This window comes from Dermacentor variabilis, chromosome 5 (genome assembly GCF_050947875.1).
Source record: "Dermacentor variabilis isolate Ectoservices chromosome 5, ASM5094787v1, whole genome shotgun sequence".
Taxonomy (NCBI): Eukaryota; Metazoa; Arthropoda; class Arachnida; order Ixodida; family Ixodidae; genus Dermacentor; species Dermacentor variabilis.
Window position 1 is genome coordinate 176,441,825 of NC_134572.1, and position 72,089 is coordinate 176,513,913.

At 46.3% G+C, this 72,089-nt stretch overlaps 1 protein-coding gene and 1 long non-coding RNA gene across 2 annotated transcripts; one reads left to right on the top strand and one right to left on the bottom strand.

The window, feature by feature from the left end:
* The first annotated feature begins 16,826 nt into the window (after nt 1-16,826).
* LOC142582043 (uncharacterized) lies at nt 16,827-25,403 on the top strand. The gene is made up of 3 exons (XR_012828369.1): nt 16,827-17,198; nt 18,706-18,842; nt 23,970-25,403. It is a non-coding gene; the product is annotated as an uncharacterized LOC142582043 (long non-coding RNA).
* A 28,230-nt stretch (nt 25,404-53,633) lies between these two features.
* On the bottom strand, nt 53,634-54,893 carry LOC142583358 (uncharacterized). Its single transcript, XM_075693786.1, has 4 exons — nt 54,699-54,893; nt 54,274-54,340; nt 54,137-54,193; nt 53,634-53,992 (listed from the first exon to the last, which is right to left on the bottom strand). Exons 1-4 carry the CDS (start codon nt 54,840-54,842, stop codon nt 53,802-53,804), a joined length of 459 nt encoding a protein of 152 aa, XP_075549901.1. The 5' UTR covers nt 54,843-54,893; the 3' UTR covers nt 53,634-53,801.
* Nucleotides 54,894-72,089: the final 17,196 nt, after the last annotated feature.

Consider the following 72,089-nt stretch of genomic DNA (forward strand, 5'->3'; position numbering starts at 1 on the left):
TTTGCCGTTACCTAACAGTGTTCGGCAAATCAAATAAGGAACATCTTTTCGCGATATGCTTGTATTTCACTCATATTGACCTTTGTGAGGCTGCTTAAAAACGCGTGTTACTGCTCCAAAACGGACAATTGATGCTCCAAACCTCCTCCAAAAGCCAAAATTTGTAGCTCCCAGAGGTGATCCAAAACCGCCTTAGCCGCTTCCTTCCCTGTAATCTGCAATAACCGAAGTTGACGGTTCGCAATCAGCTTTTGGGAAATGAAATCCTGCAGATTACATATAAATAATGCCGGCAATTTTCTCAAAAAAGGCTGCATATTTAATGCATGTCTTTCTGCAGTGCACATTTGAAAATCTTTCCTGTGCAGCGTTCTGCATTTCTGCATATGTTAAACAACTGTCGTATTTGAATTTGTCTCTTTCTTTTCTTTTGCGCTGTAACATGATGGTTGCTGAAAAACCCTGCCTGTGCAATACAGACGCATCCCTAAAACATGGGGCTGTCCGTTTCATAAAGTCGTCGTAGCAGCGGCATCATGGTATTTGTACCAAAACTGCGACTTATAAATGTCCATGATACCGGCTCAGATAAACATGCTTGCGGTTGTGTACTGGTTTGAGCAGGCAAACATTGTAAAATGTGTTTGAGATAATTTCATTGAAGCACGAGCTAAGCCATTTTTTGTAACCCTTCTCGTTCCGTAAAAGCGCATGTATTGACGTTGGGAAACGTTTACAACTGCACAGTAAACTATATCATTAGGACAAGTAAATGAAACTTGGTGTAATCTCGGAGTCGTCTTAGCGGGTTCTTACAAATTGATTTTTTCGTAGATGCACTGAGAGCTACAAGGTAGTCGCAAAAAAGTTAGCTTTGCCGCATAGCGTATTCTGCTGACGGACCACGCCGCGACGTAATCCCGAGATACGAGCCATATACAGTTTCGCTCTGAAACGACGTAGTGCCCATAAAAACACAACGCACCGTACAAGAGAGGGACTATCTTTGATGTTTTTAGCGGCTTCCGTGAGGAGAAATCGTAGATCGCGGACACCCAGTAAGGACGCTACAAAATGCAAGCGAACGAAAGTACTACTAAGACAGTGCGTTGCGATGTATTTGGCGTTAGGCAACGACAAAATATTAACGTAAAAAAATGTTTGAGCTCGACCTGTCCGGGTTCTAACTTGCTCCCTCTGAGAATCGCATGATTTCGCGGTACGGGCTTCCAAGCGATTAGGAAGCGCCGTGCTTGCTTAGTTGCTATGGTGTTGCGCACGAGGTCGCTGAATGGAACCCCGGCCACGCCGGCCGCATTTCAATGGGGCCGAAATGCGAAAGCACCCGTGTACTTAGATTTAGGAGCACGTTAAAGAATGCCACGTGGTCCAAATTTCCGGAGTCCCCCACTAGGGCGTGCCTCATAATTAGATTGTGGTTTTGACACATAAAACCCCATAATTAAATAGAAAAGCGATTAGAAGATGGCTGAATGCGAGCGCCGACTAAAACAACGCGGAGGAATTCGCCTTCCTGAGTGGTTGAAATCCGGCTAGCTTTCGCAGTGCTGCAACCAACCTGTGAGATGAGGTGTCACAGCTAGGCATACGCGGGGGCAGCAGCGCAAACGTGATCACCCTTTGCTTGTGCTCAAAAAGCGCCGGTATTCAAGCAGGGGCCCATAACGTAATACTACTCCAACAAGTTTTATTCCATGCTCCTCGCGTCAAAATTACGTAAACGCCGACGCATGCATCGGGCGGTGACCCCCCGCGTTCTCTGAACAGACCAATCGGAAGCTCTCCTCCTTTATGGGAGGTTATATTGTTTGCTTTATAGACTAATAACATTGCCTACATTGAGTGGTTTTCTTATCTCATTGGTTCACAAGAGGCGAAAAGCACGCTCAAATGGAGAGGGTTTCGACAAGGCCTAGCCAACGCACTAAATATATATAACCGGATGAAGAGGGTGGTGCCGGCAACTTCGGACGCCAGAGGATGCCAGAGGACGCCAAAAAAGGACGCTGTTGAGGTGCCCTCCCTTGAGAGACAGTTACGGCACTGCACTTTTCTCTTCCTTTCATCTTAAAAATCACTACTACCATTACTAGGACGCGGACGCCAGCGGAGAACGCTCGATCTTTGTGTCGAGACCCGAACACAATCCTTGGGGAAGTATCCCTTAACAGCTTCGCTGTAAAAATAATCTAAAATAGCGCTTAAGCAGCCGTATACAAAAGTGCGTTTGTTTTTTATATAAAAGAAAAAAGCTGCTAACAATTGCTGTAAAAAAAAAAAATATCACCACCTCTTCCAGTCCTTGAACAGCGAACAGGTCGAACAGCGAAGCTGTTTTAGTTACAACGAGCGTTACACTATACAAGTCACACTTCGCAAGCAGTCCAAATTGTAAATCGTTTGTTTCACCATTCTTTCACCTCATTTTCGTTTTTGCGTGCCTCGCGTAGTGAGCAAGCGTCAGGAGTGCTTTCGTTTTCTACTGTTCTCCCAGTGTTCTTTTTTTTCCACGCGAGACCACGTCGCAAGAAGTGCCGGCAGCCACGCTTTCGTAGTATCGCGTTTCAAGCGCTGGGCACTGTTCGTAGGCCGAAAACCGTCAGTCTAACATTTGTTTCCTTCTCAGCATGGTGGAATCAATCGTGGAGAGAGAGAGAGAGAGGGACCCATAGAAAAAGAGAGAATTTTGCCGGCGCGTACAGAACCGCTGGCATATGCTTCTCTGTATAGGGATGGGAAATGAGAATAATATTCCAGAGGAGAGTGGGAGAAAAAGAGAATAAAAATAAATATGAAATGTGCAAGTTGACCTGATACTAATATTTACAGGTGACATGCCGGGTAAATTCAGGCTTTCGTATATGAAGTGTGCAATCTTTAATGTTATCCTATTAGACCAATTTATGACAGGTATTTGAACAATAAATCTAAAACCCGCCCCTGTTTTGAACGGCCGGACATTGGACCTAAGGTGCTCGGTAACGTTAACATCATCATCATCATCAGCCTGGTTACGCCCACCGCAGGGCAAAGGCTTCTCCCATACTTCTCTAACTACCCCGGTCATGAACTAATTGTGGCCATGTTGTCCCTGCAAACTTCTTAATCTCATCCACCCACCTAACTTTCTGCCGCCCTCTGCTACGTTTCCCTTCCCTTGGAATCCATTCCTTAACTCTTAATGACCATCGGTTATCTTCTTTCCTCATCACGTGTCCTGCCCGTGCCCATTTCTTTTTCTTGATTTCAACTAAGATAACATTAACTCGCGTTTGTTCCCTCACCCAATCTGCTCTTTTCTTATCCATTAACGTTACACCTATCATTCTTCTTTCCATAGCTCGTTGTGTCGTCCTCAATTTAAGCAGGATCCTTTTCGTAAGCCTCCAGGTTTCTGCCCCGTACGTGAGTACTGGTAAGACACAGCTGGTTATAAACTTTTCTCTTGAGGAATAATGGCAACTTGCTGTTCATGATCTGAGAATGCCTGCCAAACGCACCCCAGCCCATTCTTATTCTTCTGATTATTTCAATCTCATGATCCGGATCCGCAGTCACTACCTGTCCTAAGTAGATGTATTCCCTTACCACTTCCACTGCTTCACTACCTATTGTTCTGCTGTTCTCTTCCGAGACTGTTAAAGATTACTTTAGTTATATGCAGATTAATTTTTAGACCTACCCTTCGGCTTTGCCTCTCCAGGTCAGTGAGCATGCATTGCAGTTGGTCCCCTGAGTTACTAAGCAAGGCAATATCATCAGCGAATCGCAAGTTACTAAGGTATTCTCCATTAACATTTATCCCCTATTCTTCCCAATCCAAGTCTCTGAATACCTCCTGTAAACACGCTGTGAATACCATTGGAGAGATTGTATCTCCCTGCCTGACGCCTTTCTTCATTGGGATTTTGGTGCTTTCATTATGGAGGACTACGGTGGCCGTGGAGCCGCTATAGATATCTTTCAGTATTTTTACATACGGCTCGTCTACACCCTGATTCCGCAGTGCCTCCATGACTGCTGGGGTTTCGATTGAATCAAACGCTTTCTCGTAATCAATGAAAGCTCTATATAGAGGTTGGTTATATTCCGCACATTTTTCTATCACCTGGTTGATAGTGTGAATATGGTCTATTGTTGAGTAGCCTTCACGGAATCCTGCCTGGTCATTTGGTTGATGGAAGTCTAAGGTGTTCCTGATTGCATTTGCAATTACCTTAGGTAACGTTAACGGTTCGTGGCAAATTATGTCCATTTGTTGCTCAAAAATTGTCTGTCGTCGCGGTACGCCGGGCATTCTAGTAATATGTGCTCCGTTGTCTCTTAGTTGCCACAGTTATAACAGTAGCGGCTAGTTTTAAGTCCTATGCGTTACCGATAATAATTGTTCGTGTATGCCACGTTTAGTCGAAGACGATGGTACAAAGTCTCCAAGTGTCGAGGAAGTGGTCGTGGAATTTTCGGTCTCATTTCTGGGGGAATGTAATGCAGGAAGTTATCTTGGTGAAGCAGCAGATTCAAGATGCGGTCTTTTTCTTGATAGGCATATTTTGCCTTGTTTGAAGCGTCGGCTTCTGTAAAAAAAAGTTCTTTTCGAATTGTGGTATTGGCGTCCATTTCGGGCAGTTTCATCCGGTATTTCATTTCCTGAAATGCCGGCATGGCCAGGTATCCACTGGAACTTGATGCAATACCCAGCAATCTTAGCCTTGTGGTGAAGATAAGCAACGTCAAATGCTTCAGGTTGATTATTGCAACACTTGTGCCTGTTCCATATACTTTGTAGGGCTGCTTTTGAATCCGGGAAAATCGCCCATGTCTATGGCGGCCGCTGTGGAAGTACATACACAAGGGCCTCCTTAATGCCAAATAGCTCTGCTGAAGTAGATGATGTCGCTCGTTCAAGTCGAAACTATTATCGTTGCCTTCTCGAGGGGACAAAAACTCCGCACGATGGGCGATGTGGAGTTGTAGAGCCATCTGTGAAAATGTGCGTGCGGCTGCGTATTCTTTGTGCATATATTCCAAAGCTATCTGATAAGTCGCTGCTTGAGAGATTTTCTTTTTCGCACTGATTCCAGGGATATATGGCACAATTTCCAGTGGGAAAAGTGTCCATGGTGAAATTTTTCGTGGCATAATTTGCGACGCGTGAGCAGGAATCGAAATAGAAATGCTTCCGACGGCCTGTCCAGAGCTAGATGTATCGCGGGTTCTAGAAATATCCTTTAAAAATTGAGTCTTCCTACGCATGACGTTGCGGAGGTGCATCGGAAATGTGTCCTGTGAAGACAGTATTTCAAGGGGCAGGCATCCAGCTTCTGCTACAGTTCCTGAGCGGGACGACCCCGCTCAGTTGTTCCCTGCTGCCTCAAGTTTTCTCTTGCTTGTGGAAGACTTGTGCAGGATCGAGAGGTAATATCGTAGTTTTCTGTTGACGTAGGCCTTATGGAAGAGCACCATTGATCGACAGTTTCTGCCCCACTGTGATCCGGCTAAAAATCGGAATACGTGCAACGCCGAGGAAATCTTCTCACTCAAGTGTTTTCACTTGAGGCGAACATGTGAGGTTCCAATCGATAATCACTCCAAGAAACATTTGCGTCTTGACGTATAGAAGGGTCGTCATCATCATCATCAGCAGCAGCAGCAGCCTATTTATGTCCAATTCAGGACGAAGGCCTCTCCCTGCGATCTCCAATTACCCCTGTCCTGCGCTAGCCGATTCCAAAGAGCTCCCGCAAATTTCCTAACTTCGTCAGTCCATCTAGTCTTCTGCCGTCCTCTACTGTGCTTCCCTTCTCTTGGTACCCATTCTGCAACCCTAATGATCCAACGGTTATCTAGTCTGCGCATTACATGACCTGCCCAGCGCAATTTTTTTTCTCTGAATGTCTATCAGAATATCGTGTACGCCTGTTTGCTCGATGATCCAAACTGCTCTCTTTGTGTCCGTTAAAGCTATGCCTAGCATTCTTCGTTCCATCGCTCTTTTCGCGGTCCTAAACTTGTTCTCCAGCTTCTTTGTCAGCCGCCAAGTCTTTGCGCCGTATGTCAGCACGGGTAAAATGCACTGATTGTATACTTTCCTTTCCAACGATAACGGTAAGCTCCCATTCAGAAGCTCACGATGTCTGCCGTACGCGATCCAACCCATTTTGGTTCTTGTGTGAATTTCCTTCTCATGGTCCGGGTTCCCTGTGATTGGTTGGCCTAGGTAAACGTACTCCTCCACGGACTCTAGAGGCTGACTTGCGATCTTGAACTCTTGTTTCCTTGCCAGGCTATTTATCATTATCTTTGTCTTCTGCATATTAATCTTCAGTCGCACTCTTACACTCTCCCGGTTAAGGTCCTGAATCATTTGTTGTAACTCGTCTGCATTGTTACTGAATAGAACAATGTCACTGGCAAACCGAAGGTTGTCGAGGTATTCAACGTCGACCTTTACGCCTAAGCCTTCCCAATTTAATAGCTTGAATACTTCTTCTAAGCATGCAGTGAATAGCATTGGAGAGATTGTCTCCTTGTCTGACCCCTTTCTTTATAGGTATCTTTCTACTTTTCTTGTGTAGATTTAATGTGGCTGTGGAATCTCTGTAGATATTTTCTAGGATATTTACGTGAGTGCTCCGTACTCCTTGTTTACGCAATGCCTCTATGACTGCTGGTATCTCTACTGAATCAAATACTTTTTCGTAATCTATGAAAGCCATATAGAGAGTTTTATTGTACTCTGCGGATTTCTCTTTAACCTGGTCGATGACATGGATGTGATTCATTGTAGAGTAACCTTTCCTTAAGCCAGCCTGCTCCCTTGGTTGACTAAATTCCAGTGTTGTCCTTATTCTATTGGAGATTATTTTGGTAACTATGTTATGTAATACTGGGAGTAGCCTAATGGGCCTATAATTTTTAGTTCTTTAACGTCGCCCTTTTTGTGGGTTAGTATAACGTTTGCATTCTTCCAGTTTTCTGGGACCCTTGCAGTCGATAGACACTTCGTATAGAGAGCCTCCAGTTTTCCTAGCATTATGTCTGCTCCACCTTTGATTAAATCGACTGTTATTCAATCCTCTCCTGCCGCGTTTACCCGTTTCATGCCTTGCAAGGCCTTTCTGACCTCATCTCTAGTTATAGGAGGAGTTTTTGTATACTCTTCATTATTGTTTTGAATAGAGCGCTCTTGAGTCGTCTGGGTGCTATAAAGATCAGTATACAATTCTGCCGCTGCATTTACTATATCTTCGAGAATGCTGATGATATTACCCTGCTTATCTTTTAGTGCATACATTTTGGTTCGTTCTATGCCTGTCCTGTCGGTTTGCTTGTCGTACGTTTGTCCTGTCCGCACCCTTCCTATGGAAGGGTACGAACACTCAACACTAGTGGGTATTTTTCCATGCACCTCCGCGTGAAAGTCATTTCAACGCTTTTGTCGAGGGACAATTTCAGACCCCTTGGATTTAGGTAGACCGATATATTTGCTAGCGCTCTCTGGAGACGTGGTTGGGTGGTACTGCGGGAAGGCGCCGCGCTCCAAATGCAGATGTCCGCATACACTGTGATCTTGATGCCACGTCGCAGATTTCTTCTCAGATGGATGAGGACTAAATTAAATAATGCCGGGCTTAACACAGCTCCCTATGGCACTCCCTTCTCGACGGCATAAAGCGCCATGGGACCATCCGGGGTACACATGCAAAGTTGCCGTCCTTTAATCCATGCGCAAAGCCGTCCTCCAAGACCAAGGGTTTCCAAAGCGTCAAGTATTGCTTTATGATAGACCGAATCATATGTGGCCTTAATGTTCAAAAATAATGTAGTAGGTGTGTTTCCACAGACCAATTCCTCTTCAGTTGATGAGACTAAGGCAATGACATTATCAATTGCGGGCCTATTTTGCCGGCAGCAATTCATTTCCTCTGAATAAACTTTTGTAGTTTCCAGTAAAGAATTTAGTTGTTTGTGAATCATTTTTTCGAATAGCTTACCTACGCAGCTAAGCAGATATATGGGTCTGAAGGAGGCGTAATTTGTCGGCTGCTTCCCTGGATTCAATACAGGAACAACTTTCGCAAGCTTCCATTCCGTAGGAACCTCTCCAGCTATCCATGAGGTGTCGTAGTACTCCAGAAGACGTAGGCGAGATGTGTAGCATAGATTTGCGAGCGCTTCATAACTCACACCTTCATGGCCAGGTGATGATCCCTTATTGGCGTCGCCGATTGCTGCCGTGAGCTCTTCAATTGTGAATGGTAATTCTTAGTCAGAAAGGGTAGCTCGAGGTGGACTAGGCTGATGACTTACAATTTGACGAGAAGGTTGTGCCCCGCTGGAAAGGAGCCTACAATACTGCTCTGCCACCTCTTTCAACGATGCACGCTCGTGTAATGGGAGGGCGATAAAAGGATAACGCTGTTGCGGCTCTCTGCGAATGCCTCTGACGACTCGCCAAATTTTGCTCAGTGGTTGTCGTATGTCCAGTGTCCCACAAACATCCCTCTAGCTTTCTGAGTTCAGTTTGGTGAGGTAACGTCGTATGTGCCCATCGACAAGTTCTGAGGTCTTCGATATTCTTAGTACGTAGAGCCTTCCTTTCGGCACACCTTCGAATGGCACATAAACTTTCGAATTCCTCGTCGTTAGTAGGTACATTACAATGCTTAGTGGCAGAGCGGGTACTTTGAGGCAATAAGCTATTGTCGGTATTAATTCTACATTCGTCGTCGAGGCTGGGATCCCTTTGTCTACGACTGCTGTGTAAGCTTCCCAGTCTACCGACTTCAGTTTCACTTTTCGGGCGACATCTGAAAATGAAGGGCAGAGATAAAGATTGGGTAGTGATCACTACCTCGAGTCTCCAAATCTGTAAACCATACGAACATAGGGGCCACTTCACTTGATGCGAATGTGACGTCAATGCAGCTAACAGTCTTCGGATTTTTCAAGTATGTTATGCTGCCTTTGTTCAAGGGCTCTATCTTGTATTTTGCAAGAAGCTTCGCCAGCTTAGCACCCCGAGCATATGTATGTGAAATGCCCCAGATCTCGTTATGTGCGTTAATATCGCCACAAATAATATGTGGAGACTCAGTGTTTGTCCATAAGTTTTTCAATCTTGGCACGTCGAAACGTGATCCTTGTTCCAAGTAGACGCCGATCAGGGTAAAAACTTTAGCTGCAATGACTGTCGCTGCGCAAATATATTCATTCTTGTCATGTGGTGCTACGTCAACCACAGAGGCAGGCACGTCGTTGCGAAATCCAACGAGCACTCGGCTAATTCCGTTTTGTCGCCTTGAATGATGAAAATAATAAGCCTTTATCCGAAACTGCTCGTCGATGCGAAACTCGGAAATGACCATAAAAGGGAATCGGCACATTCGCGCATGATGCGCACAGTCTGCTAACTTCGAGCGCAAGCCGCGAGGTTTCCACTGGAATATAGTACATGCGCGGAAATGTTTGTTTGTGTACACCGCCTGTGAGACGATTGTTGACGAAGCCGTCGTTGCGACTGCGAAGAATCACGGCGTTGCGCCGTGAAAGAAGACGAAACCAGCGGTTCCAAAGCGAGGACGGCCTCTACCTCAGGGATGCTTTTAAACGATGGGCTGGCACGGTGAATAGCCTTGACTGCTGCGAACATCATGGTAATAAGCATACTTGATATCTCAATCATCGATAAATTCGATGCCGATCTTGCTCGATCGCCGAAACTGCACCGTGTGACAATTCTATAAGATACGCGTAATATATAGCGTTCTCGCGGAGGGAAAGCGACCACTCCAACCCCTTTCTTCCTGTTGAGCTCTTGTTTTCCTATCCCGCTAGATCACGCAGCCTCTTTTTTGCGAAGTCCGACAACGACGAACATCGACAACGACGAAAGCATCGAACTCGGCAGCAAGGTCGGCAGCAGGCTTCACGTGTGTTCACGGACTCTGCGCATCTTTCACGCAGTTCACTTCTAGATTTCCACCGTTGTTGCCGCTGCTGTTATTGCTGCCATTTGTATCAATTTGTGTTTTTGGCATAGCTATTTGTTTTAAGGATGTCGAAGGAGATCAGATTACTTTTTTATGAGCTGAAGCGTGAACTTAAGGCGGAGTTCAAAGATTCCAAAAACACAATCGAGCGAGACTTTCGCAAGGAACTAAGGGATATTAAATCTTTTTCGCTACAGCAGACATGGAGTACGAAGAAATTATGAATGAAAACCAAGGCCTGAGAGCTTCAAATGATGAATTAAAGGCACAGTGCTTTGATCTCGCACGACATGTAAATGACATGAGAACAGAATACTTCGGGCTGAGCAGTATTTCCGAGGGCAACTGTTGAAATCAAAGGCATTCCGCACGAGTCGTGCGAAGACTTAGTTGAAATGGTCATAAAAATTGGAAAGAAGGTGGGCGTTCCGCTTGCTCCAACTCCCATCAGACGAGCACACAAATTTCCAACGTCACACAATCCAAGCAAAAAAGAAAAATGTGGTTGTGCAGTTCGAGCAGAGACAAACGCGAGAGAGCTTTTTGATGAATGCGCGCGCAGTAAGCCTGAAGTGCTCTGAAATCGACATTGACTCTCGGTCAGCGGTGTTCGTAAGTGAACATCTGTGCCCAGAATTGAAGCTTCTTGGTCAAGCTACGGCGCGCAAGTGCGAGTCCGGTTGGAAGTATATCTGGGTGCGCGATGGAAAAATCTTTGCGCGGCAGATTGATAACGCACCAAAGATCAAAATTGAAAACAGTGACAATGTAACCGAAATGACCAGTTCTTCCTGAAATCGGTGCAGCCAAAGAGGCGGTTTATGTTGTAGGCGCAAATATTAAGGCGCTGCTGCAAAAGAAAACATCAGTGGTTTCATTCATGCTTATTTTCTGTTGCCAGATAGGTGAAGTACCGCCCATGCTCATGAAATTGCATCTCTGTTGGTTCATGAAATTTTTCCTTTACCATGTAAAAACGGCATTTTGGGGTACAAATTATTGTTTGGGAGAATTCATTTTACTTACTTCTATTGTCTTAGGATGCACCAGGAGTCGTGGTGTCGTAACTTGTTTGGGCTACAATTTTTCATTTGTGAAGCCTATCCTGTTCTGTTCGTGCTTGTAAAATTTGTTCCTTAAGGATAGTTGTTGCTGCTTTTGTCGTTGAACTGTTCTTCAAACGCAAAATTTCTTTTGCAATAAATTCGGATATTAGAATGCACGCTTTCCTGTTCACCTTTCAGCAGCTGAAATGAGCACTTGTAGCATTAGTACGTCAGTGTAAAGGTATGAAAATGTCGACAAATGCAATTCACCTCTAACTTTTATCCATCTTAATACGCAGTCAGCACGTGGCAAACAGGCAGAATTATGTATGTTTCTTAGTGATTTCGGCTTTTCTTTTTCTGCAATTATTTTGACAGAAACATGGTTTTCGGCAAACGATCACATGTATCTAGAAGGTTATAACAGAGTTTTCTTGAACAGATCGGTTAGAAGAGGTGGAGGCATATGTCTTCTTATTAAACAAGGCGTAAATTATGGACCGCTTGATGAACCTATCCTCATGTACGTAAGATATTGAGGTAATATGCTTGAAATGCGGAAATTTTCTTTTCACTGTGGTGTACCGTCCACCTGACAGTAATCTAAATGCGTTTTTCCAGCAGCTAGACGTGCTATTCTCTCATGTTAATGTACATCACTACAATTTAGTTCTAGGTGGTGACCTAAACATTGACATGCTTTCTAATACATCTAAGCAGGCAGAATTTTCCATGCTTCTTGATTCGTATTTGTTGTCAAATGTGGTACTGGAACCAACTCGCGTTTCAGCAACTAGCGCAACGTTACTGGACTTTCTTATGACAAATTTACCACGTGAAAGCCTCTTTTCTGGGACAATCAACATTACACTTTGTGATCATTTGCCGACATATGTAGTTATTGATAAGTGCCATATTGAATCAAAGCCAACCTATAAATTTCTGTGCCAGAACATAACTGAAAACTCTCTTTCGCAGTTTTGAGACGTAATCTCCAGAACTAGTTGGGAAGCTACGCTCTCATGCTCATCAGCAAACGCAGCATATGACAGTCTTAAGGAGATAATATCCCGTATCAACGAGCGATACTTCCCCTACAAAGAAATGAAGAAGTCGAAACGTTCACGCAAACCATGGGTCACAAGGAAGCTGCTAAAAATTATTAATAAGAAAAATAGCATGAATCAACTATTCTTGAAAAATCGTGATCCAGACACATTGGATTAGTTTAGGGAGTATAGAAATAATTTAACTAAACTTATGAAAATAGCAAAGCACAATTATTATTCTTAAATGTTAGAGTGTGTTTCAGAGGCGAAATAAATGTGGAGCAAATTAAATTCCATTACCACATTACATAAAGCTAATTTTAGTGTAGAAGAGATAACTGAAGGGAATCGAACATACAGGGGCAAAGCACTGGCTGAGGAATTTAATAATCACCTTATTTGATTGGTAGACAACGTCAGTGGCACCACTTTACCACATTACATGTCCGCTCAAGTAGCTTCGTCGGTTCATCTTTCCCCAACAGATGAATATGAGGTTATGTGTGTTTTCAAAAAACTAAAGAAAAGCAAATCGGGAGATATTGATGGTTTAAAGAACGCGCCAATCTGTTTTCTTATAGATATATCAGTCGTCGATCCGTTTAACATACACATACTTTTATAACCTCATTGTAGGCACTGGTATTTTCCCACAATGTAGGAAGCATGCAAAAGTTACAGCACTGTTTAACGGAGGAGACAAAAATGATTTAAAAAGCTATAGGCCCATGTCCGTTCTACCATTGTTTTCAAAGCCCATAGAAAAACAAATATTTATAAGTTGATCGAACATCTTTACAACACACTTGGTAATTACGCCGGATCAGCACGGTTTTAGGTCAAGGCTCTCGTCAGAGGTAGCATTACTACGAAAAATCGAAGTTAGGCACTATAGAGGACAGGAAACTTACACTAGGTATATTTGTTGACTTCTCTAAGGCCTTTGACCGGATAAATCCCACTACCCTTTTACAAAAGTTACCCTATTACGGCATTCGAGGTACTGCACTGAATCTAATTACCAATTATTTGTGCAATAGGTTACAGTGTGTAAGCATAAACACAGAACAATCATCTTGGGAAAAAGTTACTGAAAGTGTACTTCAAGGCAGTATATTGGGGCCGCCATTTTTTATTACTTATGTCCACGACATTATTAACATACACCAGACAATCCAATATGTTATATATGCGGATGACACTTCCTTGTTTTTCACAGGTGCGGACGTAATTGACCTTATTTCAGCAGCAAACGCGACACTGGGTGACTTGTATGCATGTTCGACCGTAAACTCCCTACAAATCAACTGCTTAAGAACCAACGCCGTTCTGTTTCGATCGAAAGGAACGACGTACACATCTACTTCAAAGCTATATTTGAACGATTCCGCGATTGATTTTTCGGCGACAGCTGAAGCATTGGGAATTGTTTTTCACGAGCTTATGTTATGGGATTCCCACAGTGAAATGGTAAAGAAAAAGCTAAGGCACTAGGCATGCTTAGGAGATGTCAGTCCTTTCTACCGACTACTCAGATGTTAATTATCTATAACAGGTTTTTTTTGTTCACAGCTGCGCTATGGTCGTTTGTTGTGGGGCACTGGCACCGTGCAATCTAAGCAAAAATTACGCTTAAAAAATGCATTAGGTTCATGATGCATAATGGACATACCTCGTCTTTATTCAATAAATTCCTAGTGTTAAGAATTGATAACATGTATTAATATTGTTTATTAGTGTCTTTGAAAACTGAATTTAACAAAGGTAATAACCACCTTACCTCCATAGCATGCTTACAGAGCAGCACCTTGTCTCGACCTACTACACTCTTAAAATTTTCACACCATTATGAGTGTAATGCGGGTGTATTCATCTTTTCACCCTTGAAACACCCTTTTTTATCTGAAAAGGGTGTTCAACAAGAAAACACCCTTGGAACACCCCAGTCTTTCTAATTTACACCCTAATTATAAGGGAGTAAGTGAACAAGCTTACAGTATATGATAAATGAACATTGCCAGTTAAGGCGTTGATATTGGCTATACATGAAACGCGCGCTACCTGCGCTTGAATTAGGTAGCTTGGATGATTAGATCGGGACATCTAGGCAGCAGCGCACTGGCTCCGAACAGTGGTCAAAAATGAAGTTTCCCACGAATGTTGATATCGAACGGATGACACTAACGCGCAGACTTTGCATAGCCAGATATCTGCAAAAGGCTTCATATGATCAATGGCAAAATATTTACAATGTGCACTGAATACTTAAAGGTGTGCAACCAGTTCGACTGGGAATGGTTAGGAGTGAGGGCTAACGGTAAATAGCTCACCAACTTACGGTTTGTAGATAACATTGGCATACTCAGCAACGCTGCAGACTATTTGCAACAAACGTTTGAGGACCTTGTCGAAGAAGCGTAAGAGTCTGATTGAAAGTTAGTATGCAGAAGAGAAAAGTAATGTTCCGCAGCCTGTCGAGAGAACGAATGTCATGGTCGGCAGTCAGCCTCTAGAACCTGCGCAGAAATACGTTTATTGAGGTTAATTACTCGCAGGGGCCTCTGATCAAGGAAATTAACAAAAATAAAAAATTAGCTGGAGAGCTTACGGCAGGCATTACTAAATCATGACCAGGGAGTTTACTGCTAACCATTGCTTTCTACCGTTACTAACGCATGGGGCCGAAACTTGGAAGTTACCAAAGAAGCTTGGGAAGACGTTGAGGACCGCGCAACGAGCGATGGAATGAAAATTATTAGGCATGACGATAATAGACTGGAAGACAGCGATGTGGATTAGAGAGCGGACGGGGATAGCTGATATTGTGGTTGACATTAAGAGGAAAAAGTCGTGCTGGGCTGATATTGCAATGCGTAAGGGCGAGAACTGCTGGTCTATTGGAGTTGCAGAATGGGTGCTAAGGGAAGGGAAGCACAGTCGAGGACGGCAGAGAATAATGTGGACGTGATGGAATTGGGAAACTTGAAGACACGTGGAACCAGTTAGCACAAGACAGGGGTATTGAAGATCGCTGGAGAAGCTGTGGTCCTGCGATGGACGTCAAAATAAGCCAATGATGATGATGATGTTGATGATGTGACGACATCCATGCTAGCTTCGCGGCATGTCATTCATGTTATGTCATGCATACGTGTCATGCACGTTCTGATACCTCGATTTGCGTCGATTGCGGGGGGGGGGGTGGGGGGCTAGTAGCGGCGCAGCCAAGTGGGGCACGCCGGGCACTTGTAACGCTCATTAACAGTAAAATTTTTGCTGCTATGGCAATGGCCCCGCTCCTTCCCCCTCCACGGTCAATTGGGACCCCCCCCCCCCCTCACGCGAAGAAATTTTCTGGCTACGCCACTGTGGGGAGGGAGGTGTAAGATTGCTCTAGACCCCTCCCTCTAACTTGTCAACGGAAACGGGGGACGGGAGGGCAGCTGCCGCCGGGCCGCAAACCTTAGGCAGCCCAATTACCGGCTGCATTTCCCTTTGGACGTGAATACTGCTCTAATGTCATTACACTGTAGGATTCGTGGCGGTTCGAGGGCATGCGACAACAACAACAAGAAAACACATACAGCCATCAGCAAGTCTTAGCTTGAGCCGATCTTTGGGAGCTGGGCAAGACGCTCACAAAAAAAAAAGTTTGGCACCCCTCTTACAGGCATTGTCAACTCTGGGTCCCACCGCTGACTGCACATTTCCGGTAAAAAAAAAATCACACAGGAACTCCTCTCGCATTTGTCTAAGTGCGCGTGAGCATTGTGACTCTTCCTCATCTACACGCAATCCATGTCGTTATTAATGTTATGAGAGTTGATCCGACAAGTATAAGCGACAGCGCTGCGGCGACACGAGCTGCTCTGGTCGGCGGCGCAAGCGAAGTACTGCAGGTGACGGGGCCAGGCGCGCTGGTGACGTTCCGTTCGTTTTGAGCCGGTATCGCTCTTTAGCCCTCCTCATCCGCGTCGAACCAATATCAACCGTTCTCCGGCGGCGGCTGCTTGTGGCACGGCCGTGCGAACCGTATCTTGAAAGCGAACTGCATTGTGGACAGAGTGCGCCCACTGCTGAAAACTTCACGCGCTGTGTTCTCACCGTTTACTTCGCTTTGAAAACAGACGCGCGTACACCTATCTTGAAAGTGAGCTGCGAAAAGCGCATAGTGCGGCATAAGCTGAAAGCTTCGTGAGCGCAGTGTATTCGCCGCTTCGGTCGCGTTGAAGCGAGAGCTAGCACGTAGGTGAATTCCCTCGCTGCTGCGTGTTCTATTTTGAAAGATATCGTGCGGTACGGACTGATGGACGGTTGGTTTTTCTTGTTGGGTAAGTATAGAAATGCTTACGTTATAAAAAAAATCGCAGGGTTCGCGAATTTCGCGATAAGAACCAACACCAACCTCACTCCCCCGCCCCCCGCTGAGCGATGCCGTCTTGATCGCCCCCTCCCGACCCCGGGAAAAGGGACACTACCTCTCTATCTCAGTTGAAGAAACGATGATGAAACGTTAACAACGACAAGAACGGCATTTCCTGAGTTGTCTTATGGCCTCCGAGATTTGCGCGCGAAGCTGGCGCGCGCGAACCTGGGAGGCCATAATTGGCCGCTTAATAACATAAAAAGACAAAGATAATGCCAAACAAAACAGTTAAAAATTCAAAGAACTGATCTTAGCTATACTGTTTGGGGAAAAGGAATAAAAAATTAGACAGCCGCAACACACGCCACTAAAGCCGCCACCGCCGGCATAACGCGGAACCAACGGTTGGCAACGTTCATTCGCGCGTCATTGCTTCGTCCGCTTCGTCTCCGCTACGAGAGCCGCCATCTTCTCGCGCCTAACGTTTTGTATGGTTTTGTTCTCTGCAATCTGCGCACATAGCTCATCGGTGGATGCACGTCTGCTCGGCGTCGCAATGCGGCCTGCGTCATTTTCTGGTGTTCGCGCAATCGGTGTGAAACATGTCGCATGTGAAATGTTTGATAGAAGTGCCTCACGTCCAAGTCAAGCCGCCGTACGGGTGTGTATGGCTGTGCGCCCCGTTCTCGGAAGCGTCGACGGGTTTCCGGCATGCGGATTTCAGGTACGTGCAAATGCGTTTCGCCCTCCTATTGAGCTCCGGAGCAAAGCGTGCAATATTTCATGTGAAAGATGCAGCGCCCGTCATCATGGTGTGAATTTCGAGCGGCAAACGAGAACTTTGGCACTTAGAGCACACCGCGGCTGCTAAGTCAGCGTGGAAATTGTTTTACGTTACCGTAATATGTTGCTGTCAGTCTAATCTGCGGCTTGTGGACAGCTAGCCCATTGACTTTTTCTTGTGGCAGCGATAGGTATATAAATACGAGCGGTAACGATATTCGAGAGCAGAGAGTTGTTTCGCTCGATGTTTGGTCGTGTTCATGGCGTTATGAAAGCTAGAAAACTAACTGGCTTGATCGTGCTTAGTTCCAACTCCAAAGGCCGTAACATTGGCGCTGTTTATGTTTATTTTCGGTGTCACGAGTACCATTTTCATGCTTTTGTTGCATGAGAGTGGTAGCTGCTACGTGCCGTCTGGGCAGAATACAATAAAAGCAATTCCCTCACTTTCATACGTATGCAATGTGACGTAACAAAATTTCCAGCGTTTTATTCGGAGCGTAAATATCCAGTGTAGTTTAGTAAGAAACTCAAATTCTGTCTTAGCTTAGTAGGCGTGAAACAAGTGAAACTCTCATTCCTTTTTGAATTGTTCGCCCAAACCGCACCGCTCGGAGATACGTCATCGGGTTATTGACAGTAGCTTCACTACGTGAGTTGTTTTATGCGCCAATATTGCCCGGTTAAGTATCCTGTTAATTTATGCCGACGCTCGTTCATCTTGATTTTAAGCGTTTGCTATCCCCGAGTACCGGACGATGCCAAACTTGTGAGGTGTAGCTAACGCGGGAAATTCAAAGTGGCGTGGCTGCAAGTTCCTGTTTTTACGTTTCTTGCATTCAAAGCCAACAGACACAGTATCACTGATTTATTTTCCATTTCTGCTGTACTTGATCAATCTAATGTGACAACTGCATTTGCGCTTTAATGTTCTCCATTTACTGTGTATTCAGCTTGGCTGCCGTCCTCTCTTCAGAGGATGCCGCTGTGATAGCTCTTTCGTATAGCACATGCTTCTAGGTCCTTGTGTTTCAAGGGCTCTGGCGAGGCAGCAGTGCTCCAAGTAATTGTACCATCCTATATATTTTATATTTTGCATCATTCTTCCACGATGGATTTTAATGTTCATAGTGTTCGTCATTAGTCATCGCCATAATTTTATAGCACGTAGATTTTACGCACTTTACAGCGACAATTTTTAGGCCAGTTTACAGCCAAGTCACATCTTCCATAATACATCGTCAACATTACCACTTGTCATGGCGCTCTTTGGCCAAACCTGGCCCTTGCGCCATAAAACACCACACATCATCATCATCAGCTTGGCTGCCAGAAAATGCTTGGATTTCTTTCAGTATCCAAGTGATGAAATATTTCACTGACGGCCGTGTGTGAAACACGCAAGATGACAAAACTGATAGCAAAATGATGAGATATTTCTTTTATAGCGTTTGGACTCGACTTTTGGTGAGGATGTCGATCGATCTTTGGCCTGGTGACAGCACACCCGACATCGCCAAAGTGCAGCCTATCAGTTGAGTGCCCCCGAATGGACCATCAACATCGGAAAATGAAGCAGAGCCAGGTAGCGGCAATCTTTACTTTGGAACAGAATACTGACAGCTGCCTCTTTTTTTAAGAACTAAATAACATATTTACAAACCAATCCTTTCTCTTTGTGCAGCCTACATAGAATTGTTTTTTGCTTGTTATACAGACTTTCAGAAAGCAGTTCTTCTGAACCCTTTTTGCATGCACAAATAAATAAAGAGGAGTGCACTTTCTGAAGAAATTGATGCACTGAAATGTGCATTCGACACACAATGAGATGCAAAATAACCAACAACTTTAAAGCGGTAAAAAAAAACAAGTTTGAAACATGTTCTAACATCATAACCCGCCTTGGCATACGGATCTAAATATAACAGCAACGGAGGTGCATGCAGAGAAGTGTTTGTAAATGTTTGCAAGATATGTACATTGTCTAAGAAATTGTTTTTATTTACTTGGAGCTTCTTGGTGCCATGGCAGTGCAGTAAAAGCTCAAAATGATGCCCCTGCTCCTAATAAAGCACCTTTAGATTTTAAAATTAAATTATGTGCTTTTACATTCCAAAGTCACAACCTGAAGTTTTGGGAGCCTGGCCTTCTTTAATGTACACCTGAATGTAAGTGCATAAGCGTTATTGCATTTTACCCTCATTGGAGGGCAGCTGCCATGGCGTAGATTGAAGCTGGGACCAGCATGACTGAGCAGCATGGCATCATAGTAAGTGGGCTATAACACCAGGTCAAAATGAGAAATACTGCTTAGAACTACCAACTTCTTGGCTCACAAGCACTTTGCACTAAGTTAAAGGAGTATGGAGTACTGACAGCGACCGTTTATGTACCAATTTCTTTTTAGGCTGACTGCATTATTAGGGTGCGAAGCTTCAATTAGTCAAAACCAGCCTAAATTACAGAACCAGCTCAAAACACGCACAATGTATAGCTGGATTTGGACATGAAAATGGAGTCAATTCATGTCGCCGAAAATGGAGGTGGCAGTCACACTATTTCATGCATTTTGCCTAAAACATAGTCAGTAATAATTAATTGATTTCTAAAATATTCTTTTCAAAAAGTTTTTTTCAAGCATGAAAGGAGGAGCCAAACGGTGTTCAGGTGCACGAGCGCTTAGTTGCACGGCACTTCTTGCATGTGTTCACTGGCTTCTTTCAAGCCTGAAAAAAAAAATTTGTTGCACCTATTGAGCAATAGAAAGCTGGATTGGGAATTTTTCAGGATGCTCTACAATTTTCGCACTGACACTTTTGCTTTGAATATAATTCAGCAGTTAAATAATCTTTAATAACTAATTACCTAATTAGGAAAAATGTAAGAATTGGTTTCACTTCCTCAAAACGATTGCAAACGACATTACCTTGGTGCTGTCCAGCTACGTGGCACTTGTACATATTTAAAGCTTGCACATGTCATACAGGCCACCTGGTAATTACAAGGCATATATAGAAGTGGCTAAGTTGTGTGAGCCAGCCATGTGTAGCGAATCATGAAAAACAGCCATGTTTCTTTGACTTAAGGACATGCTAAGATTTACATGCTCGGCACCTTGTATCAGTGTGTTCTAGGCCTGTTCGTAGTTTAGCTGCTACATAAACAATATTTCTCCACGTGTAAGCTCATATGCATCTTTCAAGTATATTGCCTCGTGTGTCCAAAATAAACCATCCTCGCGCTTCCTTCATTATGTCTTCATCTGTTGCTGTGCTAAATTTTTAACATGCAACTGCACAAATTTTCATCTAGTTTTCATATTTCCTCGTTGTTTGGTGGCTTTATTTCTGAACAAGTTGTTTTCATTAAACCCTGTTGCACACAGCAGTACACAGCATTTCTGCCTGGAGTGGGAATTGCTTTTTTTTCAGATTGACATTAATACACCTTGCCTGGGCAATGTAAGGCATTCTACATAACACGGCCCCGCAATAATGTATTATATTGCATTCCAGCATCATGCAAAACTGTTTACTTACCAGATTAGAATATGTATAAGAGTTGGAAGTAACAGAACTGGAAGAAGCCAGCAGATAATGAGGCCAAGGAAAGCATACAGAAACATGTTTTAAGTTTTTTATATGAAGTATAGAAGTGATAAATTCTAGGTATGTGAAAGTGGATTAAAAGATATCCAGCTGTGGGTGGGGAACGGACACATAACCTTCACATTACGCATGTGATATACTAACCACTGGGGTACTACGGCCGTGTTCCAGCGTCGACAATCTGAGGGGCCATTGTAGACGGTTGAATGCTGCCTCGGTGGCACAGTGGTTAGTGCATCGCATGCCTAATGCAAAGGCTGTAGGTTCGTTCTCCCCCCATGCCTGGTTGTTTTTGACCATTTTCATTTCCCTTTATCATTTCTACATTTAAATAGAAAATTACACATAAGTTTCCACGTGCCTTCCATGGCATCTTCCAGCTGTGATTCAGAAAAATTTTGACCCTCAGTAGCCTTTCTTCTCGTTTGGAAGAACAGGAGCTTCATTTTAAAATAATGAATTCACCTTATTCAGCATCTCAATGTGGTCTCAAATCTTATCACAGCATATGTATTACGAAGTGAAGTTTTAAGATGATGATATAGCATGGGACCTAATTAGTAGCCTTTGTGTACAGATATATGATTAGTACAATAAATAGGAGGATCTTAAGAAGCACTTCTAAAATGGTCTGAGCACGTGTTTAAAAAAACTAATCTAGCATGATTTCAGGCATAACTGTTGCCCCTGAAAAATATTTGGATCATCTGCATTGGCATTGTTTTTAGAGAGCACCAATACTGCTTTGATAGAAGTAGCCTCGTGGAACATGAAGCATCGCTTCTTGCTGAGTCAAGGAAATATTATCTGCATATCTGAGGTACATGTGTCATATGCTCGAATCCTGTTTAAAGGCTGCTAATAAGAAAATTACTTTATTTGCCTTCCAGAGATTGCTTCAGTAGTCTATGCTACTCGATCATAAACAATTTACCAGAGTGAACATTCATCACAGTTGGCTTTGCAATGTTTATGCAAAATACCACAATTGTCTACTAGGCATGTGACTCCACTAAAACTTGGAATTAATGACCAGTAAGATTTATGGGACCAGCAAAACTTAGTTTATTACTCCAGAACAAAATGCGAGGCACTTCGGTTATTTCTGCCATAGAATTTCTTACAGTAATTACTAGAGGGAGCTCTGGCGCTGCAGTCGTACCACCATGGGAATGACGGGAAGCACATGGATTTGTCTGATATTCGTGCTTGTGAATTCAGACGTTCTTGTGGCTTCGTATATTATAGGCTATATAAATCTTATTGTCGTAAATTTCAGCGCAGTCTATACTCTTCGAAGTGCTGAAGACGGCGCCAACACGCACAATTGCTATTAATTGCAACGATTGAGCTTGTCCAGGTGGCCAAATCGAAAGGCGCCAAGAGTCTCAAGGCACTGGTATGCCCGCGATAAATTCATCAGGGCGTTGCACTCGCATGTCGTTACATGCCTCCGTGGCTTAATGGTTTCAATATCAGACTTCTGTTCTAGAGTTCCTGTGTTTGAATCCTGTCGTCGGACGATTTTAATGCTTATTTATTTATTACACAGTATATTGTTGAAAATGACTAGTTTACAAAACCACAAAGCCGTTTGAAGCCCAACAGACGAAGTTTAGGCAAATCCATGTACTTTCCATAATTTCCATGCTGGTACAGCCGTTCTTGTTTGATCTCCTGTGGACACTAACGTCAGAGTTCCCTCTAGCTGAAACTAGTATGAAACTCTGATTTCTGCACCTCGCTCGTGCAGAAGCGGCACCACACCTGCTGCGTAAACATGCACTACCTTTCGGCCAAGTGCAGGGAATGCTGTGAACTCGCCCTGTACAAAGCCTGCACTAAGTAAAACAAATCACAACGTGCAGTTGCTGCCACGTTGAACTGGTGGAATGAGTAGCGAAATGCAGCACCTCCTGAACTAGTTCAGAAAGTGCAGGTTAATCAAGTGGAGATTATATAGTAACAGAAGTTGAGTGATACTGCATTACGTTCACGAAATATACTTCATGATACTTTTCCATTTATTTCCTCAGTTATTAAGAATCCCTTTTGCATTGTTGGACAAAACTACAGAATGCCAACATATTTTCTAGCATTCACTGGTAGCAAACATGTCAAAACTTGTTCTAGTTTCTGGATTGTCGCTTTAGCCGTTAACCCCCAAGTTAATTCCGGAAAAATGTACCAAATTTTCCAAATTTCTTACGTACTCAATTTTTCGGTGTCATTCTCATTCTAAAAATATATTACTTCATTGGTCTCTGGTTAGAAATAACACAAAAATAAGAGTTGCTCTTGAGGGCAGCTTTCCCTCAATGCCGACTGTAACTCATCTTTGACAATAAGAGCAGCGTAACATTGGGCAGAAAGATTGCGACTCATAATAGGCGATATTGGTACTACCTCCAGTCACTACTAGAGCTTGGGATCAATGGTTAAAGGTTGCGACTTTGTTGCTGCCCAATTTTAATTCTGCAGCTGTGACACTTGGGTGTAGCGTGTGTATGTACGTGTGCATGTATTAAAATGACTTCACGCTAGAGCAAAGCAACTGTAGTGCAGAGAGGCATTAGTCATCTTTATATATTTGCTTTGTAAAGATGCACTAAGTTTATTTTTTGCAGTATAGACTTGGCGCTCATTGGCCAAAGATGCCCTTGTGCTACTAAAACCTGTCAATTCGCTTTTTGCAGTAGCAGCTGCTTATTCCTTTCTTCAAGATCGGTCTGTGAGTTTTAATTTGTTTTTCTTGAACTGTGAAATTCCCACTCACAGGACTGCATGTCATCTGAGGTGTTCCTTTTTCAATCAAGAATGTTGAGGTTGTGTTTGTAAAACTTGATTTCTTGCCTCAAACGAGCTTGTACAAACTGACCAAGCTGATAATTCTACCTGATTAAATATTAAATATGTTTCGGTTATGAACCCTCATAATGAATGACACATAGTATAAAAATTTTATCTAATGAAACAATTTAATGAAATTTTTCATGTTTTTCGCGTTCGTGTTCACTTCTCTACTCTCGTGTCCTGTCTGCATGCCTCACCTCTTCTTTTGCATATTAAATATCGTATAAACTTAACCATGCTTTTTACCACAGTGCAGGGGGAAAAGGTTCCGGTAACACCATGCATTCAGCATGGTGGCCCAGATGTGTATGCAAGCAACCTCCTTCATGTGGACCAAGAACTACTCTGCAGTGTCTCGCAGACTTCCATGCGAAACCTTCAACATTCTCGTCTCAGTGGAATGGCTGCTCATCTATCTGCGTGTCCATCACCAAGACGGCCAGTTGTAAAGCTCCTGTACCCGTTTAAGAAAGCTTAATGATTTTTTTTATTTAGTTTTCACGGTTGGCCGTAGAATCTTAACATTTTTGATCTTTCTAACATTTTTACCTGGCACGAAGTGGTGCAATAACTTTAAACCAGTGAATGTATTTAAGTGATGCTCGCTCTAATGCCTATCTGGTTTTGTTTGTGTTTAAGAAATTTGAATGTCTGATGAGGTAACAGCATTTGAGTTTCTCATCGTGGCTCTTTTCAATGAGCTGCTAGGAAATAAGACGCAAAACTTATCACACGCCAGTTGTAGCATTTTTGTTTTCATGACTGAAGTATACTAGTTTCAAAAGATGGAAAGTGGGGAAAAAGCCTCAAGAACATAATCATCCTAGGATTGTCATGTCCTTACAACTCTGCAATGACTAATGCCTCATGCATCTTGGGAGCACATTGGTCACAATGCCTACAGGTATACTTGATAAGAGAATAGCTTGCACTCAAGATTTGCCACGCAGTTGATGGCTGATGGCTTTTGTTTGTCGTCTTCATGTTACTACTATGTATTCAATATTCATTTAGATGTGCTGCGGTTTCTTGCAGTCACATATATATATATATATATATATGTTCGTTGCAATAAATATTTAGTTGAGAGTTAGCGCTCATCCTGTCTGCTTCTAGTCTGTGTCCGTGTCACTTCGCGCTACAATCCAAGATCATGTTACTGTACCAACTCGCCCAACTTTATATCCTTGTGTTCAAGACACACTCAGACTTGTTCTTACTTATGTGACCGGTTATTTTTGTGCTTTATAATAAGATGCAGTGCTTTTCGAATGAAAACGTGATAGTTCGTAGTAAGGTTATTTAAAAGAACTGTTCTGCTTAAAATTTAATTGAGCAAGCCTGTGCCATTATTCGGTGCTTATGTCTTTGTATTGGTATAGTTTTACTCCTTATCTTCCTTTTTTACATTTACAATGTGCAAATATTATTATGTAACCATTTCTCTTTAATGAAATAAATACTTTTCTTCTGACATTTTGTCACAAATTTTACAATGATTTTGTTCGATTAGGTAACCTTAGACTAGTTGATTATTATTCTGGTAGCTTAACTTACCATGCCTGTGGAATATTCAATGCAAGCACATGGTGAAAAATAAACTAAATTATTGGGTATAAGCAGGTCACTGGCAGTAAATGGAGCATACATATATTTCAGGAAATAGTGCATGCTTATATATTGAACAGCACGCACAGCTACTCATGCTGTTTTGTTCGTAAATGCTGAAACATTATTCGACTTGGAAGCACTTTGTTCTTTGCCCATTAGTGCTACCTTTAAGTCATATGTGTGAAAGTACTAGTAGAAGCGTCCCGTGGAGATAAATGACAGCTTTGATGAATAGAGGTATAAAGTGTGTGCTTAAAACGGCAAAAAACTGCTTGACAGGCAAACGTATGCTTCTGTAGTACTGCACTTGTCACCGTCGCCAATCTATGCATTGCTTGCGCTCTATTGCATTGAATATGAGCTACAACAACGAGCTATGGTGTCTTTCCCTCCTGGTCGAGCTGGTGTTGCGAAAATTTTTGACCAAGAAAAGTGGAGGTTTTTAATTATTTCTGAAATGCATGTAACCATGCTTTTGGCTGTGTGCTGTTTCCACGGGGTTATAAGTACTGGTGCACCAAGGTGCGGAAGATCCTGTGTCCTTAGTGCAGCGCGCATCGTTATTGCGCTCTGCATCCTGCCGGCAGTGTACTATCACTGCAGAGGAAGATTACGAAAAGCATGGCATGTGTGCCTTGCTGCAATGGCGAAACCTTAAATTGTTTGCCTGAAAGGGTCGCACGTTATGCTACCACATGACGGACCAGAAGCGCAATATGACGACGCCTCACAGATTCTGGCTCATACTGAACAAGGTAGTACCATAGCTAAGGCTAGGCAGCATTCACAACAGCTAGTCTGCCCATTAACTACATGGCTGTAGTGAACACTCAAATACTTGCAGGGATAACACCCTTTTGGAAGGGTGTTGTCCATGCTACACCCATATTGAAAGGGTGGTGTCTGTGTTACACCCCATATAGAAAGGGTGTTGTTTGTTTTACACCCATAGGCGAGGTGACGTCATATTAACACCCCTTCTGTTGTGGGGTGTTAATTTGCCCCCCTTTGCTTGGGGTGTAGCAATACACCCAAAAAGGGTGTCACCCATGGGACAAGTCATGTACACCCTTAAGGGTGTTAAAATTTTTATAGTGTAGACAGCACAATTATTGGAAGGTTCCTCTATGCCGAACAAACTATGGTCGCCAAATTCTGAAACATTCACTCCCACACTTACCAAACAGATTCAGTTTTTCTTTAGAGCGATTGCGCCTTCTTTCTCGACAGGATATGTCCAATTTTTTTTTACTGACGTGATGTATTTCTTGTTCTGTTTTTTTTTTTTGCAAAAAAATGCGCAATAAAATGCAACATTTTATTTTTCGATTTTAATTTTTTTTGCGAGGAGGGCAAATCTTACTGCATTTCCTTTTTTGTATAGTTATATTCCTTATTGGTGCCGATTTCACTATGTATTTATGTGCCTATTTACTTGTTTTCGTGACTTTAGGAATGCGGTTACTTTTCTGCCTTGTATTGCTGGGATGTGAGGTCAGTCAAGCTGCGTTTATATCGCAGCTTTTTTTTCCGCATTCCACACCGCACATTGTATCTTTGGCTCATGTATGAATAATAAAAAAAAAGAATGCGAATATTGAGACTGTGGTGAAAATAAACAAACTAAAGAAACTCCAAACTATATCCAAGTGCCAGCGAAGCCACTGCAAGATGAATTAGTCTGTCCCTCCCATGCTTATACGCTCCTCGTTCCCAGGTGCCCCTTAGTACTTTTTCTGCTGCACTCTTCTTTTATTCTCATATTACTTCTGCATGCTTCTTGCACGCCAACTAGACTGTTTAAGCCAACCATAGCCGAGTTATCCTCACAACAGTTGGCATTGACTGCATGCTTAATTTTGATGTTCCTCCTATCCCTTTTATCCCTACCCCTCCTATCCTCTACCTCTTTTTCTCATGCTCCTTCTGTTTCTTGCCTCCTCCCATTATCTCTGTTTAGCCCGCAGGCCATGCGCACTCCAGGTACATGCAACTCTGGGTACGTCCTGCTCTGCGCATCCAAGGCATCCCTGTCATGCAGTGGACGGCTTCGAGGCTGCGCAACTTCTGTGGGCTTTTCTGTGGCGCTTTAGGCTCCCTTTGACGGAATACACTAAGCCGCTCACAGAGTGACAACTGCGCATCACTGCCGAACCCAGCTACTCTATTACAAGACGCGCGACTTATCGTCTAGCGCGTTCCGGTTTCAATTTCACTTACTTCATCTGTCCTTGGTACTACGTCAGTATCCTCCAAGCTTAGCTTCCATATTTTTCTTTTATTTATTGGCTTCTTCCTAAAATTGCTTTGGGCTGCTCTTGCAGCCTCTATTCATTTATTTTAGATGCGGTTTTCTGCCCGTTATACCTGAGGGTGGTGCAGGCCAAACCCCATACATTTTTTTTTACCTTTCTTTCTGTATTTGGGGAAACAAAAAAAAAGCAAGAAGTCTCTTTAGCCTCCATACATTGACTGCTATGTATGGAACGGAGTATAGTTCAGCGATGACATCATGGAGTAAGGCATAGTTAATGTAAGACGCCATTTCAGGAAAGCGACACAGCCCGAAGGCTTAAATTGACTTCATGACCGAGAGACGAGAGTAATTACACCTGCTTCGTCATTACCTTACAGGTCATACCCGCCGGCGCTTTGTGCATGCATGAAAACCTCCTACATAGAGTGGTGCTCTCGCAAATACCTATCACGTGGAGAAAGTGGAGGTCCTCTGATGGAGATATACATTTGCCCTGCGGCTACGCTTCCGTCGTTCGTCGATCGATATGCGCCAAGAATTCCCTCCATTTTGTGATGCCACTAAACAGTACTCTCGAACTACGATTCGCACGTCGCGCATGCTTTGGAGGTAAAGCACATCAGTTATTTAAAACAGTTCAATGGGGATTACGGTGACTCGTTAGAGATCCCGTCGTAACTTTTATAGAAGTGAGCTGATTTGCTCAGGCACAAGCTCACCAACTCCTTGCAAAAAATCTAGCAACATATAACATGAAGGAGAAGCTATCTGTAAACTGCTTAGGCCAAAGACAGTCTTTACGAATTTGCAATAATCTGCTACAACATTGAACAAACTAACCGATGACCAGCGCCACCTTTGCGCCAGCGCCATAGAAGGACTAATTAAATAAACTGCAGAGAATCGAAGCCGAAGTCACATGCAAACTGGACAACGGTAAATCATCTTCTCTTCTTAGTGGTTTCTTTTTGTGGTATAATAACTATCCGTTTGGCATGTTGGTAAACGTTCATGATGGAGAAAGCGCTACTGAAAGCAGACTTAGCACGACATGACCTGTGACATGACCTGTAAACGTGACATGACACGTAAAATATCTTTCCCTAGTAGTGACATGAATTATTCTTAATTGCGAGCAGTCAGCTATTTACAATCGCTTCGTTACTGCTGCTCCGAAAAACAGAACAGAAGAACATGTAGACGCAACCATACAAGCATCAAGCTTCAAATAGGTCTTACGAAGAATTCAGTTGGGCAGGCGTTTTTAGCATTAAGCGTGGAGCAATTCCGAAGTCATTTATAGAAGCGTTTTATTTTTTGTAATCCTAACATTCAGCTGCGAAATCTAATATGCGAATTTACGACCAATGACGTGGTTGAGTTTTTTTGGACTTGACCTGGAGTGGAAAGTTACAATTAGTCAGTGTAATGGAATACGTCACGCTCATTAGCAGAGGCATAGCAGAAGTTATGCGAAAAATATGTGATTGTGGTCAATCATTGCTTCCGGGGCATGCTGGCTCCCTTCAGCGCCCGGCGACGGTGATACCGAAGCGTGCTTTCCAACATGCACGGTGTTCGCTGGCAACGTATTTCGCAATCCTAAGGTGAGTGATAGAAAAGAATTGCCTTGTTTTTCTTGTATTCAATCTCTCAGCAGCGCGTTTCGTGCAACGAGCACAGCATATGAAGAGCGACATTGCAATATACCAAGAGCATGGCCTTCGAGATAAGGTCGCTACCACAGAACTTTGCCGATGTGTTAAAACCACAATCACAGAACTTTGTCTAAGTGTTATGAATTATAGTAACACCTAATGGGAGTATAATGCTCACTTTTCACGTCCTGACAATTTTACTTATCGTAAGGAAGCCAACTCGTCAAGAAACAACAAGAAAGAGCCATTCACGAATATCTTTTTTTTTTCATTCCTGTCGACTGTACGTCCTATATATGCATAGTAATAGCTTGCCAGATTTGTTTCATGTTACCAGGGCCATGTAAAAAGGACATAAATGGAAGACATAGTTTCCAGAAATGCTAGAATAAGAATGACATTAATTTAACACTAAGGTACACAAAGAAAAAGAGAAATCAGAAAAGGTGCAGCTTAAGCGGCGCTCATGCGTGCCACTTTTCCTGTGACTAAGATACTTCGCTTATTTCTCGGTGATGCCAACAGGAGCCGTGATGATGCTGCTATCTCCTTTTTTTATACTAACCGCCTAAAATACCAGTCTGTTACGTTCTGTTTTAAACTTACATAAATAAGAAATGCGCACGATTTAAAATTGGCTGCACTTGCTGCAGCTACGACAAGGATCAGCAAGATGTCCTCTGTATGCTTTAGCTTTCTCATGACACGTACTCTGCCCGTGTTTCTTTACTACATCCTGTCTTTTTTTTTTTGCAGAGCGAAGCTCTCAGGCGCCCGTTCCTGGGTTGAGCGTCGGCGTCGGCGTCGGTGTAACCGCGCAAACGCGCTCGTGCCACTGCTCGTGCGTTCGTCGTCGTGTTCTTCCACAGCTTGCTGCGACGCCGCTCGTCATGCCAGCGTTCCCGTACCGTCTGCGAAGGCGTTGACGGCCCTGGTCCACTGCCAGTAGGTGCGGTGATTTCGGTCTCAAATTCTTTGCCTCAATATGTCGCGAAATGAAAACGCGTATAAAGCTGCACTCAATTTTCACATTAGGGAGCATCGTAATCCTAGGACATTTCTTACACTCTAAGCCAAAAAGGACTAAAACGGGTATGGCTGTTAGTCTCTTGGGGGACTAAATGACCTGCCACAGATTTTGAACCAATTTTGGACTAACTGCGGGAGCAAATGCAGTGGCCTAACTGGGGGAGCAACTACTGCAGACTAAAAGTGAGGGCAACTTTTAGACCCTCCCAGTTAGTCCCTAGAGGATCAACGGTTAGTCTGTTAAAGTTAGTCTACAGGAGTAACTGCAGGAGCAACTTTTAGTCCCTCCCAGTTCGTCCCTAGAGGACCAACAGTTAGTCTGTTAAGGTTAGTCCACAGGGAGTAACTGCAGGAGCAACTTTTAAGCCAGGGAGGACCAATGGTTGGGCTGGTTAAGTTAGCCCAGAGCTTATCTGTTCGCCCTTCTCTGGAGAAATTGTCACGTGTCATTTTATTTATTTATTTTGTTTTTTATCGGGTGTTGTCACCCATATGGGTCCGGGCAGGGGACTCAACGGCGCTCGGTACTCTTCGTTCGCAGCACATGTTGCAGTTTTTTTCTTGTTTGTGACTCCGGCCTAGTGCGTTCGAATAGGTTGGCTTTTTCTTCAAAGGGTCACATAGCCCGAGCAGAACACGGGCCGTGGCCTTCCTTCTGGAATGCCTATAGGCGAAAAGGGAGCGAGCTCCCTCAGAAACCGACCGTATGCCTCCTCTCGGCCTTTTGTATCCGGTTGCCGGCCCAGACGGCGCATGAACACCTTGCGGCAATCGAGAACAAAAGCCGTTTAAAGACCACCATACGAACCAACCATTTCGTTCGCTTCTCTACGGCAACAAACATGCAACAAGACCTCTGAGTTAAAGATAAACTAAAACCAAAATATATGTGACGATAAAATTGATTTGCACTCAAATACACTGTCGCCTAAAAGTGTAGCGGCGACTTTAAAAGATGGCGAAACCTGCAACTCAAAAAGCGCGCCAAAACACCGAAACTTGAAGACCACTTAAATCCGCCGGGAACGCGCGCTTTCCGCAAGCAACACTGCCCATCGCAGCGGCGGACGTAGCCAGATAGAATAAGTTTACGCAAACTATACTTCAGCACTTATGCGCTGGTGGAAATTTGGAAAGATACACACTTTTTTGCTGTACAACGTGCCTTACGCTAATAAATTTATTGTTAACCTCGAACACAGACGAGCAACCTGCTTTTGTATTGAAGCACAGTCTTGACTTGACGAAGCAAGTCAGCTTGAGTGTCTATGAAACGCGAAAGCCGACTTGGGCGTTTTGAAGTCCGCCTTTTGCTTCGGGCCGACTTCGTCAAGTCAAGTCCAAGCCCGATCCAAGTTAGATCTCTGCATTCGGGGATTAGTGTCTCTTTAATATCCTGGTCAGATGGGCAAACTTAGGGCACCTTGAGTGAATTTAATTTACTTCGTTGAGTGTCACTTCAGCAGCAGGGTGCTAGGTGGCAAACCAAACTGCCATTCAGGAATACTGAAAATGATGCTACAGTGAAATCTTAATATAATAAACTTCAGGGGACTACAATAAATTGTTCGTTAATATGAAAGGTCATTATAGCAAAAGCCCCAGAATTAACAATTCCGTGCATCAAGCCATAAGTGTGTAAGTTTTGACTGTGTGGGCCATCCACAAAAACTTTAGAGTTGGCCCTCTGCCTATTCTGTTGCTATTTTCCATTGACTCGGCCACCATATACCACCAAAGCACCGCGGCGCACATGAAAGAGAAGCTGTCGACAAAACCACAGACAAGCTCCCAGACGCCTCCAAAGCACAATGTTCTTTTTTCTTCTTTTCTTTTTTGTCACTTTCATTGCCGCATGCGGTCACAAAACCTATTATGTCGTCACCTCCAGAAAGAACAAAAGAAAAATTTGTGGTCTCCTCGCTACGATCACGGCGCGCACGCTCCGATTCCGCGCGCGCCGGACGACAACCGCGGGTTCGAGCACTCCGAGGCGCTATGCGTGCAGGGCACCGCGTCCGCGCCTGCTCCGGCCCGCTCCGTGTACCGACGCGCAGCTGCGCGCGTACGCGCCCCGCCGGCCCCAGCTTAGGGGGAAGGCGAGACCGCGCGCGCAGCAAGGGAGACCCTAGGCAAAGCTCTCGAGAAGCCAGAAAGTACATTTAGTAAAGTGGAAGTCAATACAAACATCAATTTTAACGTCCCGTCCGAATCTGAAGCTAGTTACACAAAACATGGCCGAATAGTCGCCGGTGGCCACTAACGGCGCACCGCGACAGAGAGAGAACAAAGAAACGAGGAACAAAGAACAAAGAACCCGAAGTTGCCTATCCTTCGGTCAGCGCCTGCCATCGCGCGCCCCACAGCAGAGAAAAGGCAAATAGAAAGAGAGAGAGAGAAAAAACTTTATTTTCATGTTCGGTGGTAACGTGGAAAGGCCCTCAGTCCAGAGCCTCGCTTGCGGCATTCTTCAATGCAGCACTGATAAACGCCGCAAGGTACCGTTGGTCGTCGGCGCTGGGTGCTTCTGTCAGCCACCCGGCATGGGGTTTAGGGGAAAGATTTGTGGGGGCAGGAAGGGGAGGTGGGGGTGGTCCACAGGACCAGAGGATATGGGATGTGTTCGGGTGTCGCCACAGTATCGGCAGGGTGGGGGATCTTCAGGTAAGAGGCCGCGGAGGAGGTGCATTCTTGCTGGTGTAGGGAGTGTTTCAGTCTGGGCCTGACGAATCAGTACACCTTGTTCACGGGTGAGCACTTTGCTGAGCTTGGGGAACTTGCGTCTTGCCTCTTGATATGGCCGCAGAAGCAGGGGAGCCCACCTTTTCGTCTGGGCTGGTCGCGGAATGCAGGGTGCCTGGTTCAAAGTCTCGCAGGCGAGCTGATTAGCTCTTTCATTTCCCGGCAGTCCGTCATGACCAGGTATCCAGATGATTTCCAGAGGACCCTGAAGGTGCTCTTGAATAAATGTCGAAGTGTGGGCAGGGAGATCGTTGTGCAACAATTTCCTGCAAGCCGCCATGGAGTCGGTAAATATGATTCTTGGGTAGGCTGAGTTACTAAGGGGCATGTGTTTGATCCCAGTTGCGATGGCTGTCAGTTCCGCTAAGGTCGGATCTGCCTCTGGGAGTAACTCAGTATGTAGAGTTTGGAGGTTGTTATTCACGACTGCTATAGCGGAGCCCCGTGCACCAACGCTAGCATCAGCGTACAAGTATATGCCGTCAGGGTGTCTTGCCGTCTACCTCTTGAAGTAGGCAACTCGCTGTCGTCGCCTCTCCTTGCCTCGTTCTGGATTCATGTGGCGCGGCAGTGGAGCTATAGTTAGAAGTTCGCGTTGTTTCGGGGGTAGTGGGAGCGTGTTCAGAAGGGGCGCAGCTTCAGGATGATGGCCGATGCTGTGGAGGATGTGCGTACCTTGACACGTGCGCTGCAAACGCAGTTCTTGGGAACGACGATGAATGCTGACTAGTTCCTCCACCGTGTTATGGCAACCGATGTCAAGTAGGAGCTTAGTGCTGGCACTAAACGGGATGCCGATGGCCAGCTTTGTCGCCTTCCTGATGAGCGCATCAAGGCGATTGATATCTTGCTTGCAGAGATTGGTATAGGGCAGGTGATAGCGCAGGCGCGACATAATTAGTGCGTTTCTTAGTTGAAGCATATCCGCCTCTTTCACTCCATTTGCTCGGTTGGAGACCCTACGCATCATGTGCAGCACCTGTTCTCCTTGTCTGAGCAGGTGATGCACCGTCGCAGCGGGACCTCCATCTTTCTGGGTATGGAGACCGAGTATGGGATGACAGCAGAGCGACAGTGTTTTATGACCCGCTGCCACCCCGTCCAGGCAGGGAGTAGAGGGACACGGAGCTCCCCTCTCTAAAGGGACTAAAGTCAGAGGACTAAATTGTGCCGTTGATCCCCACCGTCGACCGTTACCTTGCAAGGACGAACATTTAGTCCCACAAATTTGCGCACGACACTTCGCCTCTTCACACGGCACGCACGGTGGATTAACCGTTGATCCAAAGGTCCAACGTCTGCCGTTAGTCCCCTTTTCCCCGTTTTCGGCTTAGAGTGTAGTACTGCGCTTGAAACGTGATTTAAGAACATCCTATTCGATTTCATTACTGTGAGGACGCAGTAGGTGGATATGCGGTGTACACTCTTTCTGTAGGACTTCTGGAGCCATGGATCATGGTAAAATACGTTTAACTTTTTGACTAGCCAGCGCACTCAAACATGTTTATTTACTATGGGGGCAGCACGTACGAGGTCGTGCTAAGTGGGTCGCGCAGTTTCGGACAAAAAGTGGTAGAAAAACAACAGACCTGTCCATGTTTGTAAACAGCGTGGCGTCATCGGGAGTGCCACTCCCATCTATCACCACACCGAAGCGGACACTGGTTGGCAAAAAGCGTTTAGCCAACCCGTTCTCCGCATAGAAGCGCTGCTTGTATCTAAGTAGCTGTGATCGAAATTTTTGCGTATTGCTATTTTCTGAAGTGGGAGCATCTACGGAATGTCTTCGTTTACTGGTACAACGACGTAGCATTGTTGCCAAGTGCATGTTTAAGAAAGCATGCGGTAATTTCGTAAGAATAATTTGTTTGCACATCAAACAGCCACAAAGACTATATTACTTTTCGAGAGCGAATATTTTACCAAAGAATATCAATGTTTTCCCCATACCGAACGACACTTGGCTTAAACGTGAGGCCGTCAAAAAGAATTTCACTATACAATGACGCTAATATGCCTTATTTGAGGCCATCTACGGTGCAATCTTAAACGATACACAAGATTAATTGAGCCTAAGTGCCGATGGTAGCGCAATGTTAAACAGTCGTTATGGTACTTTAGGTGCCGGCTTAAAACGTCCAGGTGTTCAAAATTATTCCAGAGCTCTCGCTTATAGCAATCTTCATACGACACTCTGCTGATCATGGGTATTAAGCACCACAAATCATTAATTTTACCACTTATTCATCGCAATGCGAAAGCACGAAGTGTAGTAAACAATACATCATTCTTTGCGAGTTAACTTCGCTGTGCATGCGGTCTGCCTTGCTTGGTTTAATTTCGGGAAACCCAGTTTTGCGTCTTTATGAACATGATCGCAGCTTAAATTTTGCGTTGTGAGACAGAAGTATAAAACCAAGAAATAAAACGGGAAAGTTTATTCATTTAGTTAAAATGAAATCAGATCTGCTATAGAGCACGCTTATTTTAGTGGCCCCCCCTTTCGTAATCCCCATGGCGAGGCGTACGCTCTTCCGAGGATGGTAAAGAAAATACGAGGAGCTCATTTAGAGTCGTACCTTGAAGCCGATAACTTATGCTCAAAAATTTATTTTTTCTGCACACCGCGCAGACGGCACTGAGATATAAGCTCTGCCTGATTATCGCATCTAATTCATTCCCACCTGAACAAAAATGACGGGCCTAGATATTCTGCCGATGCCTGCAGTGGTCACTATGGCTGACTGCCTCTATTACAAGTTTGCGCTTCCCGATTTCTCGCATACGTGATGCATTGCTAATCGCGCACCACAGCACAAAGACACGTAAACATCCACACACCCTTGTGGTCTGTTTCCTCACGCAAAAGTGAGCCCGTGACGTCGCTATTTCTTTTCTTTTTTTTGCCGCGCACTGTAATACGACGCTACAAACGTGGTGCATTTCCGAAGAAAAGCCGATGGCGCTGTCCATCATCGCACAGTTCACCTCAAACTACCATGTTCTTCTGTTTCACAATAAAAATAAAAAGCCATCGTCACCAGTTTTTCATAACGTAGTTTACAACACACCAATGTTCTCCGGCACACAATACTGCTAATCTGACTGATAACAGTGAAGGTGCGAAAAAAATACTTTCAACGTGGCGCATGCACGCACCAAGCAATCTGCGACTGCGTCCTGTCGAAGGCTGGCGGAGGCGCTGTTTTGCCAACAGAGCCACTGCACGTGTGCCGGTGGCGTCACGCGGTGACGTTGCCGGTGGCCTGTGATGTACCCAGGAAGAGCAAAGAGTGTTATGGGAGCAGCGACTTAAGCACGGCTATGTGAAAACAAACATGAATAAGCAAAAACGGTTGTTTTGGTTAAAATAAGTTCGATTTTATCAAGTTTGATTTCATTCTGCGGAAATCCAATCCTTGCAGAACGTTACATACCTTTCGCCACAGAAGAAATGACAGCTCTCTTTTACTTTATCGTTAACACTAAATACCTTTTCCAGCGGCCATTATAAAAGTGGACGTTCACGCCACTGTGAATTTCAATATGACTGAGCTCTTGAAGTGTACAGAAATGCGTGCCAGCAAAGCTCGGCTGGTACAATACGCTCTCCCACCCCTCATATGTTGTGTTGTTTTCCTCGATAATGTCTGTCTGAATTTCTAGTAGCGCGGTGTTATCGAGCTGTGTTCACTCAAATGTAGTGAGTCACGGCTAGCAGATACGTCTTCTTAGCTGCCTTCATGTGGCTGCATTGGCTGAGAGTCTTGGTGTCTGACGATGCGACCAGTGTTCAAGTCCCTAAGCTCTCATTAGCATGCTCACGAATGACGTTTTGAGCATGGGTGTAATTTCAACACTCGTACAGGGTAGGCATTTTGCTCCAGCGCGCTGCACGCAAAAAGCTCGAAAAGCCCCTCTAGTCGAACTGCAGGGCACTTGAATATACAGCTCGAATTGGAGGGCACGAAAAGAACTTCAAGCTTTTGACATAAAAAATGACGTCACTTTTCTTTTAACGGATACGGCGTCAGAACATTTTTTGTTCCGCCGGAAGTGTTCCCTCGTCGCGCAAATAGCGCTCAGTTACATGAACCATCGATGAGCCGCCATGCTTTGAACGTGTGGGCTTCCATGGGAGCTTCGCTACCAGGTACAGTTACCCTGGATAGCATTCGTAATCGCGCTATCTCGCCAATGTTTTCAGCACTGGCACGCTTAGTCGCGACACTAGTATCAGGTAAGAAAATTTGGTTGAATATTCTGGTGGCATATTTATCACTGCCCATGCGATATATTTTCCAGGTTCAGTTTCCCGTTCCAGTTCAGTCTGCAGTTCACTTTCTCAAAACTGGACCTAGCAACGTTTCACACGTGAACCCTCTCGAGTGAGGTTAGCTCAGCAGGGCTGGTAGAGGAATTCACGGGCTTTGTCTCGGATATTATTGGCCTTAGTGAAGTTAGAACTGGTGAGGCTTATATAGTTCTGACTAACGACCACGTCACCTGCTACAGAAATCTAGAGAAGAGAGAATACGGGGTAGGATTTCTAATTCATAAGGACATAGCGGGCAACATTGATGAATTTTACAGCATTAATAAGGGCAGCAGTCATCGTAATAAAGCTGGACAGGAGGTACAGAATAAAGGTAGCACAAGCCCGAAAGAATTATGGGGTTTTACGTGCCAAAACCACAATCTGATTATGAGGCACGCTGCAGTGAGGGACTCTGGAGATTTGAACCACCTGGGGTTCTTTAACGCACACCTAAATCTAAGTACACGGGTGTGTTCGCAATTCACCCCATCGAAATGCGGCCGCTATGGCCCGGATTCGATCCCGCGACCTCCTGCTTAGCAGGCCAACACCATAGCTACTAAGCAACCGCGACGAGTGTTGTACAAGCCTGCGCCCTAACCTGTAGTCACAGTGATTAATTAGAACAGTTTTGTGAAGACGCTGTATTAGCGATGAAAATCCTGCAAACTCAGTACACTGTAGTAACGGACGACTTCAATGCAAGCAATGGAATGCAATGCAGTGGAAGAAGCAAGCTGGGGAACAAGTGGTCGGCAACTAAAGCATCGATTCTATGAACACTAGAGTAGAAAGGCTGGTATAATTCGCGGATAGGGATAGGCTCTGATTAATCAATACCTTCTTCTGGAAGAGCAGTTAGAGGAAGTAAACCTGAGAATGCCCTTGGTGCGAAACAAGGAATTAAAATATTTCATTCTATCGATCCAATCATAGTGTAAGATGTAGAAGTGTTAGGGAAAAGTGCAATGACCATAACTTAGTGAGGTCTAGAGTTTCCCTCAATTTGAAGAGGTAAAGTGTAAAATTATTAAAAAACAGACAAAACTAGACGCAATAAGGGTAAAAGCAGACGAATTCAGGCTGGTGCTTGTAAACAAGTATGTAGTTTGGAACAGGAAGATGAAGATGACATAGATGTCCTGAATGAAACTGCCACTTGGCTGGTTTCACCAGCAGCTACTGAAGTGGGAGGTAAGGCACCAAAGCATCCAGCAGGCAAGCTCTCCCAAGGGAGAAAGGATCTAATAAAAAAACGGCAAACATGAAAGTGACCAAGTCAAGAGATGAGATAGAATTTGCTGAACTGTCAAGCCTGATAATAAGAAAGTAAGGCACATTAAATATTTTGTTAAGTTGTCGTTGGGCTAAGTGTTGAGGACTCCTGAATATTCGTCACTGATTTCTATTGAAACAACATTGGGTGCCTTAATGTTGCATATTCGTTATCGTTAAAATTGAATTGCTCTTGAACGTCGTGTTAGTTCTGTTAAGTTGTCCTTGAGTTATCATTGATGCTGCATTGAAATAATGATCTGGTATCGCTGTTTGCCTGTTGCTGAGTTATTGCACTGAAAGTATGTTCTGGCCCAGTTGAGATGGCATTGAGATTTCAAAACTCTTCACTGTAATATGATTGATACTTCGTTGGGCTCGTGGTTCTTATTTAATTTTGAAATTGCTTTGTTGTTCACACTTGCATACCCCGGTGCCTGTTCGTAATTTTCACTACCATGAACAAAAGCAAAGGAAACACTAACCTATTTCAGGTATCTTTATTTGCACTAAACATGCGTGCACGTGAAGCATTATTACAGTATATAAGGCCCAACTGCATGGAGCCTGAATACATAGGCTAGCGCCTACACCACTCAACATTGTAAATGCATCTGAATAAACTATAGATTTGAGCTTAATTGGAACAGTCATTGTGGTGTTCTCTTTCGACTTATATTTATGACGACAACGCAACGTGACACAAAAGATGTACGCTTGTAGCAACTAACTTTGAAAACATGAACTCTCGAAGCTGGCGTACGTGTGTGAACACACAAAAGAACTTTGAACACCTTACATTGAAATGTTTCACACGCCAACACATCACAGGAAGATTTATGGCGGCCTATGAGAAGTCAAAATAACAAATATACTGTAAACAAACGACTTCACGCAAACATATACAAGCTTTTGCATGCACCTTTCACCACAGTTAGAACCTAATGAAGTACCAGAGTAGACTTATGTGTTTCTTTGAGCTTTTTGTCTTGCAGATCTATGTATTTCCATGATGTCCAATCATTGTATGAAATAACATCACTCAACCTTACTTAGTCATTAATTGACAAGACGTCGTTTAGAAAGTTGTTGGCCATGGTGAGGAACTCCTGGATCATGTGTTTCTCACAAGCCAGGTTTCCATTCTATTGAAGTAAACTTCTAAAGATATTGCGTACTTAAGGCAGCTCACCTCCCTGGCACAAATCAAGAACGGGACAGCATTTAATTTTCTATGTTAATTTGGGCTACACAAGAGTTTATAGGTGGCATTGCATGAATTTAGTGAGCTCCTTTTCAGTTAACTTTTCGGCACTTGCACAAAGCTAGTGAAAGCACTTTTTTGCACCTTTTTCGCATACCCACCAACTAAGCGGTACCTCTGTCAATAAAGATCCAAGGCAAGACTAGCTAATACTTTCAATGATATAAGAGAAAAAATACCTTTTTAACACAGAAAACTGATAGTAACACACACTTACCACAATTCTCAACAGCAAAATATATGGTCACCTGCATATGCGGCATCAACTAGCCCAGAAATACTCATTGTAAAGCAGAGAAATGTTTCCAATGACTCGACAGCCATATTGGTGAGCTAGTGAAAGACGCAAATGAATGCACCTACAAAGACCGCTTACCTCACTTGCGCAGGTAAAATAACAATAAAATGACAAAAGATTTTCTCTGTATAGAATATATAAAAAAGTAGCATAAAAGTTGGGACAAAGCCGTAACGGAAAAATAGAGGGACCTACAGCACATGTGTTCAAAAATGTTAGAATGAAAGCGATATACGTACATATTTAAGCTTATGAAAAAAGTTTTCCAAGATATAAAGAAACAGCACATGCACTTGAAGCATAAAAAGCTTTCTGTGCATTGAGAATGCAGCACAGTACAAAGCAGCGTTATGAGAACCGAAAAGTAGAACTTGGTGTGTTTAAAAACTATGAACGCTTGCATACGAACAAACATGTATGCGACATATCATACCTTCCACGGATGAAATTGCTAAATCGTGCACACAGTTAAAGTTATCATCACTCTTACTGGCTGCTTTAGGGGATACCTCGAAGTTGAACTTCAAAAATGTACAGCAATGTACAGCCACCACCCCGTTTCAAGCACACGGCGCGAATTTTGAAGCGGTTGGTTCAGTCGTTCAGTTGAAGCCATGGCGCTAAACGTGGCAGCACCGGTGAAGGGGCCGCGCGTGTCGGAGGCACAGAAGGAGACGGTGGTCGCCTTCATGCAGCAGCATCTCCAGCTGGCTATAAGATCCAGCGAGCTGGGGCCGCGCTTCACTGCTGGCGACCGCCGACGGCTGTGGCAGCAGCTGGCCGACGCTCTGAACACGCAAGGCCCTATCGCGAGAACCACTGAGCAGTGGCAGGAGCGGTGGCGCAAGCAAGTGTTTGAGGCCCGCCGCAACGCTGCGCAATTCCCGAAGAACAACGGTGAGTCACCGTCCAATGGCCTGGGCGGTTTGTCCTTCGACATTGGCGTGTATTTTCAGAAGCACAGGAGGGGGCGGCGACATGGTTTTCATGGCCGAGTCCTGCAGCTGACCGGGACGGTCCGCCTCCCCCCACGGCGTGACCGACCTCCCCTAACAAGAGGTAAGCACACTGCCGCCCTAATATCATGGGTTCCTGAACGGTGCCGGTTTAGAGTTTGCCTTTATCTGTAAGTGGTACCTTTAGCGGAACGCGACACCGTTGGTGAACAGGAAAATAGCGTAGGAGAGAATGGAAAAGCAGGTAGGTTAATCAACTAGAATCTCAGTTGGCTGCGCTTTCGGGAAAAGGGGGGTTAAGTGATTAACACAGAATTAAAATGCCTACACGGAAGTGCACGAGGACGGTAACACAAGGGATCATTAAGCACTCCATAATTGCACAATATTTTCGCAACTTAGTAAGAAAACTTGTAACATAGGCATTGTAACGAATAGCCACGCTTATGACACTTTCCAGCAGGCTGACGTGCCCACCTCGGCCATGGAAGTAGTCGTCCAAGGTACAGACGAGGCTGCGGGCGTGAGAAGCACAGCGACATATAAGCATCAGAGGAATGAGTGTTTTAATTATCGCCAAGTGTGTGTGCAGTTCGTAAACATTTAATGTATTTACTCTACAGCGGCAGAGGATTCACCGCGCGGCGCGTCGCCTACCGAAACGGTGGCCGCTGCACCTGGTAAGTTATTGGTCCTCAAGCTGTTAAATAAAGTGAGCTCTTGTATTTTATTGAACTAGCCGAATAAGCCATAACATGGCCATAGTCACTTTTATTCGTACCATAAAATGCAGTGCAACTGTAGAAAATGCTGTATGCTTTCAGTGTTGCAGCGCCCTGTTCGGCCACCACGTCGACAGTGACCGCGACGGGTGGATACCTTGACGACGATGTCGTCGCAGTGCGCCCGCAGCCTGGAACAGTGCGACGAGATGCTGAAGGTTGGTAGGCCCTTTGGTGCGATTTTACATGAAGGACATAAATATTCTTTATGATTTGTTATAAGTAAATCATGAATCTGAAAAACAAATCAGCTTGGGATGTAAACAAGAAATATGCGTTGTATTGAGGGCTCGGTAACGTGTCTTGCCAACGATCAGCCGCCGGACAAAAGGTTGGTTAGCCCTGAAAAGGGCTGTTTGGTAGTGAGAGATGCATTAGGGTAGATGACGGAAGAGTAGTTCCAGCAGGTCGTTGTCTGTCCAAACGAAGAGGGCATAGCTTGTACGCGACGCTTGACACTGCCAAAGGATGCCATCAGGTCAGTGGCTCTTCAGCAGAGAGGGAATCGTTGTGCACGTTGCAATTCTTCACAAAAGCAGCTTCCTGCCGTGAGCTGGTTGCGAGTAATCAGCAACTGATGCGAACAGTTCCACCATGATTATTCATTCCAGGTGCTGCGGAGAATCGAGGCCTCCACCACCCGCTTCGCTGTTGCGGCAGAGCAGACGGCAGCAGCTCAGGAGGAGAACCTGGAGCAGGTGCGCGCCATAGCGCAAGACATCGCTGCGCACCTGCAGCAAGAGAGGAATTAATTTATCATTTTCAGTATCATTTGGTTCATTTGTGTTTCAGCAGTTCCGTTTGTTTCGTTTATTTATTGTTTGAGTTTCCTTTATGAGTAATAGAGGAGGATTTTTTGGTTGAGAGGTGCAATGCGTGCACCCATTTTTGTTCTGTGGTATTTGCCTCTTTCTATTTACGCTTATCCAGCTGCAATGCCAGCGTGCTTTCTTTATTGACACATTTCGAAGGCGCCTAGCCATTCACACTGGAATCTTTACAAATAGTTGTCGATTTCTGTGTATGGGCTTTGTACTGTGATATTTATATTGCTGCACTGTGTTGTAGCTTACTGCACTCATTATGAAGCGTTACCGCATAGTGTTTGCACTGTGATATATTCATTTCGGCACAGTGAGGCTAAGGTGCAACGACTACAATGTCGTCTTTTTTGCAGAGCACCAAACTAGTCACTCTTTAGGTTGCATAGTTTCACAAATGAAAATGACCATCATCATTGCACCACACCAGTGATTGCTTTCCTCTAGTCTTCGTTCCAAGGGAGTCATTGCAAGAATAACTTTCATGCGTGACACTTTAGGGGTGCTGTGAGATTGTAGAGCCAATTATTCATGTTTTTTGTAACATGTTTCATCACAGCTGGCAAGTACACTCACCTTTCTACAATTATGATTCACCTGTTGTTTAGCATCGCACTATAATTGCTGCCGAGAAATAATGCTTCTAGTCAGTGTCTCATAACACTGACAACGGAACGGACATACCTGGGATAGTCATACTTTCTTGCAAGGTTACGTAAATGTAACTGCAAGTTTTACGTGCAGTGGTGAAAACGAATTGTTTGATGCTGATATTGCAATGTTGTCACATGCTTTGCTACCTGAAGCATGTTGTACTAAAAGGTTTGTGATGTACTTGTCATCATAGAGTGCGATAAAGTTGACCTATCTATTTTTTGCGCTTTTACGTTAATTTACATCTACCCATTTGGACATGATGTGACAAGTGTAATGCTGTCACTACACTCGGCGTTACATTTTGTTTGTGTTTGAATCCACATTCATTACGCTTCACTTGCTTGCCTCGCCTGCGTATTCATGCTTGCACAGAAGTTTTGATACACCTAGCACAAGAGATGGCTAGCAAGCATATTGCCTCGCTCCTACCAATATACACTGAGCGGCCGAATGCATAGGATGCGGCGGTTGCGTTCATTCTGGTGTGTTTTATAAAAATTTTGCGCACCTTTTGCTGATGGGGACCATGAGCACAGAGTGCCAATCATATGTACTGCTTCCATCGAGTCTGTCATGACTATGATGGGTCAAGGGATGTTTCCATTTCATATTTCATGCGATATTTAAAGAAAAGGCAGTACTTTCACGTTGCTACCATGTTTCATGTTGCACTAGGAAAGAAGTACTTTTTGCCAATTTCCCATTACTGTAACCACCAACTATGGCAAAACAAACACATGTTTGGATATGAGTATAAAGTAACCACTGCTGCATCTACAGAAAGTTGCATATCACAGGATGCAAACAACAGATACAAGCTGTTGTAGCGTCGTATTTCTAATGTTACATGAGGAAAGAAGCACTTTGTGATGTGCATACTGCACAAAACAAGGCTAGCTCGGGAGCAGCAGCAAATGCAGTTCTTCGCAGATGAAGGGGCATGAAGCATTGCCTCACGACTGCTTCACGAGTACTACTGTTAATAAGTGGCAGCCTTGGAGATTCGTGCATAGTGAAGAGGGTACTATTGTTTCCGAGTCCACGGCTGTGGCATTCTACTTAAAGGATTCTTTGTGTAAGTGTACTTCGTTTGTGTTTAAATTATCATAATCTGTCGGATGTGTGGATTTGGAACATTGACCATCCGTATGGAGGTGCACTTGTTGTGCATACAAATTTTTAATGTATTTTCCGCTGTACAAACACAGCCCTGTGATAGCCTAAGAGGACTGCAATTTGTATAAATAAATTATATATTATGAAAACTCACCATTCCAGTGTCGTTAAGAAAAGGTTGACAACGGCGCTGCGCTGCTGCCTTCCTCTGAGGAACACGTCGTGCGGTGCCAGCACCTGGATGTCTCTTGGCTCCTCTGGCTCCTCAGCTGGTGGCACTTCCGCACCATAATTCTCCAATGTCCAGTCGCCCGCGTCCAAGGCAATGTTGTCGAGAGCAACGCATGCATAAGTGATTCGCGCTGCTCTATCGGGGCTGTATAGCAGTGTCCGAAAGTGCTGCAAGCAGCGGAACTGGCTTTTCAACACCCCGATACTTCTCTCCACAACATTGCGCATGGATGCGTGCTCCCGGTTGTAGTGGCCTTCAGAGGTGGTGCCGGCATGGCTGCCAGGTACTGGAACAAGCAGCCATGGCTCGAGGGGATATCTTGAGTCTCCTATTACAGAGAGTGACAGCTGAGTGCTCTGCCCTAGTTAGGGGTACGCATTACGAATACTAATCAAGCAGATACTCGCCAGGCTGCAGTTGAGCGGCTAGGCGTGCACGCAGTGGATTATGCTGCCACACCCAAGAGTCGTGGCAGGAACCAGGGAACCGGGAGTCCACAACAAGGATGCGAAGTTCCGTGTTGCACACCTGCAATGGGGAGCAATACAATATAGCGCTGCAGATGTGCTCGAAATCCGTTTTGCCATTCATATGCAGAAAAGAATACATGTACGCTGGTACAAGTAGCAGACTGTTTCAGCCATAGGCGTCCACAGGGTCTTGCAACTGGGGGGGGGAGCAATGCGCCCCCCCTTGTCTGGACGCCTATGGTTCGCACTAAATGATAGCTAAATGAAAACTTGAGGCCCGATATTGCGCAAGAACACCCATACAAGCCGAAGCCAGCCCATGTAATGGATGTAAGTACTTCCGTGTTCAAAATGCTTCCATCGTGTCTTCCCTACAGTGTATCCATTTCTGCTACGACTGCTGCCCATTTAAAACACAATTTTGGAACGGCAGATGGATTATGCACACAAACACATGGCACTCATCACTACTCCCGACATGTCAAACTTCAATGATCTCGTAAACAGTGCCCCGGATGTCCTCTTTTAATCGCTACATTACTAATCATGCCAGCTTGGGCATTAAACTGAACAATTTCAACTATGGGCGAGTAAAAATGGCGATCACAGTTTGAAGTAAAACATTCCAACGGCACTTACGACCATGACGTTTAGGGCGTAATAACCCTTTCTCGACATGAAGCTCGCCGTGTCGGCCAGGCTGAGTCCGTCTGGCTTCATGATGGCGATCAACGTGCCATCGACGCACGCTAGCACGCCTGGAATGGCGCCGCGTCGCGCAAACGCCGCATTAGCCTCATCCTTGGCAGACGGTGCGAAAGGAAAGTCCACCAACTTTCTCCGGCGAGACACGGAAATGATTGCCTCCGTCACCTCGTGAATGGTGCTGCTCACGGCCGACTGTGCCATGCCTACGTGTTCCTCGCGACCAACGCTTCTCTGGAAGCCGAAGAATCGCAGCGCGCACAACACCTTCCTTTCTGTGGAAAGGCCACTGGCTCGCTGGCATCCAATGATAGGGTCAAGCTCGTCGCACAAGCTACGCACTGTTCATTTGGACAGGCGAAAATACTGCCGGAACTGTTCTTCCGTCAACTCTTCAAATGCATCATCTACATCGGGTCGCCGTCTCAGCGCGACTGAAGCAGCAGCACAGGCGACACGAAAAGGCACGGCAGAGAAAAACGCCATGTTCTCCAAATGTTGGGAGCGCGGAATCGGATTGAACCAGGTACGAAAGATACTAACTGTCCCAAGCACTTACGTTCTAATCCAATCCAAGGCGTCTGGTATCCGTTCTAATTCGTTCTATCGCTACTGACGGACTCTCCGTCCGTTCCGGGGCGTTCGACCGTTAGCAGAAGACACGGAATGATTACGAGCAGCAAGAAGTCACGGCTCACGTGACAATTGACGTCATGGCAATCGTCGCGGTTCAAATTGACCAATCGTGTGCGGCACGACGGAATGGACCGCCTCCGTTCTATTTTGGAGCGCGTACAAGATCGCACCCCTAACTTTTATTGGATGAACGTGTGCCCACAAAGGGGGCTACACTTATAGCACAACTACAGCGGCGAACACTGTCGGCGATCGTCGAAAATCTGATCAGCGGGTCAAGCGCGTCGGCTTTTATACAGCAGTCATCGAACGTTCCAGACTAATCGTTGGGACCAGCTTGCCTTCCACAAAATTCTATACCATTCGCGTCACACAATGAAATCTGATAACACAAGGTTCGGCGACAACAGACAGCCGGATAAAAGCATCGATAACTTTCCAGAAACTTCGGATACATGCAGGTGCGCCCCGCGCTGTGCGATAACATTTATTAGGCGGCGAAACGTGGTCGCCTGATAAAGATAAGTACACGTGTCAATGCCCTCCCTCTTAAGAAGCATCGACGCGATGCTGCGTACAAACGAAACTAATAAAGAAAAACACCCGTAGCAAAGAAAACAACAAAAGGAAGTGCGTCTGCGTCCGTAAAAGGGTTTCAGACGCACCGCGTGGACCACTTCAGATCGTGCGCGGTGCCACTGCGAATGTGATATTCCGTCTGGCACGACCTCGTAGTCCAGTGCGCCAATACGTCGAATGACCTTGTAGGGTCCGAAACAGCGGCGCAATAGTTTCTCACTCAGTCCTCGCCGGCGTATCGGGGTCCAAACACGGTCGCCGGCTGGTACTCGACGAAGCGTCGTCGGAGGCTGTAGTGTCGGCTGTCGGTCCTCTGTAGGTTCTTGATCCGTAGGCGGGCGAGCTGTCGGGCTTCTTCGGCGCGCTGGAGATAGCTAGCGCCGTCAACATTCTCTTCGTCAGTGACGTGGGGCAGCATGGCGTCAAGCGTCGTCGTCGCGTTCCTGCCGTAAACCTGCTTAAACGGCGTGATCTGCGTTGTTTCTTGCACCGCCGTGTTGTAAACGAAGGTTACATACGGCAGGACTGCGTCCCACACCTTGTGCTCGACGTCGACGTACATTGCTAGCATGTCGGCGAGGGTCTTGTTCAGGCGCTCCGTGAGACCATCCGTCTGCGGATGGTAGGCAGTTATCCTCCTATGGCTTGTCTGGCAGTACTGCAGAATGGCTTGGATGAGCTCTGCTGTAAAAGCCGTTCCTCTGCCGGTGATGGCGACTTCTTGGGCACCAGTCGCAGCAGGATGTTCTCGACGAAAAAATTCGCCACTTCGGCTGCGCTGCCTTTTGGTAGAGCTTTAGGGCGCGATCTTGTACGCGTTCCAAAATAGAACGGAGGCGGTCCGTTCCATCAAGCCGCACACAATTGGTCAATTTGAACCGCGACGAATGCCATGACGTCAATTGTCACGTGAGCCGTGACGTCTTGCTGCGCATAATCATTCCGTGTCGTCTGCTAACGGACGAATGCCACGGAACGGACGGAGAGTCCGTCCGGAGCGATAGAAGGGATTAGAACGGCTACCAGACGGCTTGGATTGGATTAGAACGTAAGTACTTGGGACAGTTAGCATCTTTCGTATCCGGTTCAATCCGATTCCGCGCTCCCAACAGTTGGAGAACATGGCGTTTTTCTCTGCCGTGCCTTTTCGTGTCGCCTGTGCGGCTGGTGCAGTCGCGCAGAGACGACGACCCGAGGTAGATGATGCATTTGAAGAGTTGACGGAAGAAGAGTTCCTGCAGTATTTTCGTCTGTCCAAACGAACAGTGCGTAGCTTGTGCGACGAGCTTGACCCTATCATTGGATGCCAGCGAGCCAGTGGCCTTTCCACAGAAAGGAAAGTGTTGTGCGCGCTGCGATTCTTCGGCACCGGAAGCTTCCAGAGGAGCGTTGGTCGCGAGGAACACGTAGGCATGGCACAGTCGGCCGTGAGCAGCACCATTCACGAGGTGACGGAGGCCATCATTTCCGTGTCTGCCCGGCGAAAGTTGGTGGACTTTCCATTGACACCGGCTGCCAAGGATGAGGCAAAGGCGGCGTTTGCGCGACGCGGCGCCATTCCAGGCGTGCTAGCGTGCGTCGATGGCACATTGATGGCAATTATGAAGCCAGAGGGACTCAGCCCGGCTGACACGGCGAGCTTCATGTCGAGGAAGGGTTATTACGCCCTAAACGTCATGGTCGTAAGTACCGTTGGAATGTTTTACTTCAAACTGTGGTTGCCATTTTTACTCGCCCATAGTTGCAATTGTTCGGTTTAATGCCCAAGCTGGCATAACAAGTAATGTAACGATTAAAAGAGGACATGCGGGGAACTGTTTACGAGCTCGTTGAAATGTGACATGTCGGGAGTAATGATGAGTGCCATGTGTTGTGGATAATCAGTCTGCCGTTCTAAAATTGTGTTTTAAATGGGCAGCAGTCGTAGCAGAAATGGATACACTGTAGGGAAGACACGATGGAAGCATTTTGAACACGGAAGTACTTACAATACAAGTACTTACAATACAATACAATACTTACAAGTACTTACTTACAATGGGCTGGCTTCGTCTCGTATGGAGGTTCTTGCGCAATATCGGGCCTCGAGTTTTCATTTAGCTATCAGTTAGTGCGAACCATAGCCGTCCACATAAGGGGGGGTGGCGCATTGCCACCTCCCCCCCAATTGCAAGACCCTGTGCACGCCTATGGCTGAAACAGTCTGCTACTTGTACCAGCGTACGTGTATTCTTTTGTGCATATGAATGGCAAAACGGATTTCGAGCATATCTGCAGCGCTATTTTGTATTGCTCCCCATTGCAGGTTTGCAACGCGGAACTTCGCATTCTTGTTGTGGACCCCCGGTTCCCTGGTTCGTGCCACGACTCCTGGGTGTGGCAGCGTAACCCACTGCGTGCACGCCTAGCCGCACAACTGCAGCCTGGCGAGTATCTGCTTGGTTAGTATTCGTAATGCGTACCCCTAACTAGGGCAGAGCACTCAACTGTCACGTTCTGCAATAGGAGACTCAGGATATCCTCTCGAGCCATGGCTGCTTGTTCCAGTACCTGGCAGCCATGCCGGCACCAGCTCTGAAGGCCACTACAACCAGGAGCACGCATCCATGCGCAATGTTGTGGAGAGATGTATCGGGGTGTTGAAAAGCAAGTTCCGCTGCTTGCAGCGCTTTCGGACACTGCTGTACAGCCCCGATAGAGCAGCGCGAATCATTTATGCATGCGTTGCTCTCCATAACATTGCCTTGGACGCGGGCGACTGGACATTGGACGATTATGGTGGGGAAGTGCCACCAGCTGAGGAGCCAGAGGAGCCAGGAGACATCCAGGTGCTGGCACCACAAGACGTGTTCCTCAGAGGAAGGCAGCAGCGCAGCGCAGTTGTCAACCTTTTCTGAAGGACACAGGAATGGTGAGTTTTCATAATACATAATTTATTTATACAAAGTGCAGTGCCCTTAGGCTATCACAGGGGTGTGTTTGTACAGCGGAAAATACATTTAAAAATTTGTATACACGACAAGTGCACCTCCATACGAATGGTCAGTGTTCCCAATCCACACATCCGACAGATGATAATTTAAACACAAACGAAGTACACTTCGTTTCGCCAAAGACTTGAAAAATTATAGACCGATCAGCTTACTGTCCGTTGCCTACAAAGTATTTACTAAGGTAATTGCAAATAAAATCAGGAACACCTTAGACTTCCGTCAACCAAAGGACCAGGCAGGATTCTGTAAAGGCTACTCAACAATAGACCATATTCACACTATCAATCAGGTGATAGAAAAATGTGCGGAATATAACCAACCTTTATATATAGCTTTCATTGATTACGAGAAAGCGTTTGATTCAGTCGAAACCTCAGCAGTCATGGAGGCATTGCGGAATCAGGGTGTAGACGAGCCGTATGTCAAAATACTGAAAGATATCTATAGCGGCTCCACAGCCACCGTAGTCCTCCATAAAGAAAGCAACAAAATCCCAACAAAGAAGGGCGTCAGGCAGGGAGATATGATCTCTCCAATGCTATTCACAGCATGTTTACAGGAGGTATTCAGAGACCTGGATTGGGAAGAATTGGGGATAAGAGTTAATGGAGAATACCTTAGTAACTTGCGATTCGATGATGATATTGCCTTGCTTAGTAACTCAGGGGAGCAGCTGCAACGCATGCTCACTGACCTGGAGAGGCAAAGCAGAAAGGTGGATCTAAAAATTAATCTGCAGAAAACTAAAGTAATGTTTAACAGTGTCGGAAGAGAACAGCAGTTGACGATAGGTAGTGAGGCACTGGAAGTGGTAAGGGACTACAGGTAGTGACTGCAGATCCAGATCACGAGACTGAAATAATCAGAAGAATTTGGGGCGCGTTTGGCAGGCATTCTCAGATCATGAACAGCAGGTTGCCATTATCCCTCAAGCAAAAAGTGTAAAAGAGCTGTGTCTTACCGGTACTCACGTACGGGGCAGAAACCTGGAGGCTTACGGAAAGGGTTCTACTTAAATTGAGGACGACGCAACGAGCTATGGAAAGAAGAATGATAGGTGTAATGTTAAGGGATAATAAAAGAGCTGATTGGGTGAGGGAACAACCACGAGTTAATGATATCTTAGTTTAAATCAAGAAAAAGAAATGGGCATGGGCAGGACACGTAATAAGGAGGGAAGATAACCGATGGTCATTAAGAGTTACGGAATGGATTCCAAGGGAAGGGAAGCGTAGCAGGGGGTGGTAGAAAGTTAGGTGGGCGGATGAGATTAAGAAGTTTGCAGGGACTACATGACCAGGGTAGTTGGAGAAGTATGGGAGAGGCTTTGCCCTGCAGTGGGCGTAACCAGGATGATGATGATGAAGTACACTTATACAAAGAATCCTTTAAATAGAATGCCACAGCCGTGGAAACAATTGTACCGTCGTCACTATGCAAGAGTCTCCAAGGCTGCCACTTATTGACAGTAGTACTCGCGAAGCAGTCGTAAGGCAATGCTTCATGCCCATTCATCTGTGAAGAACTGCATTCGCTGCTGCTCCCAAGCTAGCATTGTCTTATGCAATATGCACATCACAAAGTACTTCTTTCCTAGTGGAACATGAAACGCGGTAGCAACGTGAAAGTGCAGCCTTTTCTTTAAATATCACATGAAATATGAAATAAAAACATCCCTTGACCCATCATAGTCATGACAGACTTGATGGAAGCAATGCATATGATTGGCACTCTGTACTCATGGTCACCATCAGCAAAAGGTGCGAAAAATGTTCATAAAGCACATCAGAATGAACGCAACCGCCGCATCCTGTGCATTTTGACGCTCAGTGTACGTTGGTAGGAGTGAGGCAATATGCTTGCTAGCCATCTCTTGTGCTAGGTGTATCAAAACTTCTGTGCAAGCATGAATACGCAGGTGAGGCAAGCAAGTAACGCGTAATGAATGCGGATTCAAACACAAACAAAATGTAACGCCGAGTGTAGTGACAGCATTATACTCGTCACATCATGTCCAAATGGGTAGATGTAAATTAACGTAAAAGCGCAAAAAATAGTTAGGTCAACTTTATCACACTCTATGATGACAAGTACATCACAAACCTTGTAGTACAACATGCTTCAGGTAGCAAAGCATGTGACAACATCAGCATCCCACAATTCGTTTTCACCACGGCATGTAAAACTTGCAATTACATTTACGTGACCTTGCAAGAAGGTATGTCCATTCCCTTGTCAGTGTTATGAGTCACTGACTAGAAGCATTCATTTCTCGGCAGCAATTGTAGTGCAATGCTAAACAGGTGAATCATAATTGTAAAAAGGTGAGTGCACTTGCCAGCTGTGATGAAACATGTTACATAAAACATGGATAATTGGCTCTACAATCTCACAGCACCCAGAAAGTGTCATGCTTGAAAGTTATTATTGCAATGACTCCCTTGGAACGAAGACCAGAGGAAACCAATCACTGGTGTGGTGCAATGATGATGGTCATTTTCATTTGTGAAACTATGCAACTTAAAGAGTGACTAGTTTGGTGCTCTGAAAAAAAGACATTGTAGTCGTTGCACCTTAGCCTCACTGTGCCGAAATGAAAATATCACAGTGCAAACACTATGCGGTAACGCTTCATAATGAGTGCAGTAAGCTACAACACAGTGAAGCAATATAAATATCGCAGTACAAAACCCATACACAGAAATCGACAACTATTTGTAACGATTCCAGTGTGAATGACTAGGCGCCTTCGAAATGTGTAAATAAAGAAAGCACGCTGGCATTGCAGCTGGATAAGCATAAATAGAAAGAGGCAAATACAACAGAACAAAAATGGGTGCGCGCATTGCACCTCTCAACCAAAAAATCCTCTATTACTCAAAGGAAACTCAAACAACAGAACAAAAATGGGTGCGCGCATTGCACCTCTCAACCAAAAAATCCTCTATTACTCAAAGGAAACTCAAACAACAGAACAAAAATGGGTGCGCGCATTGCACCTCTCAACCAAAAAATCCTCCTCTATTACTCAAAGGAAACTCAAACAACAGAACAAAAATGGGTGCGCGCATTGCACCTCTCAACCAAAAACAATAAATAAACAAAACAAACTGAACTGGTGAAACAAATGAATAAAATTATAAGTTAATTTCTTGCTTGCTGCAGGTGCTCAGCTATGTCCTGCGCTATGGCGCGCACCTGCTCCAGGATCCCCTCCTGGGCTGCTGCCGTCCGCTCTGCCGCGACAGCGAGGCGGGTTGTGGAGGCCTCGAGGCGGGTTGTGGAGGCCTCGATTCTGCGCAGCACCTGGAATGAATAATCATGGTGGAACTGTTCGCATCAGTTGCTGATTACTCGCAACCAGCTCACGGCTGCAAGCTGCTGTTGTGAAGAATTGCAACGTGCACAACGATTCCCTCTCTGCTGAAGAGCCACTGGCCTGATGGCATCCTTTGGCAGTGTCAAGCGTCGCGTACAAGCTATGCCCTCTTCGTTTGGATAGACAAAGACCTGCTGGAACTACTCTTCCGTCATCTACTCTAATGCATCTCTCACCACCAAACAGCCCTTTTCAGGGCTAACCAACTTTTCGTCCGGCGGCTGATCGTTGGCAAGACACGTTACCGAGCCCTCTATACAACGCATATTTCTTGTTTACATCCCAAGCTGATTTGTTTTTCAGATTCATGATTTACTTATAACAAAGCATAAAGAATATTTATGTCCTTCATGTAAAATGACACCAAAGGGCCTACGAACCTGCAGCACCTCATCGCCCTGTTCCAGGCTGCGGGCGCACTGCGACGACATCGTCGTCAAGGTATCCACCCGTCGCGGTCGCTGTCGACGTGGTGGCCGAACAGGGTGCTGCAACACTGAAAGCATACAGCATTTTCTACAGTTGCACTGCATTTTATGGTACGAATAAAAGTGGCTATGGCCATGTTATGGCTTATTGGGCTAGTTCAGTAAAATACAAGAGCTCATTTTATTTAACAGCTTGAGAATCAATAACTTACCAGGTGCAGCGGCCACCCTTTCGGCAGGCGCCGCGCCGCGCGGTGGATCCTCTGCCGCTGTAGAGTAAACACATTAATGTTTACGAACTGCACACACACTTGGCGATAATTAAAACACTCATTCTTCTGATGCTTACGTGTGCTCACGCCCGCAGCCTCGTCTTGGACGACGACTTCCATCGCGTAGGTGGGGACGTCAGCCTGCTGGAAAATGTCATAAGCGTGGCTATTCGTTACAATGCCTATGTTACAAGTTTTCGTACTAATTTGCGAAAATATTGTGCAATTATTCAGTGCTTAATGATCCCATGTGTTACCGTCCTCGTGCACTTCCGCGAAGGCATTTTAATTCTGTGTTAATCACTTAACCCCCCCATTTCCCGAAAACGCAGCCAACTGAGATTCTAGTTGATTAACCTACCTGCTTTTCCATTCTCTCCTACGCTATTTTCCTGTTCACCAACGGTGTCGCGTTCTGCTAAAGGTAGCACTTACAGATAATGGCAAACTCTAAACCGGCACCATTCAGGAACCCATGATATTACGGCGGCAGTGTGCTTACCTCTTGGTAGGGGAGGTCGGTCACGCCGTGGAGGCGGACCGTCCCGGTGAGCTCCAGGACTCGGCCATGAAAGCCATGTAGCCGCCCCCCTCCTGTGCTTCTGAAAATACACGCCAATGTCGAAGGACAAATCGCCCAGGCCATTGGACGGTCACTCACCTTTGTTCTTGGGCAAGTGCGGCAGCGTTGCGGCGGGCCTCGAACACCTGCTTCCGCCACCACTGTTGCCACTGCTCCGTGGTTTTCACGACGGGGCCTTGTGTGTTGAGCTGGTCGGCTAGCTGCTGCCACAGCCGTCGGCGGTCGCCAGCAGTGAAGCGCGGCCCCAGCTCGCTGGATCTTATAGCCAGCTGGGGATGCGCTTCCATGAAGGCGACCGCCGTCTCCTTCTGAGCCTCCGACACGCGCGGCCCCTTCGCCGGTGCTTGTAGGTTAAGCGCCATGGCTTCAACTGAACGACTGAACCAACCGCTTCAAAATTCGCGCCGTGTGCGTGAAACGGGGTGGTAGCTAGCGCCATCACTAAACGTTTCGCAAAACTGCGACACCACCTAGCGCCATTTGAAGACATTAACCACAATATTTTGTTTCAGTCGTTTTCCATTCCAAATTGAATCTTTGAAAAGCAACACCAACACATTTTGCTACTCACTCATAATAGCAAAATATTTCTTAACATGTTGCAAACGCTTCTCAATATATTATACGGTCCCCAAGCAGACGTCAAAAGCATGACGCAGGCTTCCACTTCACTCATTGGCTGTTTGCTTCCTCTCGTTCTCGCGAACACTGCGAACCGCCTATTTCGTGACGTTTAGAACGGAGGCGGTCCGTTCTATTTTGGAACGCGTACAAGATCGCGCCCTTAGTTTCAGCAAAGCGGGTGAGATAGTCCGTCGCCACGACGATCCACTTATTCGCGGATGTTGACATCGGAAACGGCCCCAACAAATCCATCCCAATCTGCTGGAATGGTCGGCGAGGAGGTTCGATCGGCTGCAGTAATACTGCTGGCCTTGTCGGTGGCGTCTTGCGTCGCTGACAGTCTCGGCATGTCTTGACGTAACGGGCGACGTCGGCGGTCAGATGCGGCCAGTAATACCTTTCCTGTATTCTCGACAGCGTCCGGGAGAAACCGAGGTGCCCGCCGGTTGGATCGTCGTGTAGGGCGTGCAGTATTTCTGGACGCAGCCCTGACTGTACAACAAGAAGGTAGCTGGCGCGGACTGGTGAGAAGTTCTTCACGATCCGGCTGTTTTATAGCGTGAACGAAGACAACCCGCGCTTAAATGCCCTAGGGACAACGTCGGGGTTCCCTTCCAAATACTCGACGAAGCCTTTTAGCTCCGGGTCTGCTCGTTGCTGTTTAGTGAAGTCTTCCGCGCTTATTATGCCAAGGAAGCAGTCGTCATCCTCGTCGTCTTGCGGCGGCGGATCGATGGGGGCCCGTGATAAGCAGTCGGCGTCGGAGTGTTTTCTTCCGGACTTGTATATTACAGTGACGTCATATTCTTGCAGTCTGAGGCTCCACCGTGCCAGCCGTCCTTAAGGCTCCCTTAATTTAGCTATCCAACACAACGCGTGATGGTCGCTGACGACTTTGAATGGCCTGCCATAGAGGTACGGGCGGAATTTAGCTGTAGCCCAAATGATGGCGAGTCATTCCATTTCAGTCGTAGAATAATTGCTTTCCGGCTAGCATACGATATCAGCCGTTCAAGTGCAACTTTTTTCTAGACTAGGACAGCACCAAGGCCTAGGCTACTGCGTCAGTGTGGATTTCGGTATCGGCGTCCTCGTCGAAGTGTGCAAGTACCGGCTGCGGCTGCATGCGTCGTTTGAGTTCTTGAAATTCTTGGGCCTGCGGCGATTCCCACTTGAACTCGACATCCCATTTGGTTAGGTGTGTTAGCGGCTCGACGATGCGTGAAAAGTCCTTGACGAAGCGCCCATAGTAGGCACACGCCCAGGAATCTGCGCACTGCCTTCTTGTCGGTTGGCTGCGGGAACTTTGCGATGGCAGCTGTCTTCTGTGGCTCGAGGCGAACTCCTGATTTGCTGATGACGTGGCCTAGGAACAAAAACTCATCGTAAGCGAAGCGGCACTTTTCCGGCTTCAGAGTGAGCCCTGATGACTTGATGACCTCTAACACTGTCGCAAGCCGCCTAAGGTGATCGTCGAAATTTCCGGCGAAGACAACGACGTCATCCAAGTAAACAAGACACGTCTGCCACTTCAATCCTGCTAACACCGTGTCCATGACGCGCTGAAACGTTGCAGGCGCCGAGCGCAGCCCGAGTGGCATGACCTTGAACTCGTAGAGGCCGTCTGGTGTGACGAAGGTGGTCTTTTCGCGATCGCTCTCGTCGACTTCTATTTGCTAGTAGCCAGACTTGAGGTCCATCGACGAGAAGTATTTAGCATTGCAGAGCCGATCCAATGCGTCGTCTATCCGTGGAAAGGGGTACACATCCTTCTTCGTGATCTTGTTCAGTCGACGATAATCCACGCAGAAGCGTAGGGTTCCGCCCTTTTTCTTCACCAGGACTACAGGAGAGGCGCAAGGGCTTTTCAACGGCTGGATGATGTCGTCGCGCAGTATTTCGTCGACTTTTTGCCTCATAGCTTCACGTTCTCGCCTTGAAACTCGGTAAGGGCTCTGGCGGAGTGGTCGACCGCACTCTTCGGTTATTATGCGATGCTTTTCAACAGGTGTCTGTCGAATCCTCGATGACGTCGGAAAGCAGTCTTTGTACCGTCGGAGAAGACTTCTGATCTGTTGCTGCTTACTCATAGGAAGACTTGGATTCACGTCGAAGTCTGGTTCGGGGACTATGCTCATCGGGGTAGATGCGGCAGAATCCGAGAGGACAAAGGCATTGCTGGTTTCCACAATTTCCTCGATGTATGCGATTGTGGTGCCCTTGTTGACGGGCTTGAACTCTTGGCTGAAGTTGGTTAGCATAACTTCCACTTGCCCTCCGTGGAGCCAAGCGATCCCTCTTGCGACGCAAATTTCACGGTCGAGCAGCAGATGTTGGTCGCCCTCGATAACGCCTTATACGTCGGCAGTTGTTTCGGTGCCGACGGAAATAATAATGCTGAAGCACGGCGGGATGCTCACTTGAACTTCGAGCATACTCAAGGCGTGTTGACTACGACAGCTCTCTGGCGGTATCGCTTGAACTTGCGACAGCGTTATCGATTTAGAATTCAGGTCGATGACTGCGCCTTGTTGATTCAGGAAGTCCATGCCGAGAATGACGTCTCGTGAACACTGTTGTACGATAACGAAGGTGGCAGGGTAAGCCCGCTCATGAACGGTAATTCTTGCCGTGCAGATCCCTGTCGGCGTAATGAGGTGTCCTCTAGCGGTCCGAGTTTGAGGGCCTTCCCATGCCGTCTTAACTTTCCTCAACTGGGTGGCGACGGGTCCACTGATGACGGAGTAATCGGCTCCTGTGTCTACTAAGGCGGTGACTGCGTGGCCGCCGAGAAGCACGTCGAGGTCGGTGGTTCTTTGTCTTGCGTTACAGTTACTTCTTGCCGTCGGATCACGGCTGCGTCGCGTTGACCTGTGGCTGGTACGTGGCGCCGTCAGGTTGTCTTTCGTCGTCGTACTCTTTGCTTCCACACTTCGTCGGGACGGCTACGTGTCGTTATGTCGTCGAGGTAGTCCACTCGGCGTCTTCGTTGACGGCGGAGGATCTTCGTCAGTTCGACGAACAGCAACCGCACCTCCATCGGTTGCTGTTTTTAGTTTTCCGGATATTGGCTGACGGAACGCCCCCGGGCTGGGCCAGTGTATGGTCGGCGCTGCGGCGACAGGTAGCGGCCTGTTGACGGCAGTCGGGAAGGTCATCGAGGTCTTCACTGAGTGGCGGCGAGGTAGTCGGCGATATCGCGAGGTCGTTCGCCAATCTGTGGCCGCGGTGCGCTAACGGCGAAACCTCGCAGTCCCATCTCCCGGTATGGGCATCGGCGGTACACATGGCCGGCTTTTCCGCAGTGGTAGGAGAGCGGGCGGTGGTCGGGGGCGCGCCAAACGTCAGTCTTCCTTGGAATGCCGCGTGGGTTGACGGGTTGGCGTGCTGGCGGCGGGGTGGTGGTGGACGACGGAACTGTGTCGTCACTGGGTCCGGCCGTGGGCGCGGAGGGGGAACGTGACGGCGGGATACAGCGGCGTATGTCATCGCTTGCGCCTGAGGCTGCGGTGATTCAGGGGCTACTCCGAGTTGTTGTTGGAGCTCCTCACGCACGGCGTCGGCATTCGAAGTCACTTGAGACTGTGATGACGGGAACAGCTTCTTTAGCTCCTCCCCCACGACCGCTCTGAAAGTCTCGCGCAGGTCGCCGATGTGCAGTGACTGAACTCCCGCGTAGCTTGTCGCGTTCGGGCGGCGGTCGAATTGCCGGTTTCGCATCTCGAGTGTCTTCTCGATGCTGGTGGCCTCGCAAAGAAACTCGTCGACGCTCTTTGTACCATTCTGGCTAAAAGTTCCTCCTTCACACCACGCATGAGTAGGCGGAGTGTCTTCTCCTCGAACATTTCAGGGTTGGCGTGGCGAAATAGACGGCTCATTTCTTCCGTAAAGATGGCCACGTTGTCGGTTGGTATCCGCACTCGGGCGTCCAGCATAGCTTCGGCCCTATCCTTGTGCACGACGCCTGTAAAGGTGTGCAGGAAGCTCTACGGAACAGGTCCCACGTTGTCAAGGTGGGCTCCCTGTTCTCAAACCACGTTGTGGCGGCGTCTTCTAAGGTGAAGTAGACATGCCGCAGCTTGTCGTCGGCGTCCCAGTTGTTGAATGTCGCAATTCGTTCGTAGGTCTCCAGCCAGGATTCCGGGTCTTCAGTCGCTGCTGCATGGTCCGGAGGTTGTTGTAGGATAACGGGGGACGCTGGGGCAGCCATTGGGGTTGTCTTGACCACGATCTTTGTCGTCTCAGGTAGAAGTCCCTGCTCTGGGGGCAGTCCTTGCGTTCTGCGGCTGGCGCGCTGGTCTTAGGCGATGGTGGTTTTGTCGTCGGGCTTCGGGCTTGGATCGCGACATTGCGGGGGCGTTCGGTACATGAACGCACCAGCACCTCCACCAGATGTCACGTGGTGGTGACGTTCAAGAACAGAGTAGCAGTACTGTGTAAGACAAAACTAACTTTTATTGGGCGAACCTGTGCCCACAAAAACACGCTACGCTTATAGCACAACGATAGTGGCAAACACGGTCGGCGATCGTAGAAAATCTGATCAGCGGGTCAAGCACGTCGGCTTTTATACAGCAGTCGTCGAATGTTCCAGACTAATCATAGGGACCCGCGTGCTTTCCACAAAGTTTGACACCATTCGCGCCTCGCGATGAAATCTGATAACACAAGGTTCGGAGACAACAGACAGCCGGATAGAAGCATCGATAACTTTCCAGAAACTTCGAATACATGCAGGCGCGTCCCGCGCTGTGCGATAACATTTGTTAGGCGGCGAAACGTGGTCGTCCGATAAAGATAAGTACACGTGTCAATACTTGACAAAATACACATGCACAGACGAGAAGGATGAAATAAGGTATGAACTCAAACGAACGCTCACTCAACTAGAAGTCTATTCGTTAGGACAAACATTTTAAACACGCTGGTCAACTTCACAAAATGAAAAAGCAGCGCATGCGGGGCAGAAACAGCCCGGGGCGACAAGAGAAAAACAACGAAAGACATGTCTTGTAGAATAAACATGTGCCTCAAAAACACGCAAAGAAACACGTGAAAACAGAGATTTGTCCTATAAGCGATACAACCTAACGAGTGATGCTGCAGCAAGCCTTTTCCAGTAAGGGTAACAGAAAGCTTGCTTATGCATTTGTCTTCTCCGCGATAAATAAATAATGATTCCGTCATTCATGTTGTGTTGTGGTCTTTGTGATGACGGAATCGTTCTTTCTGCCCATTACATTAGAAAAAGAGTTTGGCTTTAGCACGAAGACCAGAATGCCAGAGGAATTACGGAAACATTACTTATTGATCACGAACAAAAAAAATGCATAAACAAGCCATCTGTTGTCCTTAATAGGAAAGAGTTGCAGCTCTTAAAAGAGCATTTTTTCTTAGGTCATTTTACTTATGGGACACATCTTTCAGTTTTTGTTTTTGTCGCACGTTTATTCCACATGGTTTTTCTTCCATTTATTTTTTTCTTGTCGCACCTGGCTGTTTCTGCCAGGCATCCATGGCTTTTTATCGTTGTCAAGTTGACCAGTGCGTTTAATACCTCTGTCTTCAAGAATAAATTTTAGTTGAGTCGGCGCTTGCGTGTGTTTCTGCCTTATGCATTGTCCACGTCTGCTTCGGCTGCGATTTCATGTAGGCATGTATAACTTGCTTAGGCTGATAAGCATTCTCAAAAGAAAAAGCAAATACCTGCACTCAACAAGTAGCCTATCCTTTACAACTAAAAGGCAGATAAAATCAAACGTAAGCCTTCATTATGCCCATGCCGCAGCTGTCACAAACCGGAGAAACATAAAAAATTAAATATCCCACTTCACGGAGACTGGTAACAGAGATATGTGAGCTTCCTGGTGAATCAGCTGCAGATCAATGAATGTGCCTTCGCAAGAAACGACGCGAAGCTATTCTTGACGTAATTGAGCCCCCGGGCATTTGCTGCATCTGTAACTGGTGAGGAGGGAATGCGGGCAGAAAGTTAGATTATGCAGATTAAGAAGCTGCCACACACTGCACATAAGAACGAACCGAATAGTAGTACACAGCATAATGGCAATTAAGAATTTGCGTTTCATTACGAGGGCCGTCGCGAAAATGAGAAATGGGTTGCTACAGCAAATGTTGCCTAAGATATATAAGCACAGCAACGTTAATGTTTCAATGCGGTGAAATATATTCCCGGCCCTCTCGCAAAGCCAAAGATGATGCTATAATGCACAGCCGATACCAATCACCAATCCGAATTTTTCGGCAGAAGTCCAGCAGCCGGGCAGACCTAATTATACGCCGAAAGTGATGCGCGCGTGAGCGTGCTTCTACGGCGATTGAGAACCGGCACCGCTTCTTTGAAGATCAGTGTCCGCTGTCGCGTGGCTCCGATCATTCCGCGCGATTTGTGTTCAACCCGTCGCGTATACGTCCTTGTGCGCATTGAGCTCCAGCATCTGTGCCTTAAGCTGTGTTCATGCACACGCCATTCCTCGTCACGCAAGCGGTGCTCGAATGCGGCTCTTAGCTTTCGTTTCATTGCTCCTTTGCTCCTTTCTCTTGCTCCTTTCGTTTTTGCAGACAACACTCATTCGGATCGGTCTGGCTCAAAGAGGCAGCAGAGAACGGTAGCGCGTTTCGGTTATCACCTATTAAAAGCGTGCAGTGCGCAATGAACAGCTACGCGCCACGTTTGAGGAGGATGCTTACTGCTGTAGGTTTGGCGGAGATAGGTCGTAAGGTGTAGCCGTCGGTACTTTGCTGACATCGCCAGCACGCCTCCGTTCATTTGCGATGTGTATCCGCGCAGCGTCACCGCGCCGAAGCAGATATCCGTAGGCCGTTCTCCGCAAATCCCGAAAAGGCGAAATATATTTTGCGGCGCACCGTATCATTAGCCACAACGCATATCGAGGTGCAGTTAACCGCTATGCGGCAGAAGGTGATCACACTAACGGTAACGTGTACGATGTACCAATAGCAATTCAAAAATTAAATTAAATTATGGCGTCCTACCCACGATCTGATTATAGGCATACCGCAGTGGGGGACACCGGATTAATTTTGACTTGAAATTTTTCGCTTGCACGCAGTGCACAATGCACGAGCGTTTTTTTTTTTGCATTCCGCCCCTTTGGAATGCGGCGCCCGCGGCTGGGATGGAACCCGCGACCTCTAGCTGAGCAGCGCATTTCCATAGCTACCGGAATACCACGGCAGGTGCCAGGCAAGTGCCACGGCAGGTGACAAGCAATCTACCAGTGCATTAAGCTCCATAAAAACCGGGTCGGTAATATTCATCGCCGCCACGTTTTAAACCTTCGTACGTTTTATTCTGGTATGCATTAACGAGGCTTTACGTACAATATCTTGCCGGTATCAGGAAGCAGTATACTTTGAGGCCAGGCATGCATGAAAGAGCTAAGATAGAATGCAAGAATAACTAACTTCACGGTTCTTTTAAGCTCTCAAAGCCTGCCTAAATGCCCTGAAGGACAGCGCCCCTGTCAGACATCGGAACTAGGTAACAAGCACTGGGACGGCTCAAGTGAGCCCCTATGAAAGACGACGTGGCCATTGTGCAAAATTTTCGCTGTGCAGAGAATCTGCTCCTTATGTTGCAAGTGTGATCTCTCATACAAAGTAATGTTGCCTAAGGTAAAGTTATTAGACAGGAACAAATGAAGCAGTGGAATTTTACGCCCATGGGACGCCGCTACAGCTTCGCCTTCCATGGTTTCAGTCGAAGTAGCGGCGGCAGCAAGCGTTCTTTTCGCGCGCTTTTGCTCCAGGGCATGTTGTTTGCCTGAGAAAGTGAACGGTGTGCTTAACATCTAACGCTCGCCGAAGTCAAAATAAAAAAAAGGGGGGCTATGTACTCAAGAAAACGGAACTACCTACGTGCAGAAGTTCGGCTGCGGATGGTTATTCGCCTTCCTTCCAACAGACATCATTAGGTCGGTTGCGCAGCTCATCAAAATTTCCAGGCTCGAATAACAGCCGAAGATCAGTAGCTGGGTGAGCCAACGACTTCAATGGAAGAACTTCCCACTTATTGCCATCGAGCCACTTCACTAAAACGTGCGTCATGATGCCCAAAAAGAAAAGAACAATACTCCCACCGAAAAGAGCCAGGCGCGAACCACCGTACAGCTTTAACCGAGTAACCGAGTCGAAAATTGTTCACAGCGTCACTATCGTACTCATTCATTAAAACCTTTCCAACACAAAATCATCGCACTGAAACATCCACAAATACCTATTGAACATTTTTTTCATAAGAAAAGTCATACATTTTTGAATTACAACCTAATTTGTAGCGTAAACAATAAATACTACGCATAACAGTATAGCGAGTACGACAGCAACGGCACACTATGCCTACTGTTGCAAAAGTCTGCTCAAAACAACGCCAAATACATGCGCCCTCAGTTAAACACTATTTTGACGTTTATAGCGTAACGTAGGAGTTAAACTTACTAGTCATTTCTTTATTTTCAGAAAGAAAGGTGCTTTCTAATATAGTTTGTTGCCTTTTTGAAGATGACGCGTTCTCAAGTAAGGTATATTGCGAGCCCGTAACCCATGTTTGTATTTCTTTAACTTCCCCCATTTGCTTTGGCCTTCTTTTATTTCAATGGAAATACAAGAGGATCAATCTTGGGAGACGACAGTACGGCGTGGCTTAAATAACAAGTATTTTATCGCATGCTTTTTTCTGCAAGTGCGCGAGCGCAGCTCATCGTTGGATGCATGGCTGCACGGCGTCGCAATGCGGCCTGCGTCATTTTCTCGTGTTCGCACAATCGGTGTGAGACATGTCGCATGTGAAATGTTTAATTGAAGCACAGGGAAAGTAAAAAAGCCACGATGCCATATTGCGACAAATAGACAAGCTGAATCTCGGACTGCGAACGTAGAACTACATCCGAGACTTACTCACGGGAAGAACCGCTCGCAAGCGAGTGGGACAACTAGAGTCAGATCAAATAAACATCGGGAGCTCGGGCAGCCCGCAGGGCTCGGTGACCTCGCCGATGCTCTTCGTCCTGCTGGAGTTATCCAACCGATTGCTTCAAATTGAAGGACTGCATCACACGCTATACGCGGATGATATTACGATCTGGACGACAACAGGTAGTGACGGAGCGATTGAGCAACGTTTACAGCAGGCCATCCAACGCGTGGAAAACTGCCTCGTGGGCACGGGACTTGCCTACACGGCCGAAAAATCCAAACTGCTGCTATATAGACCGGTCAGAAAGGTGCGCCCACCTAAAGGATAAAACCCCCTCGAACAAGAAAGGGGCTGACAGATGGAATAGCACACTGTGGTATAAAGTTCGTAAACAGGGATAAGGTGCCTCAGAAAAGCTGGCCAACGTTTCGATAGGAGGACCTATCTTCGTCAGAGGCGGCAACGTCATCCTCGCCATGTTAGTTTTAAAGGGTTAGTGCAGTGACGTCACGTGCGGGTGTTGTCGCTGGCGGCTGGTTTTAAAGAGAGGGACTACCAGAGGAAACAAGCGCTGTCGTCCGACGTCTGTGAGCTTCGTTCCCAAGACGAGGGGACAAGAGCGTGCAAGTGGCCACGCGGGGAGAAGACAAAAGAAACAGAAGCAGAAAAAAAAGGGAAAAAGGAAAAAAAAGTGGGGGGGGGGAGCCAGGGCGGCACCAAGACCGAAAGAAAAGCGGAAGAGAAAAAGAACAAGAAAGAGAAAAACAAAATTTTAAGGGAGCGTGTTGAGGATGCGAGAGGTTAGGAAGCATTCAGGGGGAGTCGTTGGGGGCATGTTTTTGTGGCATTAGAAGGGCCGGTCAGGCGGTCAGTGCGCGAGTAACTCAAAAGACAAAAAAAAAACAAAAAAACACGCACGCACACACACAGAAAAAAAAAGCGTGAAGTGAAAGAGTGACTTGAGTAGTATAGCAGCAATACGTGGAGTAATATTGAAATAGTTAAGATGGCGACGAGGAGTCTGCGGTGCAATGTGCGGGGTGACTGTAAGGCAGCGGCATGGTCTTTCAAGGGGCATTGCCCCAGTCGCTCAACGTAGGTGTCGTTACGGCGGCATCCAGAAATGGTGATACTCTGGGTTGAGGCGCCGAAAAGGGCATATTGACTTCGCAATGTGTTGATGAGGGGGTTTCAAAAATAGATTTAAAAAAAAGAAAGGAAGGGAAAAGAGTAGGGGAGAGGGGAACAAGCCGGAATAACAAACAGGAGGGTGACGCGCGTAGAAGCGGGTGGGGGCAAGTGTGCATGGCAGAAGGGGGTCGTACAGTTGGTATAGACGTAAAAACCTGAAAGAGTACATTAAATTGAGTAGTAGGCAGGAAAAAATTGTTCGAAATGGAAGAGTAGGTGAGGTTAAGAATCAAGGTTAGCTGGTGGCCTAATGTGTTTTGTGTCTTTGTTGACGATGTGAGAATTTCAGATTTAAGTTTCCGCTTTTAAAGATTCTAAGTTGCCGCGTGCCAAATTAATTCCTATCGGGTGTAGGCAATTAAACTTGTGTCTGAGGTATGATTCTGTATACTTCCTTTCGCGAGGGGAATGGAAATTTTTTCGTAGTATATAGAGCCTTGCTTTGTCAAATATATGACCATGTTCATTAAAGTGGCTGGCTACTGCTTTGGGTAAATTGTGTTTTTTGTCCGCGCGGTGACCGTTGATTCTTGTATTAATTTGTTGTCCAGTCTCACCTATGTATTGTTTGCTACAAGCGGCGCATTCTAGACAGTAGACTACGTTGCTTGATGTACAGGTGAAACCCTAAGTTGTCTTGTGTGCGTAATTCGACGCTGTGCTTTTTTATGTAGTAGTAGATTGAATATGTTTGCATGTAGCGCACCTGGGGCGGCCACAGGGATTGGTTCCCAACTTCCACTTTGTCTGTAGTTTGGCGTGCACAAGAACATCTTTAAAATTAGTGTTGCGTCTGTAGGCTACTCTGGGAGGGTCGGGAAAAATCTTCTCAACTTTCTGATTGCTGGTGAGAATTGGGTAGTATTTACTAAGGATGTTATTCACGTTTGGGAGTGCGTTTGAGAATTTAGTAGTAAGAAGAGGCGTTGTTGTTCTTGTGATCCTCGGGCGGGGCTTGAGGACCTCGGCTCGATCAAGTTTGGTTGCATCGATGTAGGCTGTTTGAAGGTCACTGTTTGGGTGGTTCCTGTTTGATAGGGTTTGTTTAAGGTGATCGAGTCTATCTATGTAGTCTTGGTTTTCAACACAAATGCGACGAAGTCGTGTGGCTTGGCCTTTAAAGATGCCTTGTTTGCAATGTCTGGGATGGTGGCTGGTATATTCTAGAATCTTTAAAAGCGGTAACTTAAATCTGAAATTCTCACATCAACCAAGACACAAAACACATTAGGCCATCAGCTAACCTTAATTCTTAACCTCACCTACTCTTCCATTTAGAACAATTTTTTCCTGCCTACTACCCAATTTAATGTACTCTTTCAGGTTTTTACGTCTATACCAACTGTACGACCCCCTTCTGCCACGTACACTTGCCCCCACCCGCTTCTTCGCGCGTCACCCTCCTGTTTGCTATTCCGGCTTCGGTCCTCCCTCCCCTTCTCTTTTCCCTTCCTTTCTTTCTTTTAAATCTATTTTTTTAAACCCCCTCATCAACACATTCCGAAGTCAATATGCCCTTTTTGGCGCCTCAACCCAGAGTATCACCATTTCTGGATGCCGCCGTAACGACACCTACTTTGAGCGACTGGGGCAATGCCCCTTGAAAGACCATGCCGCTGCCTTTCAGTCACCCCACACATTGCAGCGCAGACTCCTCGTCGCCATCTTAACCATTTCAAAATTACTCGACGTATTGCTGCTATGCTACTCAAGTCACTCTTTCAATTCATGTTTTTTCCTGTGTGCGTGTGTGTGTTTTTTTTCTTTTTTTTTATGTGTTGTGTTACGCGCGCACAGACCGCGTGACCGGCCCTTCTAATGCCACAAAAACATGCCGCCAACGACTCCCCCTGAATGCTTCCTAACCTCTCGCATCCTCAACACGCACCCTAGCCCCCGTCTTTCCTAAAATTTTGTTTTTCTCTTTCTTGTTCTTTTTCTCTCCCCTTTTTTTTCGGTCTTGGTGCCGCCCTGGCTCCCCCCCCCCCTTTTTTTTCTTCCTTTTTCCCTTTTTTTTCTGCTTCTGTTTCTTTTCTCTTTTCCCCGCGTGGCCACTTGCACGCTCTTGTCCCCTCGTCTTGGGAACGAAGCTCACAGACGTCGGACGACAGCGCTTGTTTCCTCTGGTAGTCTCTCTCTTTAAAACCAGCCGCCAGCGACAACACCCGCACGTGACGTCACTGCACTAACCCTTTAAAACTTACACGCCGAGGATGACGAGGCCGCCTTTGACGAAGAAAGATCCTGCTATCGAAACGTTGGCCAGCCTTTCTGAGGCACCTTATCCCTATTTACGAACTTTAAACCCCCTGGAAAAGGAAGAGATTCAATTAACGGCGTCAAATGGCCTAGCCAACCCGACGGTAATAATATCCAGGTATTAGAATTTGTGATCGAACACAAGGGCGGCAATGGCGAAGCACTTCGCAAGATAACAGCAAAGGCCACCAGCACGATGCAGCTCATTCGACGCATCACCAACAAACACGCGGGCATGCGCGAAGGCAGCGCCACACGACTCGTACAACCCTTCGCCATTTCTCAAATAAAGTACACGGCAGCGTTTCACAACTGGACTGTAGCGGAAACAAACAAGTTCAACGACCTCATACGCAAAGCGTACAATGTGCGTTGGGACTTGCGCCCGGAGGCAGCACCACCAAGCTCTTAGAACTAGGCTTACACAATACGCTCGAGGAACTCGTGGAGGCGCAACAACTGTCCTAACTCGAGCGCTTATCCAAGACCCGCCCGGGCAGACACGTGCTCGAAAAGATGGGCATCACGTACCACACGCAGCACCGCATCAAAGTGAAAATTCGAAGAACCATACGCGAGCAACTATACGTACCCATGCAACCTCGCAACATGCACCCCTCGCACCACGCATGAACTAATGTTACTCCAACAACAAGGAGGCGGTCTTCACCAACGCAGCCCTTTATCGAGACAGGAAGAGTTTTGTGGCGGCAGTTACTAACCACCGAGGCAACCACCTCACGAGCGTCACCCTGAACACGGCACATGCCGAAGCGGCAGAGAAAGCGGCCATAGCACTGGCCCTCACACAAACAAAAGCGACATACGTGATCTGCGATTCGCGAGCGGTAATTCGCAATTTTGCAAATGGGCGCATCTCGCAAGAGGCGAATCACATACTCCAGCGACGTCCCATACACCAGGGAGAGGCCAACTTCGATAACCGAAGGCATTTGTAATGGATCCCGGCACACACTGGATTGAGCACCCCCAACGAAGCGGCTCACCGCGTTGCTGGAGCCCTCACTCACCGAGCATCATCGGAGGAAGAGTCCCCGCGGGGTACTGCAAACGCCTGGGCGTGGGAGGATCGTATGACCAGGCTCCACGACATCACCACACACTACCAGTTACAAAGACGCGTATACCCATTCCCTCACCCTAGGTTAGACAGGATGCAAGCAGTACACTTATAACAATTGAAAACAGATTCTTACAGAAACCCCAGACTCATGCACGCCATGTATCCAGACATGTACACTACAAACAGATGCGCATCGTGTGGCGAGGTTGCCACATTTATTCACATGTTATGGGAATGTCAGCACTTAACAAAAGTCTGGTAGTGCCGAACCCTCCGTCTCTTCCACCGCCAGCCTCCGCTCGCGCTGGAAGACCGCACTGCTCAGCTCGAACCTGACAGCACAACTCTGGGCCATCCAGCGAGCTGAGGAAGCCACTTCGAGACTCAAGGCCGCTATCTTGTACACGTTCGAAAAGCCGACGTTCGATTTCGCCTCGCGCGATTGTGCAGGCTGCGCCGATATCGCGGCCTAGGCCAATCTAGTCCAATCGCGTGAGGCGAAATCGAACGTGTACAAGATAGCGGCCCAGGTCTCGGAAACGCGTCCGCGGCGGGTGCCCAAACCCACTAAAAAGACGCCCGACTCGAACCTTATTGATTTGAAAATAAAGTTTACGCTCTTATCGCATGCTTCTTTCAAGGCGACAGTCGAGAGCAGCCGCTGAGGCAGCGATTAGCTGTCATACTGTTGTAGCTGTTGCTGAATCAGAAGCTCTTTGAAGTCAATGGTTTTAGCGCCTGCGCGCCGCGATATCAAGGCGCGTTCATTGTTTGATCTCTAGTACCACTCCCGTTAGATATAAAAAATGTTTTCTTTTCAGACAGCGGGCGCGGCGCAGGAAATATGAAGACCTCTCAGGTTTTTGTTTGCTGCCTGTGCATGCTGGCATCCCACGGTTCCCACAGCGCTCCTGACTCTACAAGGTAGCGTCGTCACGTGTCAGCGTCCGCCTTATCGCCGCCAGATACGCAGACACCGTGTCTACTTTTGGGGGCTCCACATGCGCGCAGTCACCGCGTTTGCAAGTGAATTTCACATTCTTCTGCTCCCCGAAACGTGCGCATTTTGGATCGTACCTGTGGCTATGTCATCTGGTGTATGTTAAAACGACGATGGCATCTTAGCGCTGGCGAAGAATGTTAAAAAAATGAACTAGGGCGACCATGAAGTTGGTTCAACGTCGCAGTTTCAACGTAGCGTAAACGGCTACGAAAGTGGGCCGGTCCCGGAGATAGCATAGTCTAACGAAGCGCCTCATGAGGCAAGCTGTGGCAAGAAGACAAGGAAGTGACACACTGCGCACGCGGCGAGCGTTTCGAAGGGATGTCTTGCCTTGGAACAAGAGAAGTGTGCGTGCGCTCGTGGCCTAAAAGTTAAGAACACCAGGCTGCTGTGCTCGAAGCCCCATGTTCGAAGGCACCGTCGGTCAGACATTAGTTCCTTTTTATGAAAGCGAGCCGAATAAGGAGCCCACCTACCTACCGCCAAGTGACAAAAATGAGGCAAAGCATGCTTGGCATTAAAACAGTCGCAGTTTCGCCCGCAAGACGAAGTATTGATAGCAAACGATGCTGATGATCGAAGCCCTTAGATTGCGATAGCAATTGATGCTTACGAAGCTATACGAAGTAAGGATAGTAGATTTATCGGCAACATAAACTTGGGAACATTCGCTTACTAACTGTATTGTACTGTACTGTCAGCGCGCACGAGCAGACATGAACCTACTACACGTTGAGCGCGGTCACTCGCTGTCAGAACATTGGTGTGAACAACGCTGCAGCAGCAGCGAGCCAAGGCCACGTGGCCTTAGTGCGGTCTACCGCTTCAACGGAAGAGCGGCGAGCCCACAGCGCGCAGAAGGGTATGAGCCATCTGCAGATCATTTTTCAAGATTGGCGCGTGCGACGACGCGCGGCCGTACAAAGTACTGTACGCATTTGTTGGCAGAGTCTAGTACACTCTAGTAGAGTCCAAGACGCCCAACCCTCCCTCTCGCGCTGCCTTCTCGATTGCCTCCATATATGGCGCGCGAGATAGTCCGGCGATCATCCGTTCCCCTTGCGCCGACCGGGTCGCGAAATGCGCAGTTGCTGCCGAAGCGCAACGCCGTCCTCCTCCCTCTTTCCCTCCCATCCCCCCCACGGCCTTTCACGCAATGGAAAGTGGAGCGTTTGCAATCCACTTTCTTCATTTGCGCACGCCAGAACGAGCCACGATCGTCGGCTTCCTTCACGAGCTTTCAATCGCACTACGTCATACGACGCGCGGCGATGGTGTTATCGCCCTTGGACTTAACACGGAGCATCACGGCGAAGGCGAGGCCAAACTTCAAATGTCGCCTGCATATGCAAGCCATTATTATTTGCCGGACTCAACTACAACAAAACAAGAACACATGTACAAAACGCGAAACAAAAGACTTATTTCTCAATAAATTATTTATTGAGAAATTCTCAATGGTAATATCATTGTGCAGCGGTTGAGCGAACTCAACGACTTTTGAAGTTTTGTTGTAAGTCCGTTGGTTCAACACTTACCCGACAACATATCAATGGTAAATCAACAGTCTGTTTTGTACGAGAGAGGCTCATTCTGTAACAGGTGATGAAGTTAAAACAACTCTTTTTCTTTTATTAATTAAACTACTTTTGGAAGACATGGCTCGAGGAAAAGGGGCCGCAGAACATGGAATAAGAGTCGCTTTCATCGAAGATGGAGAAATACGTCCTGCGTTACAAACTTTGCTGTCACGAACCTGAGCTTTAGTTTATATTATATACGGATATTGACGCCACGTCATGCCCTCTCTCGAAAACGGATGTCGTTATCAATCATTCTGTGCTTCCCCTTGTTAACGAGTGCCTTATCATCCATCATGTTGCCAAAACTTTCTATGTATGCGTGGCCTGAAGCGTATGCACACTTTTCGCTTTAGTTTTAGCCGAGATTGTGCTCAGTACCTCCGGGATCGGCCCATGAAGAAGGTTACTTTTGCCCACGGACACAAGGAATGCATGGGGGGTAGAGAAACCTCTGACATATATAACAGCTTCAAGAGCTTACAGCTACGCTGTAAAAAAGGAGCTGAGCTAGCGATGCAATGATTAGGGCCGGCAGAAAATTAGTCAGGGTGATTGAATGAGAAAATTTGCAGGCGCAAGTTAGAATCAGCTAGGGCAAGAGTTGGGA

Coding starts and splice junctions, on each gene's coding strand:
- LOC142583358 (XM_075693786.1), bottom strand. CDS start 54,842: ATGGCCTGGGCGATTTGTCCTTCGACATTGGCGTGTATTTTCAGAAGC. Junction 54,341..54,698: donor CCGACCTCCCCTACCAAGAG/GTAAGCACACTG, acceptor GACATTTTCCAG/CAGGCTGACGTCCCCACCTA. Junction 54,194..54,273: donor GGCTGCGGGCGTGAGCACAC/GTAAGCATCAGA, acceptor TTTACTCTACAG/CGGCAGAGGATCCACCGCGC.